Genomic DNA, 69,777 nt, shown 5'->3' on the forward strand with positions numbered 1-69,777 from the left:
ATGGAAACATCTCCAGGATATATTAAATGAAAAAAAGCAAGCTACTGAACCAAATCCTGAGGATGGGAAAGATTGAAGGCAGGAGGATAAGGGGACAGAAGGACAGAAAATGAGATGGTTGGATGGCATCACCGGCTGGATGAACCTGAGTCTGAGCAAACTCCAGGAGTTGGTGATGGACAAGGAAGCCCGACATGCTGCAGTCCATGGGGTCGCTAAGAGTCGGACACGACTGAACGACTGAACTGAACTGGACTGAACCAAGTATGTATTATGCTACCTTTTGTGCACAAAGATTGGGAGATTACAAATACATTTTTATTTTTGCATGAAGAAACACTGGAAAGATACACTGGAAACTAAAATTGGTCAACTGTGAGAGTACGACAGGGCGAGAGAAACAGAATAAGGGGACAGGTGTGGGAGGAGGCTTTAATTGTATAAACACTTTTTGAACCACATGAAATCATCAGTATTTAAAATTTGTATCCATATGTGACACAGGATAACATAAGACTGACCAAAGGCAAAATCGGGACGTATTTCTAAGGGCATCCTTCTATCTTACCCTGATTGAGTCCACACTAGGCATGCATCAGCACCCTAGAAATTCCATCTAGACCCACTCTTCAAAGCTTGATCTAAGTCCCAGCCCCCTCTGCCTGTCACCCTTCTTTCCTCTCAGAGCATCCTTCCTTCCTGACTTCCCTGCCCCCAGACTATGGAAGAAAGGGAACTACTGATTATTATTGGAGTCTCTGAAAATCACAAGGAACAGAATCTAGGTGGATAGTACTTAATCAGATGTTAAAACCCCGAGGTTTGAGAACCACTAGATTACACCACCATGTGTAATAAAAAGTTGGAACAGACCAGGAAAGTCCCACTTCCACCCTTGCCCCCACCAGCTCTGCCCTCCACATGGCTCACTCTTCTTGCGCCCAGGCTCCTGGGTCTCAGCTTGGCCCCATGCATGGGAGAGTGGACCTGATAGACAGAAGGACTCGGCAGAGCCAGAGAAGACCACGGAGGCCTACTTCGTATTTGAAATATTTCAGAAACTTGCATTAATCTCAGGGCTTTTTTTTTTTTTTTTGGCATGGGCTGTTCCTTCCAATAGGAGAAAGTGAAAGTGTTAGTTGCTCAGTTGTTTTTGCGACCCCATGAACTGTAGCCTGCCAGGCTCCTCTGTCCATGGAATTTTCCAGGTAAGAATACTGAGAGAGGGGTACAAAGTCAGGAAGGCAAGGTAAGCTCAGGCCTGAGACCACAATAGGAATGTTTATCTCCCTAGTTAAGTCATGCTGTTTTCCTTTCCTTGGGCCATAGTCCCTGGAAAACTTTATGAGCATTTATAAACCATTTTGTGTAACTGCATGGCTAAAAAAAAAAAGTCAACTGAGATGCATTATTCTGTTTGTAAAAAGACACTAGTGAAAATGAGAACATTGATATCTGCCTAGGCATTTGGTGCTGGAGCCCCAGCGTTCTGCCTGGAGTCCGTCCACTGTCTGCCATCCAGAAACACTACTGTCCCTAGAGCTTCTAGAGTTGTGTTGATGCTGAAGCACAGAGTGCCTAGTATAATACAATAGCACAGGACGACAGGCTCTGGGCCTTGGAATCTGTGTTCCTTACTGCACTTGTAACATGCCCCCTGGGTCAGCAGGTGGTGCTAGGGAGCTGCCCACAGTTTAGGGAGGTGCTGTTGCTCAGACTCTGCAGCCCCCTGGACTGTTAACCCACCAGGCTACTTTGTCCATGGTTGCCATTACTCCAGAGCATCTTCCCGACCAGGGATGGAGGGAAGGAACCCATGTCTCTTGTCTGAACTGGCAGGCGGATTCTTTACCACTAGCACCACCTGGGAAGCCCGGTGGCTTAGGAGGGCTTGCCTGAAAACTTCACGGGCAGTGCCCCGCCCCCCAAACTGGGAAGAGCCGTGAGACTTAGAGAGCACACACTGACTAAGACAGCTAGCTGATAGGGCGGGGGGAAAGGGGCAGACTAGCCCACGTGCCCTTGGCCGAGAGATGTGTGAGGCCAGCCATGCAGAGAGGGGCTGGAGGCTGAGGGGGGCAGTTCTCAACATCCAAGGGTTTTCTCTGGGAACAGTTGTGGCCAGTGGTTGGGAAGCGGCTTCCTCAGTTGCAAGGTCACGCCCTTCCCCAGGTGTGCTCCCCTCAGTCCAGTCTCCCCTCCGCAGGTTTCTCCAGCTACAAACAGTGGAACAGCCAACAGCAGCTGTGCAGGAAGGAGAACCAGAGCACATGGCTGAAAACACACTGTGGGGTCTTGGGTGACTGTGGGTGTGGGCAGGGAGGACTGGGTTCACGCGAGGACAGGAAATCCTATGTTAATAACTCTAACTCCTCAATCTACAGGAGAGGCAAATCCCTGGCAGAACCAGAACCCAGGGACTCTGCCTGATTTGACCGTTGCTTTATTTCTGTACCCATGTTGCTATCTAAAGGCAGTGAACTGATACTCGTTGATTTCTTTCTCTCACCTAACCTTCCACTCAAAAAGAACCTTGTGTAGAGGGACGGAATGGGGTGGGAGGTGGGAGGTTCAAGTGAGAGTGAACATATATATACCTATGGCTGATTCATGCTGATGAATATGATGGAAACCAACACGATATTGTAAAGAAATTATCCTGCAATTTAAAATAAATTTTAAAGAGCCTTTTGCAGGCTTATTCAGATGTTTGAAAATCACCTGCTGGTATCTTTCATATCAATGACCACTGATATTATTCTTGGCTATTGAAAAGTGTATAAAAAAAGTGTATAACCTTTTGGCAAAAAAATCAAGTGAAAAAGAAAACCCAAGCTGTACACATCAGACTGACCCCAGCCCTCACCGTGATGTGACTCATCCCGTGACCCTAAGAGCAGGAAGGCCTCGCCAGGACGCATGAACATACTCCTTCTAACTTGTCTGTAGAAGGAGGCCTTAAATGTGACCACTGAGAACTGAGAGTCCCTTCATTCTGTTTTTTTCTGCTGGGAAATCAGGAAGGTGACCCAGGAAGCTGACAGGTGCAGGCACCACCCTCTGGGCCCCCTTAGTCTCAGCCCCATCATCTGTCTTCTGGGGCCCCCTCAGTCTCAGCTCCCTCGTCTTGCCCTCTGGGGGCCCCTCAGTCTCAGCTCCCTCGTCTTGCCCTCTGGGGCCCCCTCAGTCTCAGCTCCCTCGTCTTGCCCTCTGGGGCCCCCATATCAGTCTTAGCCCCATCATCTGCCCCCTGGGGTCCCTGTCTCAGGCTCAGCTCCATCGCGTGTCCAGGAAACGCCGTGTCATGCATGTGATGAGTCCTCAGACCCCTGCTCTCCTGTGATGGAAACTCACAGTGAGACTCACTTGGCTTCAAAGAACTGACTAGTTCACGGCTGTAGCGATGAAACTATCACGACAGATGTGATGGAAGGAGCCATGCGAGGGATGGGGGGTCTGAAAGAATGGCAACACTCATTTTTATAGAAATCACTTTTTATTTCTGTAGCGTACAAAAAGTATAAATATGTAAAACTGATCACCTGCACACTTGAGCAGGAAGGACAGGAGGCCGGGGTGTATCTGCACCAGAGCTGGGGCAAGAGGCAGGTCAGGTCAGCCGCCCCCCAGGTCCCTCCCAAGACACTTCATATCCCCTGCTGGAGGCAAGCGAGCAGCCTCAGGAGAGGCCAGCGGGAGAAGGGCACCTGAGGACCGAGGCACTTGAGGGACGCAGCCTGAGATGACCGCCAGGTCAGGACAGAGCAGTAGACATGCGGGTGGGGTGAGCCATGGGTCAGCTCACCCCTAGTCTCTTTCCTTCCACTGCTGTTTGATGTGGAGCAGCGACAGGAAGCAGGGACAGAAAGGACGTCCACATAAGGAAATAGAAGGAACAACAGAGGCTGCCGCCCAACACCAGACTAGCAGACAGGCCTGGGGGTGACCGACGGCAACGTGGAGCTCATGGCGCTCCTGAGTCAGGATATGGGTGCCCGAGCAGGCCGTAAACCGGCAGCAGAGCCATGCAATTTGTTGGAAGAGGCTAATAATCTGAACAAAATAGCAAAACGCTTACAATCTGCGAGCACAAGCGATAGGAAGTGACCTGGCTGGGGGAGCCAGGCCTTGGGGCTAACGACACTTGCGTTGAGAAGAGAGGCCTGAGCGTCCTCACCCTGGACGGTGACAATGGCAGGTTTACACACCCACACGGTTCTCTCCCTCCCATGGGGCGGCAGGTGTGTCTGCACTAACGGCTCCACAGTAACTCATCGAGGGAGGTGCTCAGGGCTGAGAAGGTGAAGGCCACGTCAAAGCTTCTCAGCCATGACCTGACCAGGTCAGGTCCCCTCTGAAGTCCACGCTTCCAGCCTAAACCACGATTAAGACAATTTGTAAATTTCTCACATCACTGATCACAAATTGGACCACAGCCACCTTGACTGAGACAGGAGCCAGTCGGCCAGCCTTGAGGGAAGAGGGGATCATGATCAGGTGACTCCTGAGGCTCCAAGTGGAGCGGCTGGCTCTGGGGAATGGGCGCCGCACTCCCCCACCCCACCCTTGCCCCCTGACAAAAGACAGCAGGAAGCGAGCACTTCTCCCGGGGCCCCTCCCCCGTGGGTGAGGCAGGTGTTGGGTGGACTTGGAATGACCACTGACGGTAAATGATACTCTGCTAACCTCTGTGGGCAGGACACAGGAAAGGTTATGTCGCAGCAGACAAGGCCAGCAGACAAGGCCTCAGCTGCAACCTGCACTCCTGGAGGCAGTCGTCCCCCAGGTGCTCTCGTGACCACAGGCCCATTATGGAAGACCGCCAGGCCCAGGGCAGTACAGAGACCCTGGAAACTGGGGACGGTCACATCTCCATGGATGAACCGGCCATTTTCAGAAAAAGTCTGCAGACCTGGAGACTGAAGATCACTGAGGGAACTATCCCTCTCTGAGAAGGTCTGCAAGAAAGGGAAGTCAAGATGATTCTGGCTGCGAATTTCCAAAAACAAGACTCTGACGGCTGGACGATAACATCGGATCACTCCTGTGCTCTGCAAAGCCTCTTACCCGAGTTGAGCCATGATCCCTGACCAGGGCTGTGTGACCAGGGAGTGGGGGTGTACAAACATATATGTGCACGCACACGTATGTGAATCCACACACATCTATACACACACTTCCAGGGACCACTCCACAGGGGCAGCCTCTTGCTCTGGGTGTCCTGGGGCGCTCTCGCCCTGCTCCGGCTGCTCGGCCTCACTCGCAGGCCAGCTTGCTGTCAAAGCTGGAGAGTCCGATGGCAAAGGCCTGGAGCGCGCAGAGCGGGTAGTTGTAGTCCAGCGTGAACACGTCGTCGGCCACGCGTCCAAACTGCATGATTATGTAGTCAGCTGGAAGCAGAGGGCAGGCACATCAGCGGGGGAGGTGCTTCTACCTGGAAGGGCCCACTTTAGATACGGAGACAAACCTTCCACACAGGCCAGCAATCCCAGCTCTCTAAAATGGGAATCCCTCAGAAGGATGGAAAGAGGCGTGACCAAGAGTGCCCGCTCCCTGCCACCACAGGCTCTGCTATGATCCACTCCACTCCGGGGAAGAAGGCTGCCCAGGGCAGGGCCAGAGGAGGGGACGGCGATGAGGAGCCTGCCGGGCGCAGCACAAGCTCCGTGGGCCCGACTGGACTCGCCCAGAGCATTCACTGAGGAAGGGAAGGTCTGTGCCCCTGCTTCGCACGCTGCCTCCCCCGGATGTCTCTGTCTCACTTCTGCCCTCCACACAGCGACTCAGAGGTCCCAACTGTACAATGCAGCTCTGTCTTTCCAAAGGAACCATTTCTTTCTTTCTTAAACCACTCTTTCCTGAGTGTAACTTCCTACCAAACAAGGCTAATGCTCATTTCCGAATCTCGCCAGAATACCCTTCTCCCTGGGGGCTTACGGTCGTTGTCGTGGACGATCTGGAAGTTCTTCACAGATGCCTGGGTGACCCGGCCGTGGAAGTTCAGGACGTAGGACTGGGTGTCATCGTTCCAGACCGGGGACTTGTTGTGCAGCTCAATCAAGTTCTCCATGGCTTTGTTCTGCCATTTTGAAAGCAAGCTCTCGTGGTCCTGCAGGCAAGGGGTCTGTGCTGAGAGCCAGGGGAGACCACCCCTCCTCTACCCTGTACAGGGACGGGCAGAGGAGGGGCCTATTTTCTCCATTTCAGAAAATAGAACAGAAAGTCAAAGATTAAGCCAGGTATCTGGATTCTTAGAGAATCACCAGCAGTTCTCTTTGCAGAGTTAAGCGGCTGCCATCTACTGCATGAGCAAGTGCCGGTGCCCGGGGCTCTGGAGCGACGGCTCTCTGAAGGAGAGGGGCCGGTCGCATACTGGGCTCTGGTGGAAGCAGGAGTCTGTTCTACTGACTTTGTCTGCATCACGGTCTTATTTTTAGGGTCCTCTGATGATTAAATATGTATACCTATGGCTGATTCATGCTGATGTATGGCAGAAACAAATGCAATATTATAAAGCGATCCTTCAATTAAAAATAAAGACATTAAAAACAAATACGCTCTTACTTACATTTCGTGGCTGAAAAGGAATCCGTTCATGATTCATATTCATCCCAGGGATGATCACAGACATTTTCCTCGGGCCTTTAAATCCAAGTACATTTGTCTCCTAGAAGAGAGGGAAATAAGCAGGAACTTGAAACAGAAAAGAAAAAGCGACAGCATTCTTAACACAAGACTCTGCTGGGCACGCGCAACGTCCACAAGGTGGAGAGCACTAAAAACCATTCACTTACTTCACTGTAGTTAAACAAAGAGACGGGGAATCAAGACCAGGAAAATACTGTTTCCTCTTTTTAACCTACTTTGAACATTTGAATTTAAAGCAGATTCTATTATCTAGAAACCTTACTCTTCTTTAGCCTAACGTGAAATTTAAGACAATTTTGAGCAAACTGCCCAGTTTTATCATCATCAATAAATATCTATTTCCCAGCTAAGGACATAGCACTATATGATATACAGGGAGAATTACAGTTTAACTAAGGCCTGTACTTGGAAGTAAAAAATTAAAATGCCTATCAAGCCAAGCAGATTATACATGAATAAGTACATTAAATATGTGGATGTGTATATATTTACATACATATATACATGCATATTAAAGTCATGCATAGTTAAAATATTTAATTGATTCTGAAGCTAAGAGAAAACATACCATAGGTTATAAAGGGTTAAGTCAAATGATTCTCAGTCACACAGATAAAATCTCATGGGAATCAAGTGATGAGATTAATTCCAACTGAAGAAAAGCTGAGACTCTAGGATCAAAGCAACAACTGAGTCGGGTTAATTCCTTCTCGCTTCTCTGACTCTGCATGCCCTCTACACGGTGGGTCCAGGTTTGTGCGGAAATAGCAGTGACCGGGAGTTTACAAAGTGGTCAGAGAAGGATCAGAAGCACGACGAGGGTAGCTCACGGGCTGCGAGAGGAATCGAGGAGAGCCGAGGGGACCGTCAAGCATGTCCTGTGCGGGGAGAGGCCCCTCTGCAGACCCTGGTGGGCAGGCAGGAGGGGACGGGCAGGTTTGGGGTTGGGGGAGGGAGCGGCCAGAGAGGAAGGCTGCTGCAGCTCGAGGGGCAGGGAGCATGCTGCCAGGGGAGCCAGAGGGTGAGGTGGAAGGTCTGGGCTGGACTCTAGACTCGGTGGGGAGCAGCCTGAAAGGCCGTGGAGCAGAAGGACGTCGTCTGCTGGAGCAGGGCCGCTTGGCAGCAGCAATACACAGCAAACCAGCTTGGAGAAGATGGAAGGAGGGACCAGCTTCCAAGTCACTGTCACCTCTAGCCAGTATGTCAGCGGTAATGTAGTGAGTGTTCACACCACCACGGCACAGGGAAGGGACAAGAGCAGAGGAGACAGGGCCTGCTGGAACAGTCAGTACACTGAACTTGGCGGATCACAAGTAAACCTGAGCACACAGGGAAACAAGCATGGCGGGGCGGGAAGGGTGGCAGACTGTGAGCCCAGGGCTGGTCAGGAGGCCGGCAAGATGGCACTCACGTAGCACACGGCGGCCAGCTCCTGACGCATGTAGGCCTTCTCCACCAGGCCCTGGGCCTTGGCCGGGCTCACACCGTGGTCATACACGGTAAACTTAGTCCCCATGAGGTTGGACCTAGAATCAAGAGGAAAGGTCACCACAGAGCTCTGTAACTTTCTCTCATTTTGAGTCACTCTCTCAAAGATTCATCCTTAAAACATGGAGAGGCCTTGGGCTTTCTATTAACTTATTTCTTTAGATGGCATCAAACCAGCTCACTGTAAAACCAGCGTGGACTTGCTTTGAGACTACAGGAATCAAGCTCTCACAAGAAGAGGACATGACATGAGGCTGCCCCCACCTGAGCTTGCCAATATAGCTCTCCCCTTCTCGGGACAGGTCTGTGGGGTCCGTGGAGATGAGGTAGTTGGATGTCTTGCTCTTTTTCCGCTTCCTACCTGCAAGAAGAAATATCTAGAAAAGGAAAAAACATTTCAGTAAAAAATGCACTCAAGAGCTGCCAGGTGTGTATGTGTCCTACCTATTCAGTGAGCAAATATCCAGCAGCTGCCTGTCCTATACCAAGCAGTCCCCCTCTGGGTCTTTTCTATTTTTAAACAGGTTTAATTTGCTTTAACTTTTCTTGTAGAAAAGCCACATGGTGGCTACAGCTGGAGTCCTCTGCACTGAGACTCCAGTGTGGGTCGTGCTCAGCACATTCTCAGACACTCTCCCTTCAGAGCCTGGGGTGAGGCGGCCCAAGTCTTGGCGACGACATCAGAGATGATTTCAGCACACCGCCTGGGGCAGCATACAGCCCAGCCACAGCACAGCGCTGTTCACGCTGGCCAGCTGGCAGCTTCCAGGCATAGGAGCAGAGGCTATGCTAGGGTCCCGGGGCGGGGGTGAGAGGCGCCAGCCAGGAGCCGAGGGGCCGGTCAGCCTGCAGGATGGTGTGGGGCCTGCTGATCCCACTCCCAGCCGCCTCACCACACAAGGACTGGAGAACCTGGCCAGAACCACGACCTCACAGATGGCAGCAGTGACCTCCCTGAAGCCCTGAACACCCAGACCAGCCTCTATGCACTGGAACCCCAGTGGTGATGACGCCTGGCCCCTGGTGTGCAGGCCGGCACGTGTTAAACTCACGCATCATGTTCAAAACCTAGTCCTGGAAGGGTACTCCCAGGCAGAAGTCAATCATCTCGGGTTCCCAGATGCACAGGCACGAGACGGGGCTCCCGCAGAGCCTGGATGAGGCACCCAGCTGAGCGAGGGGCCCCCACTCCCTGTCCCTGACCTTGCTGCCGTGTGCTCTGTGGCCTTGGGCCCTAGGTGCCACGGTGGAAGCCCCTGTGGCCTCCTCTCCCAGGGCCCTGGGGCCTCCAGCCCTTTCACAGCACCAGCACATCTGCCGTTTGGGGTTTTCTCAGAGAAGACCAATCTCTAGGTCTTACCACTTTTTCTAATCCTGATTATGCCTCTTAGAATTCACCACCAGAGTCTCCCAACTGCCTAGTTTTTCTAAATTCACTAGCCTCATTCTCCACATCATTCTTTGTAACTTCATCCCTAAAACCTCCACTGACATTTTATTTATTTGCTTGCACCAGGTCTTAGTTGCGTCATGTAGGATCTAGTTCCCCGACCAGGAACCAAACCCAGGCCCCCAGCATTAGGAGAGCGGAATCTTAGCCACTGGACCTCCAGGGAAGTCCCACTCCACTGATATTTTAAACAGGCTTCGTGCAGTTTCACAAGAAGACGGCCTCTACCCTGGAGAGGCAGGACCTTGGACACTGGGCCCCCCGCTCCCCACCGCACTGCCTTCCTGCTGCACTGTGTGAGTGGCTGTTCTGAGCTCCTGTGGCTTCAGAGACGTGGGTACCATGGTGTGGACATCCTTCCCAAACCCTGCTGAACCTGGAGAGTGACAGGGAGGTGGGCGAGGACAGTACCCGGGGGTGGGGGGGGCACTATGGAGTCAGACAGGTTGAGACTGATGTTGGTGGTGTGGGTGCTCCCTGAGCCCCAGTTACCTTGCCCGCACAGGGGGACAAGGACTCCTGTCTTACAGCGCTGTCCTATGGGTTCCAGGTGATGACACACAGAAAGCCGGAGCACACGCCTGGTGCGCAGCACACACGCAGTGAACAGCGGGCGTCAACAGCACTGACACCTACTACCACCATCTTATTTCTAGAACCTTAAAATCATCCACTTAGACCTGGTATTAACACAAAATAGGCTGGTCACTGGCAAATACTAACTGCCTCAAATTTAGGGTAAATCAGAATTTCTAGGATGGAAAATAAGACATTTCACTGACATGTTTTTGTTTTTCCAATTCCTCCTATTCCCTAAAATGTACTCTCTTTTTCCCACATTGGCATGTTCTACCATGTAATAAGAATAAAAGTCTAAGAGCACGCTGGAAACCCCTGCACCCCAAAAGAGGGATGGAGGTAAAAACAACATTTAAATATTCTCCTCCATTTTATGACTCCTTGATAAAACTCTTTTTTCTGGGGTGGGGGTGGATTTTGACTATTAGACTAGTACCTCTTTGAAGACAGTGAGAACACTGCCCCGGACACTTGTAAGTACACCCTCGTTCCTGCTGACTAGGTCTGAGACTGGTGCCCCCCAACCCGTTGCTAAGACCACCACCGTCCCCGCCCCGACAGCACACTTCCCTCCATCTCAAGAGAAGAGCCACTCGCCTACCTTGCGATCCTCATCCTTTTCCAAGTGCATGTAGTAGGTGGGGAAGAGCCCCCGGTCCATTCCTTTCTTGTCCCGGGTTATCCGGCACTTCACTGTGACACCTCGTGGGGCAGGACTGTATGCAAAGCCTTCCAAGTCCTCCATTTCTCCCAGCTGAATGTCAGAGTGCGGGGATGCGGTCCCGGAGGCCCCTGTGCCCTGAGAGAGCAGCCGCAGCTGGGTCAGGAAACCTCATGTTCTCTTTGAGAAACACTTAAAGGACAAATTAACTTACTGATTTACCCATATGTCTTCCGTCTTCTGACAAAATAAGGAAAAACTCTGAGAAGTTAAGTAAGTATGTGACCACTGGGAGTAATGAAGGAGAGAAGTACGAAAATGGGATACAGCTTTACAAAAGCTGGCTGAAGACACAGGAAATAGAGTCGTGGGCTCTAAATTTAATTCCAGCTTAAATCCTGGAAGCAGCCCTCATCCAGTGATGGCACTTAAACAGGAAGACGTGTCCAGGAAGCAGCGAAATCAGCCCCAGAGGAAGAAGGTTCAGGACTACACACCGGGGCTGGCTTCTGGCTGGATGCAGAACCGGGCCTCTCTGCCTCTGAACATGGCGACTGAGACCTTAGTTGGTTCCCTTCTCCTTCTTCCCCATCAGTCTCCTCCTCGTCAAAGTTCAAACTCCCTGAGATCCCTGGCAGAAAGGGAGAAACTGTTTTTAAAAAAGGCCAGAAAATCTTTGAGCCAAATATAACTTTAACTCCCTTGCTTAAAACATTCCAGCTGTTCTGACTTAACACACGGCTCTTTTATGCACATTCTGACAACTCTTTCTTCATATTCTCACCTACTCCATCCCTCATTTTCCCTGCCCACTTCTGCCACCCTAATTTGAGCCTCTTTAAAACATTCTATGAGAGAAAATATCTGCAAATCATACATCTGATAAGGATTAATATCCAGAATATTTAACTCAACAGCAATAAAACAAACCCAATTCAAAAATGGATCAAGGACTTGAATAGACATTTCTCCAAAGAAGATACATAAGTGGCCAATAAGCATGAGAAGATTCTCAACATCACTAGCCATTAGGGAAATGCAAATTAAAATCACAATGCGATACCACTTGACAAGCACTGGGATGACTACTATTAAAAAAACATACCAGGCTTCCCTGGTGGCTTAGTGGTAAAGAATTCGCCTGCCAATGCAGGAGACACGGGTTCTATCCCTGATCCAGGAAGATCCCCCATGCCACAGGGCAGCTAAACCCGTGTGCCACAACTACTAAGCCTGTAGCCTACAGCCCGGGAGCTGCAACTACTGAAGCCCGCCACCTAGAGCCCGTGGCCCGCAACAAGAGAAGTCGCTGCACTGAGAAGCCCCAAAACCACAACTAGAGAGTAGCCCCAGCTTGCTGCAACTAGAGAAAAGCCTGGGCAGCAACAAAGACCCAACGCAGCCAAAATAAATAAGTAAAATAATAAATTTTAAAAAACAACAACAAAAACCCAAAACCAGAAAATAAGTGCTGGTGAGGATGTGGAGAAACTGGAACCCTCATGCACTGCTGGTGGTGATGTGAAATTATGCGGCCACGGCAGAAAGCAACATTGTGGTTCCTAAACTAGACATACAGAACTGCCCCAGAGTCCACCAATCCCACCTCTGGGTATGTTCCCAAAAGGAGGAAGAGAGACACAGACAGGCACGTGAACAACCGATGTGCAGAGCCGTGTTCTTCCCAATTTTCAGATGGTGGAAACAGCCCAAATATCCAGCAACTGATGAATTAACAAACCGTGGCACATACGCAAATGGAACGCTATTCAGCCTTAAGAAGGAATGAAATCCTGACGCCTGCTGCAACATGAACGCATCTTGAAGACACGATGCTAAGTGAAAGCAAGTCAGACACAAAAGGCGGAAGCCCCTGTGATTCTTCGTGCGCTGTGAGGGGAGAGGAGGAGCTGGGGAGGCAGAGTTCACCGGGGACAGAGGCTCAGTCTGTGAAGGTAACAAAGGCCTGGAGATGACAGTGGGGAGGCCCAGGAGGAGCAGTTCTGCCCAAGACAAAGAAGCAGAGCTCCGCTTGAAACCCAACCCTCTTTCTCTTTGGTCTCTGGGGTGAGGCTGCCCCTCATACAATAGCTGGCACAGCCCCCAAATCGTAACTGGCAAGGAGACCGAGCAACAGGCAGTCCTACCCATCTCGGAGAAGGGACCACCATGAGCTCTTTTCACACAGTTCACAAATAAATGGTATCAAGTTTTTCTCAAGGACACCCAAAGACAAGACTAAGGCCAGGAAAATATACATCCATATGAAAATGTATGCACAACTATTTACAGCAGCGCTATTCCTAACAGCCAGAGTGGAACCACCGCAACTGTCCATCAGCTGATGACAAAAAGAACAAAAGATGGCTTATCTGTACAATGGAGCGTCACTTGACTATAGACAGGAATGAAGTACTGACAGGCCAGAACGTGGATGAACTCTGAAAAACTGACGCTAAGTGACAGCCAGGCACAGAGGGCCACACAGCGTGTGACTGCTGACATGACATCCCAGAATCAGCAGGTCCACAGAGAGAGGGAGACTGGTGGCTGCCTACGGATGGGGCGCTGAGAATGCAGCAAATGAAGGGGGACAGCTAACAGGCACGAAGTCCTGTGGGGTCAGACAACGTTACAAAACGGAGAGCGCTGATGGCTGCAGGCTTCTGAGTGACACACTAAAGGGCCAATCAACTGTTGGCTTTAAGTGGGTGAACTGTGTGTTATGTGAATTATATCTCAATAAAACTACCATTTAAAACATTTGTTGGTTTGTGACGGACATTTCTTTCTTTTTTCTTCCCTAAAATGTTAACTTTTGGGGGTGGGTAGCAAAAAGGCACAGAACTCTTGGGACCTCACTCTCATACGGGTATCTTCATTTCTACTACGCTTTCTTCTTTTTTGTAGAAGTACCGTTGACTTACAACGTTAGTACTATGTTTTCAAATGCCATTTTATACTAAAAACTCAGTTTATGTGAACATGTACCTTAAGACAGAGATCAAGGATTTCTCCCAAACTTGTAAGACAAGCAAACGAACCTCCTCCACTTGAGGAACATTATCTTCCAAACTGACACTCCCTGAATCTTGGTCTAGAGAGCACCTGCCTCCTCCACTTCATTCTTCACAGCATGGAGTAACTCTTGTCCAGCCCACACCTGACGTCGCCCCAGCTCAACCAGCTCACGGCCTCAAAGCCGGGACCCCCTCACCGTGCTTTCGGAGAACCTCCTGCAGGTCCGGCTTGGAGGCGGGGTCCTGTGCACTCTCCCCATCTGCGCTCCCTTCAGTGTCCTCAGTGGCAGAGGAGCCTACCGTGAGAACGTGAAGTCTGGTGTCCACATCCTGAGCATCTGGCTTCAGGAAGGCAGCAGGACCATCAATGCCTAGGAGCCCAACAAAAAGAAACAGAAGCCGGTATTATCCCCTCTGTGGCCAGGTGGTTTTGGTGCGTGTTATCCGAATGAACACCCACCAAACAGGTTCACTTCTCCAGCCTTAACCTCCACGAGGACATCTGTTAACACAGGAAGCCACTCCATTAACTGTGTTCATTTTATCAAGCTGCCCTGACTAGAGGCTAAAGTATGAATAAAACGCACCTGATGCTGTGTTTCAGAAACTTAAAAAAGAGACAGAAAGCAAAGCAGGTCCTCTGGACTCGAGGCCTGGTCCAGGAAGGCAGCCAAGGGCTAGCTTTGGCCATGTTTAACCCTGCTCTTTCTCGTCCCTGTTGCTGTTGCTGCTGTCCCCTGAGTCCGGCTACTGGAGGAATGGTTGCCTCTCTCTGCTCCTGGCTTTACGGTTCACTCTGCTGGGAGACAACAACCAAGCCTGCCAGCTCCTCAAATGGGGTGTTCTGGGGGCTTCCCTGGTGGTCCAGTGGTTAAGACTCATCACTTCAACGGGAAACTAAGATCCCACACTCATTCATTTTGCAGATAAAACAACTGTTCCAGCATGGCTGTGAACTTTCAGGTATCCTCCGCTGATTGGACCACTGTGTTTATCCCAACTCAAAAGCCTAACTGTGATTATAAAGATTATGAAGGGACCTGGTAACGATGCTAATAGCATCCCTCTGGCCCACCTGAAAAGGCTCTGCCTTCCCCCAGGTCTGTGAGAGCCCTGTGGCAGCGGGAGGGGACGCTGCCTGAGCACACACCCTGCAGGACGACGCCGCCGTGCGGGGCCTGGGGTTCCACCAGCAGAGCGTGCTCCTCGCAGCCCCTCGGCCTTGCCCGCCGCGGCCGGGCCTCCAGGTTCGGCTGCACCATGAGCGGCTCCAGGCGCTTCTTCCTCTGCTTCTTCTCTAGCAGCGCTCTCTGGGGAGGATTGAGAGGGGACAGCCAAGGGGTTGACCACCAGGTCTGGCTACTTCAGTATATACAGTCTTTCACAGATCCTTACAGAGCCTCTGGAACTTACATTTTCCCACTTAAGAAGTGGGAAAACCTGAGGCACAGAGAGGGGGGTAAGGATCCATTTACTTCATTTAATAAATACTAAACACCTATAAAAAGCCATCTAAAGTGATACAAATGCATTTCTAGCCAAGCTAAGACCATAATTCAAGTATATTAAAAATATATAGTAATTAACATATTATTATCAAATCACAATCACAAGTTTATATAAATACATATGAGTGGGAAAAAGATGAAGGAACACGGTAACGGTGATTTGTCTAGCAAGTAGAATATGGATGATTATTTTTCCTTTTCCTAGTTTTCTAAATTTTCCTACTTTTTTAACTGGAAGAAAAAAAGAAAACTTATTATCCTTTAGGTGTGAAGAAAAGGGGACCATCCACCACTGTTGGTGGAAATGTAGACTCTTACAGCTGCTATGGAGAACAGTATGGAAGGTCCTTAAAAAACTAAAAACAGAACTACCATATGATCCAGCAATCCCACTCCTAGGCATACGTCCAAAGCGTATATGCCCTTGAAAGGATACATGTACCCCAACGTTCACTGCAGCATTCTTTACAATAGCTAAGACATGGAAGCAACCTAAATGTCCATGGACAGAGGAAGAGAAAAAGATGTGGTACATATATATATAATGGTATATTATTACTCAGCCATTGAAAAGAAAGAAATAATGCCATCTGAAGCAACATGGATGGACCTGGACATTATCATGCTGAACGAAGTCAGTCAGACAGAGAAGACAAGTATCTTGTGATATTGCTTATATGCAGAATCTAAAAAAAAAAAAAATGATACAAATGAACTTATTTACAAAACAAAAAGACACACAGATTTAGAGAAGGAACTTATGGTTGCCAGGGGGAAGGCACAGTCAGGTAGTTTGGCTGGACATGTACACACTGCTACATTTAAAATAGATAACCAACAAGGACCTTCTGTACCACACAGGGATATCTGCTCAATATTCTGTAATAATCTAAATGGGAAAAGAATTTGAAAAAGAACAAATACATGTATATACCACTGAGCTGACTGCTGCCACCTTGAAGCACAGGCTGCCTGAAGACCACTGGCTCGTGCTCCATTCTGGGTGCACATGAGAAGGCTGGATCCCTCCCATGTGGGGGCCTGAGAGGCAGTGGACTTGGTGAGAGGCCCCACAGAGGCACCATGGACACCAAGGGCCTGGTAGAGGCTCTGGAAGCCACACGGCCCCAGGAACGTCTCCCTGGACACAGGTGAACTAAGTTCCACCTCTGAAGTAATTTACTGCCTTCCAAGTCCTCTTACACAGAAGAACTATACAAAAGAGATCTTAATGACCCAGATAACCACGATGGTGTGATCACTCACCTAGAGCCAGACATCCTAGAGTATGAAGTCAAGTGGGCCTTAGGAGCCATCAACATAAAGCTAGTGGAGGTGATGGAATTCCAGCTGAGGTATCCTAAAAGATAATGCTGTGGAAGTGCTGCACGCAATATGTCAGCAAATTTGGAAAACTCAGCAGTGGCCACAGGATTGGGAAAGGTCAGTTTTCATTCCAATCCCAAAGAAAGGCAATGCCAAAGAATGTTCAAACTACTGCACAACTGCACTCATCTTACATGCTAGCAAAGTAATGCTCAAAATTCTCCAAGCTAGGCTTCAACAGTACATGAACCTAGAACTTCTAGATGTTCAAGCTGGATTTAGAAAAGGCAGAAGAACCAGACATGAAATTGCCAACATCCACTGGAATGGCTGAATTTAACTCAGATGACCATTATATCTACTACTGCAGGCATCCCTTAGAAGTAACAGAGTAGCCATCATAGTCAACAAAAGAATCTGAAATGCAGTACTTGGATGCAATCTCAAAAACGACAGAATGATCTCTTCATTTCCAAGGCAAACCATTCAGTATTATGGTAATCCAAGTCTATGCCCTGACCAGTAACGCTGAAGAAGCTGAATGGTTCTATTAAGACTATAAGACCTTTTAAAACTAACACCCAAAAAAGATGCCCTTTTCATTATAGGGGACTGGAATGCAAAAGTAGGAAGTCAAGAAACACCTGGAGTAACAGGCAAATTTGGCCTTGGAGTATAGAATGAAACAGGGCAAAGGAGAACAGAGTTTTCCCAAGAGAACGCACTGGTCATAGCAAACACCCTCTTCCAACAACACAAGAGAAGACTCTACACGTGGACATCACCAGATGGTCAACACCAAAATCAGATTGATTATATTCTTTGTACCCAAAGATGGAGAAGCTCTGCACAGTCAGCAAAAACCAGACCAGGAGCTGACTGTGGCTCAGATCATGAACCCCTTATTGCCAAATTCAGATTTAAACTGAAGAAAGTAGGGAAGACCACTAGACCATTCAGGTATGACCTAAATCAAATCCCTTATGATTATACAGTGGAAGTGAGAAATAGATTTAAGGCACTACATCTGATAGATAGAGTGCCTGATGAACTATGGACAGAGGTTCGTGACATTGTACAGCAGACAGGGAACAAAACCATCCCTAAGAAAAAGAAATGCTAAAAAGCAAAATGGCCGTCTGAGGAGACCTTACAAATAGCTGTGAAAAGAACAGAAGCAAAAAGCAATGGAGAAAAGTAAAGATATACCCATTTGAATGCAGAGTTCCAAAGAATAGCAAGGAGAGATAAGAAAGCCTTCCTCAGTGATCATTGCAAAGAAATAGAGGAAAACAACAGAATGGGAAAGACTAGAGATCTCTTTAAGAAAATCACAGATACCAAGGGAACATTTCATGCAAAGATGAGCTCAATAAAGGACAAAAATGGTAGGGACCTAACAGAAGTAGAAGATATTAAGAAGAGATGGCAAGAATACACAGAAGAACTGTACAAAAAAGATCTTCATGACCCGGATAATCACGATGGTGTGATCACTCATTTAGAGCCAGACATCCTGGAATGTGAAGTCAAGTGGGCCTTAGGAAACATCACTATGAACAAAGCTAGTGGCAGTGATGGAATTCCAGTTGAGCTGTTTCAAATCCTGAAAGATAATGCTGTGAAAGTGCTGCACTCAACATGCCAGCAAATTTGGAAAACTCAGCAGTGGCCACAGGACTGGAAAAGGTCAGTTTTCATTCCAATCCCAAAGAAAGGCAATGCCAAAGAATGCTCAAACTACCGCACAATTGCACTCATCTCACACGCTAGTAAAGTAATGCTCAAAATTCTCCAAGCCAGGCTTCAGCAATACGTGAACCATGAACTTCCACATGTTCAAGCTGGTTTTAGAAAAGGCAGATGAACCAGAGATCAAATTGCCAACATCTGCTGGATCATCAAAAAAGCAACAGAGTTCCAGAAAAACATCTATTTCTGCTTTATTGACTATGCCAAAGCCTTTGACTGTGTGGGTCACAATAAACTGTGGAAAATTCTGAAAGAGATGGGAATACCAGACCATCTGACCTGCCTCTTGAGAAATCTGTATGCAGGTCAGGAAGCAACAGTTAGAATTGGACATGGAACAACAGACTGGTTCCAAATCGGGAAAGGAGTACGTCAAGGCTGTATATTGTCTCCCTGCTTATTTAACTTATATGCAGAGTACATCATGAGAAACGCTGGGCTGGAGGAAACACAAGCTGGAATCAAGATTGCTGGGAGAAATATCAATAACCTTAGATATGTAGTTGATACCACCCTTATGGCAGAAAGTGAAGAAGAACTAAAAAGCCTCTTGATGAAAGTGAAAGAGGAGAGTGAAAAAGTTGGCTTAAAGCTCAACATTCAGAAAACGAAGATCATGGCATCTGGTCCCATCACTTCATGGGAAATAGATGGGAAAATAGTGGCTGACTTTTTTTTTTTTTGCTCTAAAATTGCTCCAGATGGTGACTGCAGCCATGAAATTAAAAGATGCTTACTCCTTGGAAGGAAAGTTATGACCAACCTAGACAGCATATTAAAAAGCAGAGACATTACTCTGGTCAAGGCTATGGTTTTTCCAAGCAGTCAAGTATGGATGTAAGAGTTGGACTATAAAGAAAGCTGAGCGCCAAAGAATCGATGCTTTTGAACTGTGGTGTTTGGAGAAGACTCTTGAGAGTCCCTTGAACTGCAAGGAGGTCCAACCAGTCAATCCTAAAGGAGATCAGTCCTGAGTGTTCACTGTAAGGACTGATACTGAAGCTGAAACTCCAACACGTTGGCCACCTGATGCGAAGAGCTGACTCATTTGAAAAGACCCTGATGCTGGGAAAGATTGAGGGCAGGAGGAGAAGGGGACAACAGAGGATGAGATGGTTGGATGGCATCACCGACTCAATGGACATGAGTCTGGGTAAACTCCAAGAGTTAGCGATGGATAGGGAGGCCTGGCGTGCTGCTGTCCATGGGGTCGCAAAGAGTCGGACATGACTGAGTGACTGAACTGAACTGACTGGATCATAGAAAAAGCAAGAAAATTCCAAAAAAAACATCTACTTCTGCTTCACTGACTTCACTAAAGCCTTTGACTGTGGATCACAACAAACTGGAAAATTCTGAAACAGACAGGAATACCAGACCACTTTACGCCTCCTGAGAAACCTGCATGCATGTCAAGAAGCAACAGTTAGAACTGGACATGGAACAATGGACTGGTTCCAAATTGTGAAAGGATTACATCAGTGCTGTATATTTAACTTATATGCAGAGTACATCATGCGAAATGCTGAGCTGGATGAAGCACCAGCTGGAATCAAGATTGTCAGGAGAAATATCAATAACCTCAGATATGCAGATGATACCACCCTTATGGCAGAAAGCGAATAGGAACTAAAGAGTCTTTTGACGAAAGCGAAAGATAAGAGTGAAAAACCTGGCTTAAAACTCAACGTTCAAAAAAACAAAAACCAAACAAACAAAAAAATGAAGATCATGGCATCCGGTCCCATCATTTCATGGCAAACAGAAGGGGAAACAACAGAAACAGCAACAAACTTTATTTTTTTGGGCTCCAAAATCACTGCTAACAGTGACTGCAACCATGAAATTAAAAGACGCTTGCTTCTTGGAAGAACAGTTATGACAAACCTAGGCAGCATATTGAAAAGCAAAGACATTACTTTGCCAGCAAAGGTCCATATAGTCAAGGCTATGGTTTTTCTAGTAGTCATGCATGGGTGTGACAGTTGAACCATAAAGAAAGCTGAGAGCTGAAGAACTGATGCTTTTGAACTGTGGTGTTGGAGAAGACTCTTGAGAGTCCCTTGGACTGCAAGGAGATCCAACCAGTCCATTCTAAAGGAAATCAGTCTTGGAAATTCATTGGAAGGACTGATGCTGAAGCTGAAACTCCAATACTTTGGCCACCTGATGCAAAGAACTGACTCATTGGAAAAGACCTTGATGCTGGGAGAGAGGAAGGCAAGAGGAGAAGAGGATGACAGAGGATGAGATGGTTGGATGGCATCACTGACTCGATGGACATGAGTTTGAGCAAGCTCCGGGAGATGGTGAAGGACAGGGAAGGCTGGCATGCTGCAGTCCATGGGGTGGCAAAGAGTCGGACATGCCTGAGCGACTGAACAACAAAAAGTCCCATTATGAGGTCCAAAAGCAACATAAAGGAGCAAGACAGCACTTGGAGGTATTTTTAGTCACCTGTCACTCCAGACACTGATGGCTAATGATCCTACGCTGGCAGACTGGATGGACCTAAAGAATTTCCTGAATTAGAAAACACTCCTATGAAAGTAACACATGTTGGATGTAAGATTCTAGGCTGACTAATCAGGACTCTCACAGTATGTGACAACACAGAATTGCATTTATCTCTTCCATCATGCCAATATTTAATGAAGGACTATAATGGGCCCAGCCCTAGGCCAGGACCTTCTGATGGAAAGGTCATCATCAACAGACTTCATGGAGAAAATGAACGTAAGTCAAATCATTGCAAATAATAACGCATAACTGAAAAGTGGGACCAGTACTGTGAGAAAATATTCTGTAGGCAACAGAGGCTTTTAAGTAGCACAGTACCATTTTCAGATTTGCATTTTAAGATTAAAAAAAAAAATCTTGCAGTTACATGAAACTACAGTGCAGAGAGGTATTTGGGCAGCAGTTTCATATTACTACACAGAAATACAGTGTTAACATTTTTCTAATTCTTATGACAGATGCCAAGGAATCTTTAGTGACTTTAAGTCCAAGGCCAGTTTTAACGCTGATATCCTCAAAGCGCTTTGGCCTTGCTGCAGCCACAGTCAGGCCCATCGGCTTCCTGATCAGGATAAGCTGTCCACATCTCTCAGAAGAGGAGCCTCTGCTCACCTGGTTATCCAGTTTCAGCTGCCTGAGCTTCATGGTCTCATCTTCAAAGGCACTGTTAAGAAAACATGAAAGCACTTAAGAGAGAAAATCCTCTTAAAACCCCATCAGTCTTGTCATTTCCGTGTAGCTAACTACTCCTTTGGGCCATCTGGAGCCAGTTAAGTCTACCTCAGGGAAGCGCCGGCCTCCACAGGCTGCCCTCAATGACCGCAGGAGGACCGGCCACCCTCCATGCCATACAGTCCAGGGGACCTGACGAGACTGGATACCCTCAGGGTGAGCAAAGGCAGAACACAGACCCCGTGCACGCCAGGATTTTTTTTCTCTTTAAAATCATGTACTGAGTATTCAATATGTTCCAGACACAGTGTTAAGTACTTTAAATGTATTCTTTTATTTATTCCTCAAAGCAGTCCTATGAATTAAGTACTGTCATTTTTCACACTTTGAAGATAAAGGAAACAGACCTGGAGAGCCACGCCTAGGGTTAAATAACAGAAACAGACACTAATCCTGGTCTCTTTCCAGAGTCTAAGTTACATCTAAAATCAAATATATTCTACTTCTGTGTTTGTTTTTAATTTTTATTGGAACACAATTGATTTAAAATGTTGTGCTAGTTTCAGGCATACAGCAAAGTGATCAGTTAATACATATGCTCTTTTTTTTAAAATTCTTTTCCCATATAGATCTACTTTAATTTTGGAGATAGTTCTAAGAGATAGTTAGGGAGTATATAAAGCATCTTACTAAAATCACTGACTTCAAGATCTAGCAAGTCATGTAACTTCCTTTTCAATAGAAGAATAAAACACTATTTAGTCATTACAAGAGACTACAAATGTGATGGACAAGATTTAATACTATTAGACAAATTTGTTTCACTGAAGGAAGTCAACAAAATGGAATCAAATTACTGTCTCAATTAAAAAATCAAACCCTTCTGTCTTTAAACTCTTTCTGAAAGTCTTTTCTATTTTTGACAATTTCCTAGCTTAAGATTTTGTGACTCAGCATTCTTAGAAACGAAGTATAAAACAAGGCAGAAGTGGTTCTCAATTATTTCTATTGTTAAGTTTTTACTAGGAGCTTCTTGCCAAAAAAAAAGCCAACTATAAATATGACGTCTTTATTTAAGAAGACATGTTCCACAGCTACAAAGGGAAGCAGGGCTTTTCCTGCACTTTGGGTAAATGCCCAAAAGCATCTCTCTATGGTTGAATGGCTAACTAGGACATTCCCACATTGTGGAAGGGTTTGTAAATTTTAATAATGCACAGCAACCTGGAATTTGTGCACCATCTTCAAGACTCCTCCTGCCCACTAACTGTAAGCCAATTTAATAACCCCTGAGATACAGACAAGGAGGTATGCTGATTCTCTGACAGTCCCCTCTATTTAAATTTCTATGTAACCTTTACATTTGGAGAAGGAAATGGCAGCCCACTCCAGTACTCTTGCCTGGAAAATCCCATGGATGGAGGAGCCTGGTAGGCTATGGTCTATGGGGTCACAAAGAGTCGGACATGACCGAGTGACTTCTCTCTTTCTTCTTAACCTTTCCATCTTATGTGAACAGCCAACTCATTGGAAAAGTCCCTGTTGCTGGGAAAGATTTCGGGCAGAAGAGGAGGACATCAGAGGACAAGATGGCTGGATGGCATCATGGATGCAATGAACATGAACTTGGGCAAATTTCAAGAGATGGTGAGGGCAGAAAGGCCTGGTGTGCTGCAGTCCAAGAGGCTGCAATGAATCGGGCACTACAGGGAGACTGAACAACCACCACCACCTTTACATTTAAGAATAACAACAACACTAAGTGTTAAATCATCTCATTTTTTCCCTAGCTTAAAAGAGACACAAACAGACAAAATATGAGATATGATACACTCTTCACCTTGACTTTGTGGATCCCTATCCAGGTATGCTCCTGATTTCCTGTCTTTAATCCTCATTCACATATTTTTAAATCAAGCTTTATATATACAGTGAGAGAATATTATTAGTATTCAGTGAAAATTAGTATACACTTGAAAAAGTCCTATATAAAACAATCAAGACAAAAAATAAACTCACTGTTACAGACTAGTATTTTCAACAACTACTGCTATGAAAATGCTTTTCCTCCACCTCACTGGTCCCTCTTCACTAAACCAGAATTGTGAGCATGGGGAAAAAAATCATTCTATCTCGGAACTTCCCTGGTTGTCCAGTGGTTAAGAATCTGCCTTGCAATGCAGGGGACAAAGGTTTGCTCCCCGATGGGGAACTAAGACCCCACATGCTTCAGAGCTACTGAGCCCAGGCACCACAACTAGAGAGTCCTTGAACTGCAACAAAAGGTCCCGGGTGCCACAGCTAAGACCTGACTCAGCCAAATAAACAAACAGGTATTTTTAAAATGCTCTAAAAATCATTTTATTCCCTATAAAATACTAAAACCTTTCCAATGATGCCAAATTCTGAAACACAACTAAAATCCTCAAACATTTCTCTTATGGGCCTCAAACAGTGACGAAAACAGGTGTGTCTTTAATGCCTTATCTCAACACCACTAATTCCTTTCATCAAGCCTGGGCAAGATGGACAATTTAAATAAACAGTGTGGTATATTCAAAGCATTCTGACCTGAACCGAAGAGGCACTAAAAAGATGTTATATAATTGTAACATTTAGATCCCTTCTGTACTTCAAAAGCTACACTTTCTCTGAGCTCTAGTTTTAAATTATAACAGCAGAAATAATCAAGATTTTTATACACTTATAATAACTCTGAACTAGGATTTCTGGTCAAACTGTATTATGATCTTACTGAACTTGCATTCGTTGCTTTAATATTCTCTTTTCTTCATTTCAAACCAAGTTGTTGAATAGCAAGCCTAAACAAGCCTGGTTAGTAAATCTACACAAAACAAAACGAAGTTCTACAGAACAGAGAGAGAATCATTAACTCAGAGGGAAAGTTACCACTAGAGAAATGTTAACTCAGAGGGAGCTATCTGTTCAAGGTCAGAAAGTGGATGAGTGGACGAGCTAGAGTTCAGCCTCAGCCCCACAGGACCTGCCTCAGCGTTCAGACTGCACCTACCTCACAAATATGCAAATGGTCAGCAGAGAGTCTGGGATTTCATTATTATGGCACTTCAACAAGTCTGCCAAGAATCTTTTCAGTCAGAATGTCAGTTCATGGGTATTTTTAGGCAGCAGAATTTCCAAGCCAGTGAATGGATTTTGAAGATGCCCATGGGAGCAGCTGATCATAGGTTATAAATACTATTGGAAAAGGGTCATCAGATTTCATTGTGTCTGAACTGATCACGGTGTCAAGTACTTGGGTTGACAGCTATTAATAAAGCATTTTTCTCTAAGTCAACTGACAAGTACATTCACCTTGTCCAAATCCCAAATGTCAATACTGGAGGCTGTATTTTCACACACAGCGAGACCCAAGAGTATATCTGGCTGGAACAAAACATTGCTTCTGGGAGAAGGCACAAAGATCAAATTAAACGACCAGAAAAGACTCCACAGAAACCTACCCTGCCTCGTGCGGGAGAACTGTTAATATTCCGGGCTCAGCGGTCTGTTACTTGAGTGACTGCCACAATCTGGGACTAACTTAATTGAAGAGAGGGAACGAAAACCCATTTCCTAAGAGGCCCATTTAGAAGAGACAATCAGAGAGAAGGGAGAACTGCCCGGGGAGAGAGAGGCAGTGAGAAGGGAAACTTGGCAGCTGATGAGATGATTCATTTGGCCCCAGAGAACACAGTGAAGAAAACTGCTCCAGACGAAGAAGCCCTCTCCCTCATTCAGCATGTCCCAAACAACAAAGGCTTTAAAAAGCGTTCTTTTTAGTGAGCCCAACAGAAAGGTTATTTAGAACGAATGACTTGACGCAAAAGTTAAACTATCCATTTATTCCTCACAGATTTCAAAAAGGACACAACTGAGAATCCAAGTTCACGTCACCTCCTGCTGGGCTGTCCTTTTCTCAGGGGTTTCAGTTTCTCTCTGGTAATGTCACTTCCCTTCTCTCTCGTGTGAAGATCAGAGTACATTCTTCTGGACATCCCTGGTGGTCCAGCGGTTAAGAATCCACCTGTCACTGCAGGGGACAAAGATTCGATCCCCGGTCTGGGAAGACTGCACGCGGGGCAACTACTGAGCCTGCACTCTGGAGCCCAGGCTCCACAATGAGAAGCCATGGCAACGGCAAACACGCACCGCAACTGGAGAGGGGACCCCGCTCGCGGCAACTAGAGAAAGCCCCTAAGCAGCCAGGAAGACGCAGCACAGCCAAAACCCAAAGTGGCAAAGAGAAAGTACGTTCTTTTGCCTTAGGACAACAAGTAAATATTTCCACTCCCGTTCCACTGGATGAAATTAGTACTCACTAGTACTTTGCTATGGAGAAGACAATGGCACCCCACTCCAGTACCCTTGCCTGGAAAATCCCATGGACGGAGGAGCCTGGTGGGCTGCAGTCCATGGTGTCGCACAGAGTCGGACACGACTGAGCGACTTCACTTTCACTTTTCACTTTCATGCATTGGAGAAGGAAATGGCAACCCACTCCAGTGTTCTTGCCTGGAGAATCCCAGAGACAGAGGAGCCTGGTGGGCTGCCGTCTATGGGGTCACACAGAGTGGACACGACTGAAGCGACTTAGCAGCAGCAGCAGTACTTTGCTAAGATGTTTGATTTCTTCAACTTTGCTCTAAAAATAATCCAAATGTAATCAGTAGCAGCTGTTACCAGTTATGTGCATAAATGGCATCCAGAAATATCTGGAATGGATATTTTAATAGTAAGGGACAAAAAGAAGAGAAGAGATTAGAAGTCAAAAGCCCAGTTTTACGTCTAGACTTCACTTCTGACCACCTCATTTACCTGTCACACAACTTGGCTGTATCACACCTTTTCTGAGTCTTAATCTCCCCACCTATAACATGAAGACAGTGTCAGAAGCCCTGATTTCTGTAGAGCTCTGAAGCTCAGAAGACATCACATATGTGAAAGCTCTCTGTACTCTGCAAGGATACGCAAATGTAAACCATCATCATGGATTCCTTTATCTTGACAGATCTTCCCTCTCCGAAAGTACAGCTTATCAGCCTTCTTCAGTCAAAACATCTCCCTCTGCTTTGCCTCTGGCTTAAATAAGTATCAAATTGTCGTAACAAAATTACACTGAATTTCAATAGGAAAACAAATCAATCCTCTATAAACTTGCTTCATTCTAAAACTAAAAATCAGATGCAAACCATGAATTTATTGACTTTTTTTTCTAGCAAATCTAAGAACCAATGATTTATTTTTCAAGAAGCCTGTTTGAAAAATAATTTTCTTCCTACAAGCCTTATTTCTATACGTTAATTATCACACAGAAAAAAAGCTTGAAGCAACCATAGCTCATATTCTAAAAATATATCTTGCCCATGATCAATGCAGGTATCATTGTTTAGACTATCATCAGTTCAGTCACTCACTCGTGTCCGACTCTTTGCAACCCCATGAAACGCAGCACTCCAGGCCTCCCTGTCCATCACCAACTCCCGGTGTTCACCCAAACTCCTGTGCATGGAGTCGGTGCTCTGTCGTCCCCTTCTCCTCCTGGCCTCAATCCCTCCCAGCATCAGGGTCTTTTCCAATGAGTCAACTCTTCGCATGAGGTGGCCAAAGTATTGGAGTTTCAGCCTCAGCATCAGTCCTTCCAATGAACACCCAGGACTGGTCTCCTTTAGGATGGACTAGTTAGATCTCCTTGTAATCCAAGGGACTCTCAAGAGTCTTCTCCAACACCACAGTTCAAAAGCATCAATTCTTCAGTGCTCAGCTTTCTTAACAGTCCAACTCTCACATCCATACATGATCACAGGAAAAACCATAGCCTTGACTAGACGGACCTTTCTTGGCAAAGTAGTATCTCTGCTTTTTAATATGCTATCTATTGGTCATAACTTTCCTTCCAAGGAGTAAGCATCTTTTAATTTCATGGCTGCAGTCACCATCTGCAGTGATTTTGGAGCCCCAAAAAATAAAGTCTGACACTGTTTCCACTGTTTCCCCATCTATTTCCCATGAAGTGATGGGACCAGATGCCATGATCTTAGTTTCTGAATGTTGAGCTTTAAGCCAACTTTTTCACTCTCCTCTTTCACTTCCATCAAGAGGCTTTTTAGTTCCTCTTCACTTTCTGCCATAAGGGTAGTGTCATCTGCATATCTGAGGTTATTGATATTTCTCCCAGCAATCCTGATTCCAGCTTGTGCTTCTTCCAGCCTAGCATTTCTCATGATGTACTCTGCATAGAAGTTAAGTAAACAGGGTGACAATATACAGCCTTGACGTACTCCTTTTCCTATTTGGAACCAGTCTGTTCTTCCATGTCCAGTTCCAACTGTTGCTTCCTGAACTGCATATAGGTTTCTCAAGAGGCAGGTCAGATGGTCTGGTATTCCCATCTCTTTCAGAATTTTCCAGTTTATTGTGATCCACACAGTCAAAGGCTTTGGCATAGTCAATAAAGCAGAAATAGATGTTTTTTTGGAACTTTCTAGGTTTTTCGATGATCCAGCAGATGTTGGCAATTTGATCTCTGGTTCATCTGCCTTTTCTAAAACCAGCTTGAACATCCGGAAGTTCACGGTTCACGTATTGCTGAAGCCTGGCTTGGAGAATTTTGAGCATTATTTTACTTGCGTGTGAGATGAGTGCAATTGTGCAGTAATTTGAGCATTCTTTGGCATTGCCTTTCTTTGGGATTGGAATGAAAACTGACCTTTTCCAGTCCTGTGGCCACTGCTGAGTTTTCCAAATTTGCTGACATATTGAGTGCAGCACTTGGACAGCATCACCTTTCAGGATTTGAAACAGCTCAACTGGGATTCCATCACTTCCACTAGCTTTGTTCATAGTGATGCTTTCTAAGGCCCACTTGACTTCACATTCCAGGATGTCTGGCTCTAGGTGAATGATCACACCATCGTGATTATCTGGGTCGTGAAGATCTTTTTTGTACAGTTCTTCTGTGTATTCTTGCCATCTCTTAATATCTTCTGCTTCTGTTAGGTCCATACCATTTCTGTCCTTTATCGAGCCCATCTTTGCATGAAATGTTCCCTTCAATGAAACTAAGCAATGCCGTGTGGGGCCACCCAAGACGGGTGGGTCATGGGGGAGAGGTCTGACAGAATGTGGTCCACTGGAGAAGGGAATGGCAAACCACTTCAGTATTCTTGCCTTGAGAACCCCATGAACAGCATGAAAAGGCAAAATGATAGGATACTGAAAGAGGAACTCCCCAGGTCGGGAGGTGCCCAAAATGCTACAGGAGATCAGTGGAGAAATAACTCCAGAAAGAATGAAGGGAAGGAGCCAAAGCAAAAACAATACCCAGTTGTGGATGTGACTGGTGATAGAAGCAAGGTCCAATGCTATAAAGAGCAATATTGCATAGGAACCTGGAATGTTAGGTCCATGAATCAAAGCAAATTGCAAGTGGTCAAATAGCAGACATTCTAGGAATCAGCAAACTAAAATGGACTGGAATGGGTGAATTTAAATCAGATGACCATTATATCTACTACTGTGGGCAGGAATCCCTTAGAAGAAATGGAGTAGCCGTCATGGTCAACAAAAGAGTCCGAAATGCAGTACTTGGATGCGATCTCAAAAACGACAGAATGATCTCTGTTCATTTCCAAGGCAAACCATTCAATATCACAGTAATCCAAGTCTATGCCCCAACCAGTAACGCTGAAGAAGCTGAAGTTGAATTGTTCTATGAAGACCTACAAGACCTTCTAGAACTAACACCCAAAAAAGATGTCCTTTTCATTATAGGGGACTGGAATGCAAAAGTAAGAAGTCAAGAAACACCTGGAGTAACAGGCAAATCTGGCCTTGGAATACGGAATGAAGCAGGGCAAAGGCTAATAAGAGTTCTGCCAAGAGAACGCACTGGTCATAGCAAACACCCTCTTCCAACAACACAAGAGAAGACTCTACACATGGACATCACCAGATGGTCAACACCTAAATCAGACTGATTATATTCTTTGCAGCCAAAGATGGAGAAGCTCTACACAGTCAGCAAAAACAAGACCGGGAGCTGACTGTGGCTCAGATCATGAACTCCTTATTGCCAAATTTAGACTTAAATTGAAGAAAGTAGGGAAAACCACTAGACCATTCAGGTATGACCTAAATCAAATCCCTTATGACTATACGGTGGAAGTGAGAAATAGATTTAAGGGACTAGATCTGATAGATAGAGTGCCTGATGAACTATGGATGGAGGTTCGTGACACTGTACAGGAGACAGGGATCAAAACCATCCCCATGGAAAAGAAATGCAAAAAAGCAAAATGGCTGTCTGAGGAGGCCTTACAAATAGCTGTGAAAAGAAGAGAAGTGAAAAGCAAAGGAGAAAAGTAAAGATATTCCCATTTGAATGCAGAGTTCCAAAGAATAACAAGGAGAAATAAAAAAGCCTTCCTCAGCAATCAATGCAAAGAAATAGAGGAAAACAACAGGATAGGAAAGACTAGAAATTTTTCAAGAAAATTAGACTATCGTATCCCACCCTAAAACTAAAATCATCACATTTTAAGAATAGTAAATGAGGGACTTCCTTGGTGGTCCAGTGGTTAAGATGGTGCTTCCAACGAAGGGGGCATGGGTTCAATCACTTGTCAGGGAACTAAGATCCCATATTCTGCGTGGTTCAACCAAAAATTAGAAAAAAAGAAAACTTAAGTAGCAGAAAAAAAAAGTCCAAACTTTTAAAAGTAGCACAAACAAATAAAAAAATCCAACATGCCATAAATTCAAGACGGTATTTTTCAATGTATGGGTCACAGAATGATCCCTGGATATTTGTTAAGAGCTCACATTCCTGTGCCTCAGCCAAGTTCTATCAAATCAGAATCACGGAAATCAGCACTGTGACAAGCAACGTAAAAATTCTGACATACTCACTTGTTTACAAAAATAAATACATAAATAAAGAACAGGAAAGGAAAAGATGAGATTATTTAATATACAGAAAATCTTTAGAAGATCCCCCTAAGAAACCTACCAATGACCAAACTGAGTGACATCAGAGACAACAAGAAGACATACTTTTCAGCGAATGTAGTTTTGTACCTTTTGAAATTTGTTACTGAAATGTTATTTTATTAATTTGGTATAAATCATTAAGGGAATCCGAAGAAACCCTGTTATTTCAGAGGAGAAAACTGAAGCCAGACAAGTAACTGAGGGGCTCCAGGTGGCACTGAGAGGCAGTGAGGAAGCTGGGACTGGAGCTCAGGAACCCAGCGGGAGCCTCCAGCACTTGCCCCACCTCAGTGCCTGGTGGTAAAGCAGAAACGACCCCCTGATAAACACTAGGGCACTACTCTCATCACCTTCAGAACAGGGGTCTCCCAGAGGTCCGGTGCCGCCTATGATACAATCCCTTTATTCCAGAGACCCTTCCTGCTAACCACGAGTGCTGTCACAGCAGTCCTAAGGCAAACGGTCAGCAATGACAATCCTCATTATCAGGACTCATGACAAGTACTAAGAGTTAATAAAGACAGCATATCCACCAGCATGTGGACAGGGTGTCTCTTCTCAAGCATCAGTGGAGTCAAGCTTTAACCAGGCCAGGACAATGCTGTAGGCCATACTAACCACAAGAACGTCTGGCGAGGCAGCACAGACTGAAAGCATCTTCCTAAGGAACGGAGCATTTTCCAAAGGAACTGGCTCAGAGGAAATAAAGGAAAGCGGACCACAGAAGTCTCAGTTTGAAAGAAGCCTTAGCAATTTCACTGTTAACTGTACTCAACATACCTAAGGGAATTATCAAGGCCCCTTCCAGGCCTCAGACCCAGGTTCAATCCCTGGGTGAGAGAGATCCCCTGGAGAAGGGAATGGCGACCCACTCCAGTATTCTTGCCTGGGAAATCCCATGGACAGAGGAGCCTGGGGTCGCAAAGAGTTGGACGTGACTGAGAAACACACACACACACACACACACACACACACACACACACACACACACACACATATCCAGTCCTCAAATCCTCTAATACGGAGAAGGAAGGCAGCTTCCACTCTTCCTCTAAGCAACTCAAGCATGCTTTCCCTCTTGGTAAGAAGAGATGTTAACTTTTTCTTTCAGTGGGCACAAAGGCAGGGGAAACAGCACAGTTTCCACAGGAAAGAATAAGAGAAGCTGGACATGAAAATTATTCCAAAGAAAGTCTGAGTCTCTCTGCTTGGGAAGGAAATGTATTACAGGGGTTATTCTTGCTTTCCTAGGTCTCTATGAAGTCTTCATATTCGGAGAAATACATGCATGAGGGATGTCAGTCAGTAGGCTTTTACTATAGCTCTTGATAATGCCCAGATACACTGTAGTCTTGCATTAGTTAATCTAAGCATATTCAAGCACTGGGTAAGTCTGTTTACCAACAATTAGCTCATCCGATGAAACACCTGAAAAAGAGAGAAGGTGAAAGAGGATAACAAGCCTGGCCCAGACATAACCCCCAGCCACCACTACTGGCTGCATTTCTGAAGAAAAACCATGGCATATGGACAAACCAGAGACTAGGACTTCCGTAGTCAGCTCTGGGTCACCAGGGCACATCACACGGAGCAGCCTCTCCCACCGTATCTTCAATCCTGTATCAGGAGCACAAAGCCAGGGAGGCTCAGGTTCCAGCGCTGGCCAAGCACTGCTGTCATCTCCAGGGGAATCTATAGCACAAGCGCCTAGCTCAGCCAACGAGCTGAGAGTGCTGCTTCAAATTCCATCTCCAGTTTCCACTAAACAGTTCAGATACAGGAAAAATGTTCAGCGTATTTGCTCATAATTTTTCTACTTTGTTGAAAATAACTCTGGGGAAACGGTCTCATCACTCAAAAGAAGAAAAAGAAAAAAAAAAAAAGAGTCAGATGAGACTTTAAAAAGTCAGATGTTATCCTTCACACTGAAAAGTGTTCATACCAAAAACTCTATCCATGTATCTCATCAAAAACATACAAAACATACAACGTGAAGCCAAAAAAAGCAAGAGGCTTTCATTCCACTCCCCTCTCGGCAACAAGTCAGATAACCAATGACAGAACATAGGGCAGGAGAAACATTTGGTGACTCACACATTCCTCTTCGAAGTCAATTTTCAGATTAAAGAGCTGATTTCTCTGGGAAGACAGAGAGGGACAAACTTGACAATTATCCCTTGAAACTTCAGGTCCAAAGAATTAAAAACCGTTTTGCCTCTTGGTCTCTCAAAGTCAATTCCATTTCTTTTTCCCCCAAATCATGAGTCACACCAAACATCTGGTAGCCGGGAAATTTACTGCCTTAAATCCATTCACTTAAGATTGACCGGATAGCCACGGCAGAGCGAGCACCACCCGAATTCAACGGATGAGGCTGAATTTTAACTGGATCTCCTCCTTGGGCGTCCATATTTATACTTGTAAATGTCGGTTCTTCTCTCGACTTAAGAAAGCAAAAAGCAGTGAACCAACTTCACAGAGCGCTGCTCTCACGTAAATAAAACCCGATGAAACAGAAAAACGGGTGTTGTCGGCGCCAACGCCTCTCGGGAGATCAGCTTTTGAGTCGTTTCAGCTGCTGACCCAGGGCAGGGTCGGCCCGGCTCCGGACGCACGCCGGGTGGTACCGGGCAGCAGGCGGGCGCGGGCCCAGGCGAAGCCGTGATTCCACCCCGCCTGTCCACTAGTCCGCCGGCGGGCCCCGGCCGAAACGCCTGGCCCGGCCTGCGCTGACTGCCCGGAGAGCCCGCCCTGGGCCGGGATGCCGCCGCCCCCACAACTGCTGGCCCCCGGAGCCACCCGGCACCCCCGGCCCAGGCCGAGCACCCCCTGACTGACGCGTTCTGACGAGGCCGGACCGACCCCGCGGATCCCGGCGCGACTGGACACGAGCTGGCCCTCGGCGTGGGGGCCCCGCGCCCCCCGGCCCAGCCGCGTCCCCCTCCCCTCGGCGTCCAGCCCAGACCTCCACGGCCCTCTTGGGTCTCCGCCCGCCGCCATCGCTCCTGACCTGTCCCCGCGGGGGCCCGGGCGGCGGAGCGACGACTCCATCCTGCCGCACCGCGAGCGCCGACCGCTTGCACACCCGCAGCAGCTCCTGGCCAGCCTGGCGCAGCCGCCCCGCCCCGCAACCGCACCCCGCATTGTCACCACCGCCCATTGGCCCGCGATCACGCCGCTCCGCGCCCATTGGCCAACGCACGCCCGACGCTCCGCGCCCATTGGTCCACGCGCCCGCCGCTCCCACCGCCTCCGCGAGTGGGTTTCTAGGGGCGGCGACGCCGCTGGAGGGTTGCTAAGGGCCGGTTGCTACGCGCCGCTGGGTGGGAGCCGAGGTCCACACCCTAGTTGCGGCCGGGCGCCCCGGCTGCCCGCGCTCCCCTGTAGCCAGCCCCGCGGCTGTCAGTACTCAGAGACCACCCAGGGCGCTTCCTGGGGGCCGCCCTTCCGATCCCGAGACTTTCCCGGAACCACACTTGCCAACCCAGCAGTCCTTCCCAACCATGAGCGGCCGCGCCCCCTACCCGCAGGACCCCTTCTGCCTGCCCTAGTCCTGCCCAGACTTTTAGGACGTCCACGAACTTGCCCTGCACGCTTGCCTGACGGTCTTTTCCATCTCCCGCCCTTGACTGCCTGCCGCCGTCTTCTAACGTCTGTATCTCGTAATGAGATCCGCTGTCGGATCCAGTAAATCTTGTCCCCAACTTATTCGCAGTTTTACGGTCCCTACAGAACATCCTGTCAAAACTCATCGCATGTTGACGTTACGGCGTTCGATTCGGAAGCTAGTGTGGCGTCCACGTTTTGAGTTTTTAAAATGCAGAAAATGTGGCACAAGCTAGGAGAGCCGAGGTCTGTGCTCGCCAGCCAGCCTCCACTCACTGTGTGACCCTAAACCCGGTTCATTATCTGTGCTTCAAATCCCCACATTGAAAATAATCCCTGCTTGTCTTGCTCTGGCTGGACCTGACAGACTATGTTCTGAAGGCTGAGGCGATGGAGTTAAATGAGAAGATACTTGTATGGGTGGGAGGAAAAGTAAGATATTTTCTTGACTGGACAGTCCCTCTGCATTAATTACAGTAAGAAGTAGTATTTGAAAAGATTACAGATTTATTTACATACATTTTAAACAGGACAAGAAATCATTTCCCCACCCTAGTTAATATTTACAGGTTATTTCAACTGGAAACAAAAAAATCAAAACATAGCAACCCTAGGTAACTTGATCATGTCCCCTTTATCTCCCCAGCAACCCCCCTTCACCATATTTATTACATGCTTGCTGCTCTCTCTTCACTCTGCCCTCTCAGATGAGCCAAGACTGCAGGGACAGCAGCTCAACTAGGAAAAGTCACAGTCTGCTCCAAGTTTTTCCATGTACCGGGTCAAAAAGGAAGCAGTCACTGAGCTGGTCCTCAAACATATGGACTGAATTACTTTGAATGAGGTGACTAAAAGAATGAATAGATAATGGCTAAAGGGAACAATTAAGAATGACCATTTATGGGGGGAGGCAGTATTGCTGCATTAGTGTAGGTCAGAAGCAGGGTTCTCTAAAAACTCTGCAGCCATTTATTTACAGACATTCTAAACAGTTATATTTAAAATTTGTTAAACAGTTAATACACTAAAAATATGAAGTCAACTGTTTACGATACTAAAAACTGTTTATGACACAAGATATTTTAAAAAGCAAATCTGGGAATTCAATTCCCTTTTGACTCCAGTGATCAATTTCTTGAGACCACAGATGTCTGGGAAACCAGTCAGTCTTTCACGAGGAACTGGCTTCTGTTCAGCTTTCCCCTCTCCCTGAGGTACGCGAAGAGGTGTCGTCGCCTCCTCCACGTGACCTTTATCCCGTACTTCTCCTCTGGGGTGTCTTTAACCAGAACAGGCCCAGGCTCTGGGCTCTTGGGCGTGCTCGAGTGAAGGGAACAGCTGGGAAGGCTGTTTTCCCTCAGTTCAGAGGGAATGGGCTCTCCCTGCCCTGGGGATCCTGGGGTCTGGATGTCCGGGGGAATGAACGCACATGGGAAGTCTGGAAATGTGTGTGCCGACAGCTCCCTGCAGCTCTGGGGGCTGAGCATGGGCACTAAGGGCCTTCTGGAAATGTCCTTTTCTGGTTGACTGGGGCCATCCCCGATTGCCGGGATCCCGGCTGTGGATGAACTGGCAAAAGACTGTGGAGTCTCAAACGTTAGACATGGAAACCTGGAGCTGGTAGATTTTCGACTTGAACGCCTTGCATGGTCTCGATGATGATGCTTCCGGTTGCCTGGGAACCAGCTTTCTGCCGTTGTATCAAACTGAGGTGATACCTAAGGATTCCAAAAGAAAGACATAATGTGAAGCATGCTAACCTAAGGAAACTGCATCAGATGACCAGAATCCTAGAGGCCCACAACAGCAATGGACTTCAAACAGCTGCCTAGGGACTTTCCTGGTGGCACAGTGAATGAGAACCTGCCTGCCAACGCAGGGGACATGGGTTCGATCCCTGGTCTGAGAAGATCCCACATGCTGCAGGGCAACTAAATCCATGCACAACTACCGAGTCCAGCTCTAGAACCCAAGAGCCACAACTGCTGCAGTTTGAGTGCCTAGAGCCCGTGCTCCACAACAAGAGAAGCCACCACAGTGAGAAGCCTGTGCACTACAATGAAGAGCAGCCCCTGCTGGCTGCAGCTAGAGAAAGCCCGAGTGTAGCGGCAAATACCCAGCACGGCCAAGAAAACAGCTCTCTGTCTCACTGGATAACCATAGGAAGGGATGCGGGCTTTGGGCAAGTTACTCAGCTTCCCTGGCTTCATCACACCCTACGGCTGCAACACATTTAGCCATCTCCCTTTCAGTTCTGAGGGCGGGCCCAGGTGTCTTCTTCACCACTGATGCCCAGCACCTAGCAGAGCGCCTGGCACCTAGAGGACCCCAGTGTAGGAAGAAAGGGCTGAAGGCAGACCAGTGAGTGAGATCAGGCATGGAGAGCAGCGAGCAGGGCCTGGCGCATGGTGAGGACTCCGTACACCTCCACATGCTCATGCCTCCCCCCACCAACAGCGCTCCAACATCTACGCTTCCTCCCCACTCCTGAAGCCAGGGGTCCGGTTCTCCCCAACACTCCTGGACCACATCTGTTAGGCGCTCTGGGGCAGAGCTCAGGCTTTTGTCTGGCTCTTCTGCTACACCACTTTCTGATATCCTGTAGCTGTGTTCTCTTCCCGGGGCTTCTAAACTGTCAAGACAGAACACATGCCATTTCTGAGAGTTTTTCTTCACTGTTTGGTCCATTAAACAGTAAACAGAGGGACTTTCCTGGCAGTCCATCAGTTGGGACTCTCCATTTCCAATGCAGGAGGTGTGCATTCCAGCCCTGGTTGGGGAGTTAAGATCTCACAGGCCTTCTGGCCAAAAAGAACCAAAGCATAAAACAGAAAAAATGTTTTAACAAATTCAATAAAGACTTTAAAAATGGTCCACATTTAAAAAAAAAAAAAATCTTAAAAAAAAAAAACCCAAAACAGTAAATAGACTACTTAGCTAAAAATTCCACCTCTAACATGAAGCTCAGGAAACAATCTCATTTTTCATTCATTCTGCCATTTATCTGGCTTTCTCACCAGGCTTTTCTGGATACTTTTATACTGAACTCTTTCAGGGGCACTGGTGCGGAAAGACTCCAATTCCAGTCCACCCACGCCTCACCCTGAACTTAGGCGAAAAGATACAGCAGAGAAGATGGCTGAGGACGGCGGGAGAGTGAACACTGCCTCCTTGTCGCTGAGCCAGTGAGGCTCCTAATTCTTTGGCAGCCCTGGTCAAGGGGCAGAGTACGCACTCTGAGAAGCCTGGCAGAGCAGAAATCAAGGCAGGAACCCTACCCAGGAAGTGATGGTGTTGTGGTCCACAGGCTTGCTGGGCACCTGTCTAGTGTGGGTGACCACGGGAGGCTGGGGAGATTGACCGCGGTGTTTGGGGCCCTCCAGTGGTTGTTGGTGGAATAGCAGCTGGGGTTTCTGAGGAGCTTGGCGGCGCTTTTTCCTGGGAGGCATCAACGGGTGAGAGAAGAGCAGTTAGCAACTGCATGATGCTGGCTGTCGGCAGGTCCGGGGAGAGGCTCCACTTCCAACCCATGCCTGCAGAGAAGAAACAAATGCCAGGAGAAAACAACCTGGTGATTCCCTAGCTCCTCCTCACACTCTGCCAGCCATTTCTGCTAGCAGCTTGCAGCCCTACCTCAGGGGGTGGGCTGGCATACCTAGCCCAGCTTCCTACAGCTGCAACACACAGCACTTCCCACTCAACAAACACCGCCCAGTGAAAACTTATCCAGCGCAGCCTAAGCACCATGCCGGTGCTGGGAGTTCAAAGATGAATACCACTTATTGCATCATCATATATGGGGTGCCAATCACTTGTACAGACACGGCCCGTGCCTGTCTTCAAAGACCTGAGAGTCTAGCGGAGGGAGACAGGCAGTTACAGCAATGGGAGCCGTGCTTCCCTCCACTCCCCTCGGGGAGGCTCTCTGCGGAGGGTCACACCTGACCTAGGTACAGAAGGGCAGGAAAAGCCAAAGGTCGAGGGGTGAGGGTGGGGGTTGGGGGCCGCTCCAGGCTGAGGAGCAGCGCACACAAAGCAGAGACGTGAAGGAGCTCAGGAACCCAGGGAGCTCATGGAGCTGGACCCAGGGCAGGAGACGACAAAAGCACACAGGCTCGACGTGGCATCAGGGCCAGGTCGGAAGGCCAGCTGGACCACCTGAGTCTGGACTCTGGCCTAAGTAGTCAGGGCAGATTCTCAAGTGGATGGATATCATCACACTTGGATTTCTTTTTTCAACTTTTACCCCAGCTGATTTTGAACACAGGAAATAAAAAAAAAAAACAAAGTTAATAATAGGAGCTGCTATGTGCCCATCACTCAGCTCCAACAGCCATAAACCCACGACCAGTCACAACCCACCCACACCCCAGCCATTTCCCCTACCGATTTATTATTCTCAAAATACGACATTCCCAGTCCTGATGTCATTCCTAGTAACACAACCCATGTAAATATTCGAAAACTATAGGTATTATACGGACTTGCCTTGTGGCTCAGCTGCTAGACAATCTGTCTGCAGTGCGGGAGACCTGAGTTCGAACCCTGGGTTGGGAAGATCCTCTGGAGAAAGGAAAGGCTACCCACTCCAGTATTCTGGCCTGGAGAATTCCATGAACTGTATAGTCCATGGAGTCGCAGAGTCAGACACAACTGAGTGACTTTCAATTCACTTACAGGTATTATACATATTTATATACTAGGTGTATTAAATATATTTATTTATATACTATATGTATCTACATAAACTATAGTATTCATGTATCTATATCCATTCATATGTCTGTCTGTGCAAATTCCTTAGATAGTAAAGATCCAGTGTTCACATGTTCAGTTGTCTCATAGGTACCATAATTTTTTCTGTGTGTTTTTGTCTTAAGACAGATCTTAAAGCCAACAGAGGCAAGAGCAAGTGCCCTGGAAGCAGGGGGACCAGTTAGAAGGTTACTGTGTTGTCTGAGAACCGCTGGGGCCTGCACCCAGGCTGTGTCAGTAGAGATGGGAGGCTGGAGGCACAGGCAGGGTCAACAGGCTCTACCGGGTAAAAGTAGGGTGAAAAGTCTGAGACGGTGTCCAGGAAATCTAATGATGGGAGGGGCCACCAGGCATCCAGGAGAGACAGTCACACAGCAGAGCCGGCGGGTTCCATCAGACAGCCATGATCCTTCATTCAGTGAACAACAAAGCCACACACTCTGTGTCACTAGGCAGTGGAGAATCAGGTGAAGAAAAATAAGGATGAAGTCGCTACCCTCCGGAATCTAACATTTTAGGAAGAGTACAGGTAGGAAATACATCCATTTGCTCATTCATTCATTCAACACATATTTACTGAGTGCCAACTGTGTTCTGGGCACTGTTACAGGTGCTGGAAATATATACCAGGTTACACAATTAAATCCCTGCCCTCGTGGTGCTTATATCTAGTTGGGGGAGTGATTAGAGGTAGCGAGAAAAGTAAAATTGGCATACGGGGCTGAGCTGACCTAGGCCTATTTGAGATAGGGTCGTCCGGCAAGGCCTAGCTCAAAAGCGATATTTGAGCAAAGACCTGAAGGCAGAAACGAGAACAAGCGGACAAGAGAAAGATGTGAGAAAGAATACTGCAGAACCAGTGAGTGCAAAGCCTGCCAGATGGGACTGTGCCTGACACGCTCGGGAAGCAGTAAGGGGCAGCGTGGCTAGACTGGAGAGTGGAAGGAAGTGAAGCCAGTTCACACGACACAAGGCCAAGGCAAGGTCAAGGCCTGGGCTGCATTATTCTCGGTGTGCTAGGAAGTCGCTGCAAGGTTCAGGACAGGGAAGGAGCATAATCTGATTTATACTCTCACAAAATAGCTCTTGGTGCTTTGTAAGGAAAGGTGGGTTGGGAAGAGGAAAGTGAAAGTGAAGTCGCTCAGTCGTGTCCGACTCTTCGCAACCCCACGGACTGTAGCTCCTCCATCCATGGGATTTTCCGGGCAGGAATACTGGAGTGGGTTGCCATTTCCTTCTCCAGGAGATCTTCCCCACCCAGGGATTGAACCAGGGTCTCCTGCACTGCAGGCAGATGCTTTACTGTCTGAACCACTGAGAAGAGGGGGCATGGACAAAGGGAGCAGAGAAGCAAGTCAGAAGGCCCCCATGGGAGCCCAGTGGAGAGATGACAGTGGTGGCAACATTTCCAGTGAGCAGTGCTCCAGTCAACAGCATGCTCAGAGTCCCCAGCCTCATGGGGACACCACACTGTTTAGCAGTCCTACTGGGTCCTGATCAACTCACTTTCCCCACAAAGATCGTCTTAAAACTTTAGAACTCTTCTCCCAACCAACTGCCTTACTTCCTCCTACACAAAGAACCCAGGAGACATCAAAGGAAACACCCTCAGCTTCCAGGAAGCAGACGCATATTTGCACCCACCCTCCTTTCTCTGCTGTAACTAGAGGCCGGTCCCTTTCGCTACAAGGGCCTCGCCCTCTGGCTGGGTTTTGGAGCCTGCCTCACTCTGTACACCTTTCTCAGGCAATCACAGGCTGACATGTCTATAACTACCTAGAAGTAGGTGAGTCCAGTATTTCTACCTTCAGCTTAGAATTCTCCACACTCAGGACCCAAATATTCCACTGCCTACGTGACAGCAACTAGATGTCTCAAATGCAGCTCAAATTTGACACATTTCCAACTGAATCCATGCTCATTTCCCCACAAATGTGCACTCCCTCCACAAAAGTGATCATCTTCCAGGACCTTTGCTCAGGGAACGGTTTCATCACTCATCCAGCTATGTGGCCAAAAACTCTGACATTTACCTTTCCCCTCTACCATCCAACCCAACATCAAGCCCTCTTGATTCTACCTCTTAAGCATGCCTTGAATAATACCCCTCTCTGGGCTTCCCTGGTGGTCCAACAGTTAAGACTCAATGCAGGGGGCCCAGGTTCCATCCTTGGTTGGGGAACTGGATCCCATATGCCACAACTAAGACCTGGGGCAGCCAAATAAACAAATAGTTCTTTTCAAAATACTAACAGAGGCAAATTTCTAAAATAAAAATACTCCTCTCTTGGGGAGGGCAGTTGAGGTGTAGGCAAAATAAATGATGGAGGTCAAGAGGTACAAACTTCCAGTTATAAAATAAATACACTGTAAGATGTAATATCGGAGAAGGCAATGGCACCACTCTCCAGTACTCTTGCCTGGAAAATCCCCTGGATGGAGAAGCCTGATGGGCTGCGGTCCATGGGGTCGCTAAGAGTCGGACACGACTGAGCGACTTCACTTTCTCTTTTCACTTTCATGCATTGGAGGACATGGCAACCCACTCCAGTGTTCTTGCCTGGAGAATCCCAGGAACGGGGGAGCCTGGTGGGCTGCCGTCTATGGGGTCGCACAGGGTCGGACACGACTGAAGCGACTTAGCACCAGCAGGATGTAATATGGGGCTTCCCAGGTGGCACCAGTGGTAAAGAACCCACTTGCCAATGCAGGGAAATGTAAGAGAGAGATGTGGGTTCAATCTCTGGGTCAGGAGGATCCCCTGGAGGAGGGCATGGCAACCGACTCCAGTATTCTTGCCTGGAGAATCCCATGAACAGAGGAGACAAGTGGGCTACAGTCCATGGAGCTACAGTTCACGTACAGTCAATGGGCTATAGTTGTGTAAGAGTCAGACACGACTGAAGCGACTTAGCACACACACACAGAATGTAACATACACTGCGGTCACTATAGTCAGTATTGTATTTCAAATCTGAAAGTTGCCAAGAAAATAAACTTAAAAGTTTTCATCACAGGACTTCCCTGGTGGTCTAGTGACTAAGACTCCACACTCCCAATGCAGGGGCCCAGGTTCGATCCCTGGTCAAGAAACTAGATCCCCCATGATGCGACTAAGACCCAGCATAGCCAAATACATAAAAAAAAATTTTTTTTTTAAGTTCTCGTGACAAGGGAAAAGATTTTTGTCACTACGGTGACGGGTGGTAACTAGACTTACTGTGACCATTTCGCAATGTATAATAAATACCAAATCATTATGTTGTACACCTAAAACTAACATAATGTTCTATGACAATTATACTTGTGGAGGGGTGGAGCTTAGATGTGTGGGATTCAGTGATATAGTTCAGGATTAAATGTGGGATCACAATCAATGGCAATCTATTTTTGAGACTTGTTAGATGCAACTCAAAATTTGATAAAAGCATTCCTCCTGTGTGAAAAATAATACTATTACCCTACCCTTCTCTCCCTCTCTCCACCACCCTTCAGGTTCCAATTATGGCCTGGGGTAATGCAGTAGTCTAACTGGTCTACCCTAACCTCTGGCACCCCCTGCAGGGGGATGTTTTGGAAATGCAAAGCTGATCTCCACTCCCTCCTGTCTGAAACAATTGTTTGGGACAAGAAGGAAACTCCTCCGTGGTGGCTAAGGCCCTGTTGCTCTGGCTCCAGTGTCATCGCCCACAGTCCACCCTTGTCCCTTAGCTCAAACCCCTCAGATGTCTTCTTCAGCCTTTGTGCTGCCCCTGCTTCCTCCTGTCATGTGGTCCTTCAGTTCAGTCGCTCAGTCCTGTCTGAGTCTTTTCAACCCCATGAATCGCAGCACCCCAGGCCTCCCTGTCCATCACCAACTCCGGGAGTTCACTCAGATTCACGTCCATCGAGTCCGTGATGCCATCCAGCCATCTCATCCTCTGCCGTCCCCTTCTCCTCCTGCCCCCAATCCCTCCCAGCATCAGGGTTTTTTCCAATGAGTCAACTCTTCGCATGAGGTGGCCAAAGTATAGGAGTTTCAGCTTTAGCATCATTCCTTCCAAAGAACACCCAGGACTGATCTCCTTTAGAATGGACTGGTTGGATCTCCTTGCAGTCCAAGGGACTCTCAGGAGTCTTCTCCAACACCACAGTTCAAAAGCATCAATTCTTTGGCGCTCAGATTTCTTCACAGTCCAACTCTCCCATCCATACATGACTACTGGAAAAACCACAGCCTTGACTAGACGGACCTTTGTTGGCAAAGTAATGTCTCTGCTTTTCAATATGCTATCTAGGTTGGTCATAACTTTCCTTCCAAGGAGTAAGCGTCTTTGTACCCCCTCAATTCCCTTGTCCTGGAGTGTCTCCTTCCCTTGTTTGCATAACAGCATCCGATCTCAGACCAAGCTTTAGTTCATCAGAAATGCCTTTCTGGGTACCTCCCTGGGGGAGGCGGGGGGGTAAGGTCCAGCGGCTGAGACTCTGCGCTCCCAATGCAGGGGGCCCGGGTGAACTAGATGCCCCAGGCTACAGCTAAGACCTGGTGCAGCCAAATAAATAAATATTTAAAAAAGAAAGAAAGAAAAGAAATGCCTGTCTCACCTAACTTAAGGCAAGATCTCCTTATTTACATACTCAGTTAGCCCTGAGCTGTTATCACTTCACAGTCGTAATTCTTCATTTGCTTAAATATGCAATTCGACGGGAGCTCGTGTGAGCCCCTCTTACCTCCCTACAGACTGTAAGCTCGGGAGAAAAACCACCGCATCTCGCCCCGCCACTGCATCCCAGAACCGCCCCGCACGTGGCCGACGCTCAACTAAAAACGTGCTAAATAAGAAAACAAAGTCCATTACTACAAAGAAAAGACTGCGAGGGACGGGGCGGGAGGAGATCAGAGATCCAAGATTCCAAGCGGAGGCGAAGGTCCGCGGCGTGCGCGGTCATTTTTAAGGAGGGAACCAGAGCGAGGGGGTCGTAACCCCCTTCGGTCTGCTCGGGGAGCCAGGACGCTCGCTGCCCGGGAGGTCGAAGGCGGACAGTACCCCCGCAGCGAGGAACCGGGGACGCGGAGCACGGGGCGGACGGTGGGAGAGCACGGGGCGGCCGGGGGTCCCTACTGTCCCCCGAGGTCCCTCGCGTCCCGCCACCGCGGAGCCCTCCTGCGCCCTCCCCCCACGAGCCTTCGGCCCCACCCGCCGCCACTCGGCCCGGCCGCCCGGTCCGCACGCCGCTCTGCCCGTCTCACCGGCCTCACCCGCCGCCGATCGGTCCGCCTTGCCTGCCCGCGGAAGCAGACGATCCGCCCGCCCACCTCGCCGGCCCCGCGGCGCCGCCTCACCTGCCCGTCCCGCCGCCGCCGCCGCCGCCGATACGCCCGCCTCTCCCGCCCTCCCGGCCCGGAGCCCCGCCCGCCGCCGGCGTCCCGGCCGAACGCGGATACAAAGCCGGCGCTGATTGGTCACGCTCGTCACGTGACCGCAACGCTCCGCCGGCGCCAATTTCAAACAGCGGAACAAACTGAAAGCCCCAGAGCGGGACCCCACCCCCGGCCCGGGCCTGGGACACCCTCCCCCCCTCCCCTCCCCCGCCGGGATCCCGGGATTCCCCGCCCCGCAGCCGGGGTCGCGGCCCGGCCCGCAGGTCGGAGCAGCGCCGAGCCGCCCGGAGCCGGCGGTGCAGCGAGGTGAGTGGGCGGCGGGCTGGAGGCCCGGGGCCGGCGGGCGCGGAGAGCTGGCTCCAGCCGGGGGGTTGGGGGGACTGGCAACAGTGCGCCGCGCTGTTGCATCCAGCCTCCCGGTCCCCCACCCCCCCACCTCTCCCACCTCTCCCCCCACCTCTCCCACTGAGCCCCCCTAGCCTTTCATCTGGGTCTGGGGTCCTTCTAAGCTTACTGCGCTGGTTGCCGCGGCTCGCATACTCCCCTGAGCCCAGGTGCTCTTCCTTCTAGGTAACCCAGTCTCCACTCCGCCCTGTCCCAGGACCCTCCTCCGGGTTCCGGAGACCCCCGCAGCCTTGCTCTGGTCTGGATAGGGGTGAGTCCCCGGGAGCCGCTCCGGAAATCTCCGGGCTAGAAAGTGTTGGCAGTGGTAGCAAGTAAGCTGGTCAGAGTAGAAGGAAAAATTAAGACGCTTTAGACCAGGAAAATATCTTTCTGGGGGGGAGGAAGAAATACTAGCATCTACTGATTTGATGGGTGGAGGGAGGAAGGGAGGGCGGAAGAGATAGGAGGTGGAAGTAAAACTGAGATTTGAAGGGAGAGGAAACCTAGATATAAAGGAAAGAGAGGCGGCAGAGTGGAGAGGGTCTGTGACCTCTAAGCAGATGGCAAATGTCAGACGAGCGTGACAGTCATTTCTAGGGAAATTGCAGATATTCTAAAGAAGAGGCAGACAGTTACTCTGTCTCTCAAAGTACCTCTCAGCAGAATTTCACTACTTCGCACAATAGTAGAGTATGCCATGGATCTGTCAAAATCAACAACACACAATTTTTAAAAGATAAAACTCGTCCTTAATGCACAGCACTAGTCAGGAGACAAGGATTATAGTCTTGGTTCTGGAAGAGAAGTTAAGTAAGACGGTAACATGCTTAGAAAGTTGAAATATGAACAAGCATATGCAGGTACTAAAATGTCGCTATATAAATAGTTTGCAAATTGTGAAAGGAAAAATGTATATACTTTTTTTTTAAGATCAGTGCTAGCATAATAGCCCATGAAACGATGTCACCCCTCAGTGTTACTCTGGGTGTTGAATAGAGCAGTTTCCCTTCTGTCTGAAGCCTTGTGCACTGGGAGATGATTTCTTCAGTGGTGTGACAGTAGTGTAATGGTACAATCTGCCTTTTTCCTCTGATTCTATGGGCTCAGACCAAGTGGTCAAAGCTAGAATGGATCCTGGGATCAGAGTTCTGTCAGGATGGCCTGTTCCGGGGTCCTCATCCTGACAGTTACCGCAAGTGGTCTGTGTTAGACTAGGCAAGAAGAGACATTTCCACATTTTTGTAGCTTCTCCGCTTGTTTCTGTAGCTGAACATTCCTTTTGGCCACGCCGCAGGGCTTGCAGATCTCAGTTCCCCAGCCAGTGATTGAACCCACACCCTTGGCAGTGAAAGCACAGAGTCCTAACGGGCTGAACCGCCAGGGAATTCCCAAAACATTCTTAAGCTTCCAGAGCCTTGACTATGTGGACCTACAGCCAACCTTATCCCACTCTCCCCCTTTGAATTTCTTCTGTTTGCTTCAGTTTTGTCTATAGAACTCATCTCCTTATGGTGCGCGGTCTTTGCAGAGGCCCAGGGAGCATTCACCTGGGCCTGTGGGTTCACACTCCTGGTCACATGATGAGGAAGACCCTCCCTAACAGAACCTCCTTCTCAGCCTAACAAACCTTTGACCTCTCGCTAACCTTTGCTCTTTGCAGGGTCCAGGCTTATGATGCTCAATGGAGAGTGAAAGCACAGATTCATGATGAAAACCAGCCCCCGTCGGCCATTGATTCTCAAAAGACGGAGGCTGCCCCTTCCTGTTCAAAATGCCCCAGGTGACACAGCAGAGGAGGAGGCGAAGGGGCCCCCTGCCCAACAAGAGCCTGCTCAAGTGCAAGCCCCCAAGGAGGTGGCAGAGCCCAACCCCTGCAAGTTTCCAGCCGGAATCAAGATCCTGAACCACCCAACCATGCCCAACACCCAAGTGGTGGTTGTCCCCAACAACGCCAACATCCAGAGCATCATCACAGCACTGACCGCCAAAGGGAAGGAGAGCGGCAGCAGCGGGCCCAACAAATTCATCCTCATCAGCTGCGGGGGAGCCCCCACTCCCCCTCCAGGACCCCAGCATCAAGCCCAAACCAGCAAGGACCCCAAGAGGACAGAAGTGATCACCGAGACCCTGGGACCAAAGTCTGCAACTGGGGATGAGAATCTTCCAAGACCAGCGGGGGTCCTTCCTGGGCAGAGATGGAAGAACTGTGGTATGTGGTCTGTAAGGCAAAGCGGGGAGGAGCCAGCCTTCGCTCTCTGATGCAAAGACCGTAGTCAGCCATGCTGATACCTAGGGCACACAGGCGTCTGTCTGAAGCAGGGGAAAGTCTTGCCTTCCTTCATCCTGAAACCTTGACCCAGATCCTTGGGCCCTGTCGACAGGGTTGCAATGTAATTCAGCATTCTGTTGCCTTCTTTATATTGGAAAAGGATTTGTTTATTGTTTCTATTTCCTTTGCAGTGACCACATAAGGAAGTAGGAATCTTTCTCCATCTTAATAAAGGAGAAACACGGGATGGAAAAATGACTTACTTTGTTGAGATGTTCAATCATGCTTTTTGTAAGGTTGCCTTGACCAATCTCTGAGGCTCAGGGTGGCTCAGGTTGAAATGCAACTTAAGCCATGCTCCTGAATTTCTCCCGAAATCCTAAAAGGGCACCATAGATTCAGCATGCGCACTCTTTGTGCTTAAGGGGAGAGGTCCTGGAGGGGTGATCCCTAATCACAGTCATCACCTGGAGAGGTGATGCCTAACTGCCAGTCTCAGTGGACCTGCCAGGCAGGGAATCGGGCAGCTAAGTGTTGTCTTGGGTTGTCTCCCCTGTAGCTGGCGGTGAGGCAGCCAGCTGCCCCCTGGACAACAGCTTGACCAACATCCAGTGGCTTGGAAAGATGACTTCCGATGGGCTGGGCTCCTGCAGCATCAAGCAAGAGGTGGAAGAAAAGGAGAATCGTCACCTGGACCAGAGTCAGGCCAAGGTGAATGAACAGTCCTGTCCCCCACCAGGGCAGTCAGAGCCAGTACAGGGAATTTCTAAGAAGGGAAGTAGGTCAGGTAGGCTGTGGAGCAGAATTGCCAAGTTTTCGTGTTAGCACTTTATTTAGTGTTTATTCTGAATAATTTGGAGCTTCCTTTCTGCCTGGGATCTTTCCCCCTACCCCCATCTGGGAAATTTCCTTGAGGGCAGATTCCTCTGGCTCACCCTGTACCCTGTCAGCACTGGGTTTAATACTCTATCCTTAGCAGGTACTTAGTATTCAGGGACTAATGAAGAGGCCTTAGTTCAGAAAGCTGCTTGAACGTTAAAGAGGTATTCCGACAGTGGAAAAGGAGTATGGCATTTTTAACAAGATTGCTTTATTAGAAGACAAATTAACAGCAAATAAAATGAGTTGTGAATTTTAAATACCTCTCCAATCAAAATTGATTTGACCCATTTGTGTGGTCTGGGTTTATTTTTCGTGGTTGCTCTTTATATATACCCCTAATTCCTCATTCAACAGGTTGTGGTTTTTTTTTTTGGCCTTGTCAGCAGCATGTGGAGATTTTAGCTCTCCCGCCAGAGATCAAACTCTTGCCTCCTGCCTTGGAAACGTGGGGTCTTAACCAGTAGACTGCCAGGGAAGTCCCATCAGTAATTTTTAAAGGGGAAAATTTACGTGGATGTGTGCATAAGTGAAAATTGAGCTGTTCACTTAAAACTTGTGTACTTTATAAAGTTATGGCTCAGTTTTTTTTGAGGGGAAAGGGGGGCTGTGCCTCGTGGCTTGTGGGATCTTATAACAGTTCCCTGACCAGGGATCGAACCCAGGCCACCACAATGAAATTGCCAAGCCCTAACCACTGGACCTCTAGGGAATTCCCAAAGCAGGGGGTTGGTTTTTCGGGTTTTGCTGTGGCTGCACCTTGCAGCTTATAGGATCTTGGTCCCCTGACCAGGGATTGAACCCATACCTCTGGTAGTAAAAGCAGAGTCCTAACCACTGGACCTCCAGGGAATTCCCTGAAGTTATAGCTCAATCTTTTTAAATATGGATGAGCAGATCTTTGCCTCAGACTTATCCAGATGTGTGCATTGCTGACCTTTGTCTGCCCACACTTTGGGGAATATTTCTGTTCTACAAACACTGAAAGGAGATGGGCTTGTTCACATCACTTCAGGAGCAGGAATCGGACTAAGACCTAGCTCCCTCAACCCTGAGGTCTGAAAAACGGGTATAGTTTTAACATACAATCGGTCCTTTAAGGTCATAATATATGCCCAGACTTTCCTGAAAGCTTTCAACCAGCAAAGATTAGATGGACTTCTGTTTATTACCGGGCAATATTCTCAACAAAATGACCGAAGACAGAGAAGTGGTCCTGTGTTCAGAGACTGGATGGGATCGTCTCCAAAATCCTTCCTGATCCTAAAGTTCTCTCCTATAGAATAGTGGTTCAGATGAGTTTGTTTCTGTTCCGGTCTGTGGGAGAAAAGCTTTCTCTAGAGAGTGTTCTTAAGGTGGGGGTGGGGCAGGGGAGGCCTTGTGACCCCTCCTTTCATGGCCTACTTTTCTTTCCCTTTGGCTTCTCAGAGCCCTCAGGTGGAGAGGCCCCCTGGAGCGTCGGCACCCTGGCCAGACTCCGTGTCTGAACGACCCCCATACTCCTACATGGCCCTGATACAATTTGCCATCAACAGCACAGAGAGGAAGCGCATGACCCTGAAAGATATCTACACTTGGATCGAGGACCACTTCCCCTATTTCAAGCACATCGCCAAGCCGGGCTGGAAGGTACCATGTCCCGCAACAACCACAGTCTAGGTCGCTCAGGCCTGTCGTTTGGTCTGCACAGCAGAGTGGTAGTCTGTGTCTGGTGTGGGGGGAGGAGTTAAGTGCCGACGATGCTAGAACCATAAGCAATAGTCTTAACTTTTGGACTGAGACTTGACCCTACTGGATCCAGGCAAAACCATCAGTAAGCGCCCTGCAGCCACTTCATCTGTCGCTCCCCGGGTAATGCACACTCTTCAGTGACGCTCAGAGCCCACTTCTGAGCTACACTGAACAGTGGCTAGAGTGGCTAGGTAGCTTTGTGAAGAGACATTGATGAAAAAAAAAAAAAATCTGGGAGCCTCAAGATCCAAGGTTCACCTCCTGTAAAGTCACATCTCTTCTCCAGTAGGTGGGGATGTTCTCTGCCTCATGTTCATAGGAAAACAGATGCCCTGGAGCCATAGCTCATGCAGGCCTCACAGCCGCAGCTCAGGTGCCCTACGAATGCTCTGTCCCAAGCCGAGGGGCTTTTGGATTGTTTTCCCCACAGCAGGAATCTTTTTTATAGTCTTTATTTATTTGCTTATTTTTAATTGGCGCATAACTGCTTTACAATATTGTGTGGGTGTCTCTTGTTCAACAACATGAATCAGCTATACACATATATCCCCTCCCTCTTGAGCCTCCCCCCCACCCCAGCCCAGCCCTCTCTGCCATCGCAGAGCAGCGAGCTGAGCCCCCTGTGCTATTCAGCAGCTTCCCTCTAGCCGTCTGTCTTGCGCGTGAAGGCACATGTATTTCAGTGCTGCTCCCCCAGTTCACCCCACCCTCCCCTTCCCCACCATTTCCACCAGTCTGCTCTCTGCGTCTGTCTCTATTCCTGCCCTCCAGCTAGGTTCATCTGTACCATTTTTCTAGAGTCCATATATATATGTTAATAGACAATATTTATTTTTATTTTTCTGACTCACTTCACTCTATAACAGGCTCTAGGTTCATCCATGTGTCTGCAAATGACTCAAATGTGTTCCTTTTCGTGGCCGAGTAATATTCCGCGGTATATATATGTACTGTAACTTCTTTATCCATTCATCTCTCAGTGGACATCTAGGTCACAGCAGAACTCTCAGCCTCACACTCTTACCTCAACTAAATTCCCCAGCTTCCTGATTACTTTTTTATTTTTTTGCTGCACCTTGTGACTTGCAGGATCTCAGTCCTCCGACCAGGGTTTGAACCCAGGCCCCAGCAGTGAGAGCACTGCGTCCTAACTGCTGGTACAACAGGGAACTCCCCAGCATTGTAATTTCTCCCCTCACCTCTCTGGCTACCGGTTATTGCCGCAGCCTCACTCATCTTTCCCAGCCCCCAACAGCTGTTTCGGTCTCTGCTTTATTACCACCTCAGCAACAGCCCCGGTCTCTGTCCCCACGGGACAGCTGGGTTGGTAGCCCAGGTCACCTGGCCTGCCAAGCGGACAGTCCCAAGAGCGGCCAGCAGCCAAGGTTATGAGACACGAAGCCAGGGGCTGACCTCCTCGGGGCCATCGGAGGTGGCGCTCCCAGAGCCAGAGTAGCTGATGAGCTGTGTCCTCCACTTTCAGAACTCCATCCGCCACAACCTCTCTCTACATGACATGTTCGTCCGCGAGACGTCTGCCAACGGCAAGGTCTCCTTCTGGACCATTCACCCCAGTGCCAATCGCTACCTGACACTGGACCAGGTGTTTAAGGTAAGCATACTGGTTTTGTCCAAATAGAGCCAGTGCTGGAGGTCATGATGTCCATCTCAAAAGAAAACAAGTCCTTGGTGGGGAGGGGGAGGCAGGCAGCCAACCTTCGGATAGGAATCCATCCTTCCAACCCCTCCGCCCTACCCCACCCCCAGCTGCCGGCATCCTAAATAAAGCAAACTTTCCTCTCCACCAAAAATAAGAAAGAAGCAAGTCCTCCTTGGGATGAGCTTGTCTGCTAAGGGCAGAGTTAAGGGCCAACCAGCCCATAAGGAGCAGCACTTTCTCTGCTATACCAGGCCCCAGAGAGGACTTCTGTTCTAGAAAGGGGACCTCCTGGGGCAGGATGGCCCCTACTGCCCTGTGATAACTACCTAGGATACTTCTTAAAGTACAGCCTCCCAAGCCCCTCTTGGGGCTTCTGATTCAGCAGGCCTGGGATGGGCCCAGGAGTATATTTTTAGCAAGAATCTCAGGTGATTCTTGGGTTTTTAAAAAGCCGATTTTTACAGTGGAGAGTAGAAACGGACCCTACAGAATCTCTCGTCAGAAGCAATCACTTTGGGTCTTCAGAGTGCCCACAAGGCTGCCACTAGCTGCCTCCACTCTCCCGGGAGAGCCCATAGTTGAGGGTGGCCCTGGGCGTCCATCCGGAGTAGGTGTATCCATCTGGTCAGCTTGACTGCACTGGTGGTAACTTGGTCTCATTTCTCTCCCACGATGCCCATCCACCACCAGCCACTGGACCCAGGGTCTGCACACTCGCCCGAGCACTCGGAATCAGTAAGGTTCTTTCCCTCCCGCTCGGGGCTCAGCCTTGTTTCCCCTCCACGCTCAGCATGGCTTCGGTGACGGGGACAAGGTGTTAGCCGGAGACGGGAGCCTGTGGCCGTGTGCTTGCCAGCCCTGGATGCAGAGCCTTGCTTCTGGGCGTCAGGACACTGGTGACTGCCACCGCCTCCCACTCCCGTGGACTCATCAAGGTGGCCTGAGCAGAGCACATGTGGCAGGGGGATCTGCCACAGGCTCACTGCAGGATGCTGATGAGGTGCACGGCACAGGCCCAGCGGGCGGCCGTTGCTCTCTCTTCTCTACCTGGCTTTTCTTTGCCTTCCTAGAGCTCCATGCTTTGCACCCTGGGGGTGAGGACACCTGGATGAGGTGGGAGGATCGCCCGCCGCCCTGTGCCTCTGTTGCCACCTTCCGGGACCAGGCGGTTGGTCCACTCCATGCCCAGTCCCAGAGCAGCTGGTGGGGTCCCCTACCCCGTCCCCCTACCCTCCTGACCCAGGTCTGTCTCTCTCCCTCTCTGTCCCAAACAGCAGCAGAAACGGCCCAACCCTGATCTCCGCCGGAATGTGGCCATCAAAACCGAACTCCCCCTGGGTGCACGTTAGTATAGGGGGAGGCATGGTCCCTGGACACACCCATAGGGGGGCAGATGCGGGAGTCAGAGCCCAGGGAAGGAGAGCAAAGAACCCAGGGCTGGGAGGGGACCCGGCCCTGGACCTGCTCCTGACCGATCCTGTTCCCTCAGGGCGGAAGATGAAGCCACTACTGCCGCGGGTCAGCTCGTACCTGGTGCCCATCCAGTTCCCTGCAAACCCGTCGCTGGTGCTGCAGCCCTCGGTCAAGGTGCCCTTGCCCGTGGCAGCCTCGCTCATGAGCTCAGAGCTTGCTCGCCACAGCAAGCGAGTCCGCATCGCCCCCAAGGTCAGTGCCTCAGGTCTTCTCCGAGGAGAGACTCCAGTCCGTGACGATACACAGGAAAATGCAAGTGTTATAAGAGCCAAAAAGGAACTTGTTAGGGACCTTGGTGGTCCAGTGGTTAAGACCCCACACTCCCAGTGCAGAGGGCATGGGTTTGATCCCTGATCAAAAAACTAAGATCTTGCATGACACTCAGCATAGCCTTAAAAAAAACAAAACAAACAAACAAAAAAACCCTAGTAAACTATCCTTAAAAAAAAAATTCCCAATAAAAAGCAACTTTACAATGTAAGTGGTATTGGAAGGCCCACATATGCCTGATGAGTTTGTGAGAACTGAGATGGGGGTGATTGTTATAGCAGATGGGCTGGGAGGTTCAGGAAGAGTTCACTAGGGAAGCAGGCTTAAGAAGTAGTCGGGGCAGCAAACAGTGTGGAGAGGGCCTTGTAAAGGGCATGGCCTGGGGCACGCCCAGTCACAACCATAGAGTGGCTGGACAGTCTAGCCCTGGGTTTCTCGACCTCCAAACAGCTGACATTCACGGCTTCCCAGGTGGTGCTAGTGGTAAAGTACCGGCCTGCCAACGCAGGAGATGTAAGACACTCGAGTTCGATCCCTGGGTGGGAAGATCCCCTGGAGAAGGAAATGGCAACCCACTTCAGTGTTCCTGCCTGGAAAATCCCATGGATAGAGGAGCCTGGCGGGCTACAGTCCATGGGGTGGTAAAGAGTCAGAGGCGACTGAGCATGCACAGTGCTTTGTGGGGGCGGGGTGCCACCCTGTGCCCTGAGGGATGCTTAGCAACCGCATCCATGGTCTCTTTGCCGGATGCCAGGAGCACCGCCTGGTGTGACAGTTAGGACATCTTCTGGTGTTGCTGAGAGTCCCCTGGGGAGAGTTGCTCCTGGCTGAGCCTCAGCGGTCGAGCTGGAAGGCTGGAGAGGGCAAATTACAACCCCACCATGACACAGAGAAGAGTCTGTGAGCAGGACCGGGCCTGTAACAGATTAAGGAAGGGCCCCTCTGCCCCTTTCTCAGAGATAGAAGTAGCTGCAACTTCAGATAGAGAGACTTGGGTTTGCTTTTGTTTTTTAATTTAAAAATATCACTTTAATATACATAAAAGTATACATACCGGCATAGATGGTTTTCCTTAAATGCATTCATGTGATTGTAGCGTGGGTAGTGTTTCTGTTTCAGTGCAGTCTTGCAGTTTTTTCCTCCTTTTTGCCTCTCCTCACCTTCCCCATGTCCCCCCTGCTCCCCGTGATAAGCCATGTTGACAGTTTAGTGTGCCTTCTCCCATGATTCCTTCATGCTCTTAGTATGCTCTGTGCACATGGATCACCGTAACCGTGTTACACATGCGCACACACCACCCAGAGCCTTGTCGTATACTCTTTCTGCCCCATGGAAATTCTTCCAATCACTTGGCATCACTCCAATTCACTATTTTTTTTTAAGATTTTTTTTTTTTTATGTGGACCTTTTTTTTAGTCTTTATTGTATTTGTTACAATATTGCTTCTATTTTATGTTTTGGTTTTTTGGCCTCCAGGGATGTGGGATCTTAGCTTGCCAACCAGGGGTCGAACCCAGGTCCCCTGCATTGGAAGGCGGATTCTTAACCACTGGATCACCAGGGAAGCTCCTTATTCGCTATTTTTCAGTGGCACATAATAGTCCATGATGTGACTTTGCCATAAATTTTCTAACCATTCTGCTTTCATGGGCACATTTTTTTCAGGCTTTTTTTGCCCTATGACCAACATTGTAATAAATACCTTTGCAAGTATCTTTCCTTGCTGGTGCTTTCATTTCTGTGGGTAGAGAACAAGACATGAGATTGCTGAGGGGGCAAGTGTTTTAAAGTTTATTGAATACTTGCAAGATTGATTTTAAGAAAAATCTAAGATAACTCACATACATACCAACAAGCCCTGCTTGCCAGCAATTGGTATTATCGCCCTTTTACAATGCTTGCCCGTGTCCAGTGTGTGAAGGATACTTGCTTGTTTCATTTCATCTTCTCCTTATGCGTAACTCAGCAGCTGCTCACCATGTTCGGTCACTTGGAATCGTTCACTGTGAGATGCTTATTTACACTCATGGCCTGTCTTCTTACAGGGTTTTGTTAAAAAGTTTATGACTTGTCTTTTCAGATATTTTTTACTCCTCTTGCTTGCTTCTTAACTTTATGATCTCTCTTGCTGCAGTAAGATTTCTATTTTTATATAGTCAAATATGTCTCTCTTCTCTTTTACAGCTTCTGGGGTTCCAGTCTTGGTTTAGAAGGTTTACCCCGCTGCTGACCCTCAGATTATAGACGTACTCTCCTAGGTTTCCTTTCAGGATTTGAATGGTTTTAGTTTTTCTGATTAAGTCCTTGTATGAAACAGACATCCACTTTTATTTTCTCTTGGATGGGTGCTAATTACACCAGCGCCATAGAAAATGCTCTTTTTATCCCCAGAATTAAACTACCCCCTTCATCACACGGTCTTATATTTAATAGTCTTCAAGACTTTGAAGACAAGAGGATCGGCACCAAACCATCACATCATTCGTCTCAGCGATAAGCTTGTGTTCCCCCCGCCCTCCGGAGCCTGATGGCCTCTGCGGGGCTCCCTTTCAGCGTGTCCTGCTTCTCTTCCAGGTGCTGCTAGCGGACGAGGGGGTGGCCTCTCTGCCCACGGCAGGACCAGTGACAGAGGAGAAGCTACTCCTCGCGGAAGGACTGTCTCCTCTGCTTCCTGTCCCGTCCATCAAGGAGGAAGATGTCCAGCCTGGGGAGGAGACACCACTTCTAGGGAGGCCCATCAAAGTCGAGAGCCCACCCCTGGAAGAGTGGCCTTCACCCTGCCCATCGGTCAAGGAGGAGTCATCCCACTCCTGGGAGGACTCGTCCTGCTCCCCAACCCCTAGGCCCAAGAAGTCCTCCAACACTGGGTCCAGGTCCCCCGCCCGCCGTGTCTCCGACCTGCTGGTGATCAAACGCAGGGAGGGGCGGGAGATGAGCCGGTCTCGGAGGAAACAGCACCTCGTGCCACCCCGCCTGGACGAGCCCGAGCTGCTCCTCTCTGAGGGCCCGGGGGCTCCCCAGCCAGCCCTGGCAGGGCCCCCGCAGCCCACCTGCCAGCTCGGCTGCCCCCCAGAGGACGGAGGCCCCTTTAAGACACCCATTAAGGAGATGCTGCCCACCTCCTCCACCCCCAGCAAATCTGCCCTCCCCACGACCCCTGAGTCCTGGAGGCTCACACCCCCAGCCAAAGTCGGGGGGCTCGACTTCAGCCCTGTACGAACCCCCCAGGGTGCCTTTGGCCCCCTGCCAGACTCTCTGGAGCTCGTGGATCTCAGTGCCACCCCACTGAAAAGCGTCCCGCTCTTTGACTCCCCGCAAGAGCTCCTCAGTTCCGAACCCTTTGACCTCGCCACTGACCCCTTCAGCAGCTGCCCACCCTCTGATATGGAGGTCCCCAAGCCGGGTTCCCCCGAGCCGCAGGTGGCCGGCCTCTCGGCCAACCGCTCTCTGACCGAGGGCCTGATCCTGGACACAATGAACGACAGCCTCAGCAAAATCCTGCTGGACATCAGCTTCCCTGGCCTGGAGGAGGACCTGCTGGGCCCCGGCAGCGTTGGCTGGACTCAGTGCATTCCTGACCTGCGGTAGAGGCAGGGCTCCTGCCCCTCAAGCCCTCCGCTCGCTCTCCAGACGCTCGGGCCGGCCTTCCGAGTCCTCTGCGAGGACAGTCAACGGGGGCCGTCCGCTTGCCCAGCGCCCCTCTCCCCTGACTGGTGATGCTACAGCAGGCGCCCTGTCTGAGCCACCCCTGGGCCTTCTGCAAGCAGCAAGGAACTGGGGACTGGTCTCTGTGCCCCCAACTCCCAACCAGGCGCTGAGGGTGGGAACAGCAGAAACAAGGGTGAGAGGGGAGGAGGGGCCCCCAGACCGCTGGCATCTCTGCCCAACAACACCCCTCCACCTTCCCTGCTGCATGCAAGGTGGCCCTTGTAAATAGTGTATACGCTCCAAATTATCCTCTAATTATAAACGTAAGCCTATCTTAGATCATTATCCAGAGACTGCCAGAAGAGGGGTAGGATGACGGGGTGGGGGTTCCAGTTTGCTTCTGTTTCTTGCTTTTGGCTCCTGGAGGCGGGAGGGCTACAATGCACGGTTCCTTTGGGGCCCCTCCCTCGAGAGTTCCTTGCGGTGGGTGCCCAGAGGAGCGGGTCTGCCTACCAGGGTGCCTCTCACTGCCCTTCCTTCTCACCAGCCCCCATTTCCAAGTCAGCTTTCCTGCACAAAGAAATCCTGGTAAAGGGGGCTGTTATTATGGGTCAAGAGTTAAGGTGGGAGTGGAGGTACCTGGACCAGAGTGACTGCCCCCACGTACCCAAGAGACGTTTCTCTGATAAGGAGCCTAATCATGCCAGAGAGACACGACAGGAGGTGGAGGCCAGCCAGCCTGCCTGCCTTACCTGGCCTGCCTGCCCACCTTAGCTGGCACCACCGCTTCGTGGAGAGCCGCCCTGGGTCCCTGCTGACCGCGTGCACAGGCCCCGGCTCCAGAACACTACTGTAACTACCTACCCAATAAAGCCCAAGGGCACATGCTGGTCTGTGCATGCTGGTGTCTGGTCCCTGTGGTGTTAGGAGGGGCTGGGAAGGAAACCAGGTGACAGTGAACCTGGTGATGGGGAAGATGCAAGGCCTGGAGCCTACCTGGAGCCCCGGAAGGAGAGTGCAGAGGGCTTCAGCCCGGTCACGCACTCCCCCACCCCACCCTGGTACCTCTTCTAACTCAGCAGTCAGCTGCAGGTCTCCCATGCTGGTCCCTCATAACTGGCCTCTTTTCGGGATCTCTGAACCTGCTGGAGGAATTTGGGCCTTTCAGAGAGAGCTCCCTAAGAAAAAGGCCTACCCAGCAACCCCCCTCCCCCAATGTTAGGGAAGGATGGGCCGTTAAGGGTCCTGGGAGTCAGTGACCCTGCCTTTCTACCCCTGCCTTTCTACCCCTGCCTTCCTAGCAAGAAGTCTGCCCCAAAGCAGCTCCTGTTACAAGTTCTATCCCCCACCCACCTCACCTGAAAGGCAGCCAGGTGGCAAGGGACAGATGAGCCCTCCCAGGGAGGGGTAAGGCTTCCTCCCTGCGTTGCCAGCCAGGAAGCATCGCCATAGCAACCACAGCGGCAAACAATGCTCCCAAGAAAATCTTCCCTACCAAGCTGCCCCTGCTGCCAGAGAGCCCAGAAAAATGCCCAGCCATCTCCAAAGACCATCCAGAGGGCTAGATGACCCATCCCGAGTGAGAGAGACTTTCTTGAAGGTAGGAGGCAAGGACACCTCTGCAGCGGCCTTCTGCGTCCCGCTGGGCAAGAGGCTGTCCCCACCCTGGGATGGGCCTTGCTGTCTCCTGGGCAGCTGAGCTCCTGGCATGTGAACCCACATCCTGTGACCCTGTGAACACAGGGCTCAGAGGAGAGGAGAGATGTCTGATGACGACCTCTCAGACCCTCCCCCCAGGGTGCTGGTGTGGACTTGACTCAATGGACTGGGCCCAAGAAATGGATAAGTTTTTGGAAATAGAAAAGTCCTTGGGGCCAGTGGGAAGGAGAGGCATTTTGGGGAAGCATGGGGGTCCCAAGCAGCACAGCCTGGGGCCCGACTCTACCATCCTTGGAGCTCTTCACCCTCCTGTGCCTTGCTTTTAGCATCTTTGAGATGGAACAATAGCACTTGCTCGAAGGCTGTGAGAGTTACATGAAAGTAAAAGTTGCTCAGTCGTGTCCGACTCTCTTCAGCCCCATGGACTGTAGCTCGCCAGGCTCCTCTGTCCATGGAATTCACCAGGCAAGAATACTGGAGTGGGTTGCCATTTTCCTTCTCCAGGGGATCTTCCCAACACAATTGAACCTGGGTCTCCTATATTGCAGACAGATTCCTTACCATCTGAGCCACGTGGGAAGCCTGTGAGGGTTACATAAGATGTGGATAAGTGTTCAGCAACATGTCAAGTACATCTTTCCTAGTTGATTTCATGGAGAAAGGGGAGGAACCCCATCTGATGCTTCCTGCACTTGCTTGTATCTCAGTGGGGAATGAGGGGAATGCAGCAATCATAGAGAAGCTGGGGAGGGGAGGAGCTGGGACAGAAAAGCCCTGGCCCATCCCCTGGAGAACCATTTCCCTTCCACACTCTGCTTGGAAGCAGCATTTTCTGGAGAGGAGCTCTAGACCCCAGGCAGGAATGGGGACCTAGCATGGGAGGAGGGGTGAAGTCCAAGTGAGGAGTGGGAACATGTCAGTTGAGGAAAGAGGCTGGAATCAAAGCCAAAACCCAATAGATGGAAAGAGAAAGACTGATGAGGTTGCATGCGAATCACACAGAGTGCCACACACTTCGAGGGCAGGGCAGAAACAGTCCCTGGCCAGGCCACTAGGTCCTAATGAGAACCTGAGTCCAGAGGCCGCTGGCAGCTGGTCTTCTCTGGGGAGGAGAGGCAGAGCACCCCAGACTCCCTTGTCTCTCCCCAGATGGTCCACGCCCATGAGACCCTCCCGACCCCCGGCACGTGGGCCCAACGTGAGTTCCTCCTCCCCAGGGAGCCCAAGGAGCTGCCCGGCTTCACACAGCAAGCCTACTACCAGCTGGCCCTGAAGCCACCACCCTACACGGAGATGAAGGCCAAAGTGCGCCAGCGACTGGCCTGCCCCTGGAAGGACACCGCCCAGCACACCTGGGGATTCCACACCTGGCTGGACGTCGGGCGTCTGCCGGCCACCTTCCCCTCCAGGCCCGACAAGCCCTACGACAGCAACGTCTGGCGCTGGCTGACGGACTCCAGGGCCCACAACCGGCCCCCGGCAGAGCCCCCCGTGCCCCCTCCCTCCTGGCTGGGTCAAAACAGCTTCCTGACCTTTATCTCCTGTACTCCGATCTTCCTGGACAGGAACAGAAGGAAACAGGTGATCTTCAGGACGGTGAAGGAACTCCAAGAGGCGGAGAAGCTCAAGCTGAGGAGTGAAGTGAGGGCGCCCCCACTCGACACCCATGGCAACATCCTTCCCCCCAAGGCCTCCAAGAAGTAAGAGGAGCTCCCTTGTCAGGGAGCCCACCTGTGTCCAGGTGACCCCTCCCTCTTCCATTCCTCTTTTTGATGCTTTACCTTCCCTCCTCCCTTGTCCTGAAAACCACACTCTGTCTGAACATAGCTGGAGGGGAGGGGTGGAGGCCAGGGAACCACAGCACGGGAGGGGCTTGATGACTTAAGGGAAGTTTAAGGGATCCAGCTGTGTGCTGTACACCTGCCAGGCCCTGGGGATACAGAGACATGTCACTCAGTCCCTGCCCTCCAGGAGCTTCCAAAAAGCAGGTACCACTGCACATGTGTGGAAACACGGCTCTCAATGCCAGCCCACACCCTCCAAGTATCCAGAGCGTGAGACAGACAGTGGATGTCGCGAGGTCGTCAGTTATCAATAGGAAGAGCCAGAGGCAGAGTGAAAGTATCAGTCGCTCAGTCGTGCCCGACTCTTCGCGACCCCATGAACTGTAGTCCGCCAGGCTCCTCTGTCTGTGGGACTCTCCAGGCAAGAATACTGGAGTGGGTTGCCATGCCCTTCTCCAAGGAATCTTCCTGACCCAGGGATCAAACCTGCAACTCTTAACGCCTCCTGCATTAGCAAGTGGGTTCTTTACCACTGAGCCACCAGGGAAGCCCTGTATTCAACTCTGTTGTGTGAAAAGTGGACTTCCCAAGGCAGAAATGAACACTGCACCTCTGCAGACCAGGGCCAGAGGGCGGTGGGTCAGAGCGGGAAGGTCTTCTGTAATTGTGTTCACCCTGAGGACAAGGAGCACGGCATTGGTGGAGGAGGTGGGAGGGCTTAAAAAATAGCTAGAATCTAAATGATTTCCTTACAGACCACAGGGTGGAAGACTGACCAACCACGTAGCATGATGTCACCAGCCTCACATCAAAACGTACAGGCAGGGTGCAGGTCACTGGGCTTAGGTCCGTGTCCAGGTGGGCAGAGAGCTGGAAGGGGTCCCCATGGGCTGATGGCTGAAAACATCACCTCCCCAACCCTGTCCCCTGAGTCTCCCTTTTGACCTCTGTCCTCTCCACACCTTTCCCCCAACAGGTACTGGCACTTCTCAGCTGGTGGAAGGTATCAGCCTGGGGGCCTCCAGCTCATGCCCAACCCTCTTCCCAATGATCTGGCCAGGAGCTGGCCCTGCCCAAACCCGCTGCCTCACTACCGGGAGCAGGCGGCTAGGCTGGCCTTGCTGCCCAGCGCACCTCTGGGCCAGGACCTGGTGAAGAACTACCAAACCCTGCTGGAGAGCCGGGTGGCCTTGCCCCTCCATTGTCTCTACAGGGCCCGTTCCGGCAGGACCTCAGTGAGGAGACCTGGGCACCTGTAGGAGTGGCACGATGGTGGGCACACAGAAGCCCCCAGCTGTGGCTCTCCACCCGAGGACCTTCAGCAGGAAGTCTCAGGGGCCAAAGGACTCAGGCTTGTGCAGACAGCCTCTCCACCACCCTCCCCAGCCTCACCTGTACCCCGGCTTCTGGAGACTCTACTGAGATTCTAATCTGTTCTGTCTTCCTTGGAGCGACCGCTCAAGGCAGGTGGGAGGACTGGGGAGAGCAGAGGAGGATCCAGTTCCTGGCGAGAAGCGGTGTGTGCCTGTGTGTGTGTGCGTCTGTGCCTGTGTGTGTGTGTGTGTGTGTGTCCATATGTCTGTCCATGTGTCTGTGTGCATATGTCCATGTGTCTGTGTTTCTGTTTGTGACTGTGTCTGTGTGTCCATGTGTCTATGTCTGTGTGTGTGTGTCTGTGTCTGTATGTGTATGTCTGTGTCTGTGTACGTGTCTGTGTGTCTGTGTGTGTCTGTGTGTCTGTGTGTCTGTGTGTCTGTCTGTGGTTCTGTGTGTGACTGTGTCTGTATGTCTGTCTGTGTCTGTGTGTGTGTCTGTGTGTGTCTGTGTCTGTGTGTATCTATGTGTGTGTCTAAGTGTGTGTCTGTGTGTGTATGTCTGTGTTTCTGTTTGTGTGTATATGTCTATGTGTGTGTCTGTGTCTGTATGTCTGTGTCCGTGTGTGTGTGTCTGTGTGTCTGTCTGTGGTTCTGTGTATGACTGTGTCTGTATGTCTGTCTGTATCTGTATGTGTGTCTGTGTCTGTGTGTGTCTGTGTGTGTCTATGTGTGTGTCTAAGTGTGTGTGTCTGTGTGTGTCTGTATCTGTGTGTCTGTGTCTGTATGTCTGTGTGTGTGTCTATGTCTGTGTGTCTGTGTCTGTGTGTATGTCTATGTGTCTGTGTATGTCTATGTGTCTGTGTGTGTGTGTGTCTGTGTCTGTGTGTGTGTGTCTCTGTGTGTGTTTGCATGTGTGTCTGTGTATGTGTGTGTCTATGTGTCTGTGTGTGTATGTCTTTGTATATATCTCTGTGTGTTTGTGTGTGTATCTGTGTGTGTCTGTGTCTCTGTATGTATATCTCTGTGTGTTTGTGTGTTGTGTATGTCTGTGTGTATCCATGTGTGCTTGTGTGTCCTGTATGTGTGTGTACATGTGTGTGGTGTGGGGAGAGCATGTGGATTATGAGTTACCTCCACTCTCACAGCCCATTTGGAGCAAGACTGGGATTGGTCAGGACACAGGAAGCTTCTTAGGCAAAAACAACCTCTATCTCAGCCTTCCCTGGACCATCTGAAGTCTGGACAGAACCCAGAAGGCACCCTGCTGGCTTGTGGGTCCCGCACAGAGTTTGGGGGAGCAGAGGTCAGGCCAAGGCTGTTCTGGAGGAAGGAGAATTGGGTCTGAAGAAGGCTGACCAGGCCTCGGCAGAAGGACAGGAACAAAGTGGAGATTTAAGGTAAAAGTGGGAGCAGTTCCTCTAGAGCCACACCTTAGGGCCCATGCTCACCCCAGGGCCTCAGGTTTCCCACTGGAGGTGGAGGGAGGAAGGCAGAGACAAGGGACCTCAAGCGGAGGCAGGCAAAGTGCATGGGTCAGAAAGGTGCTGACCGGCTGGGTGGAGAGTGGGCAGGAGGGGCTAGAGGGGGAGAAGCTGCACCAGGGGCCCACCTCCCCTCCCCTCACCCACGTTACACCCCCACGTCAGTGACCTTCCCCAGCTGGTTTCTCTTGGCTTCTCTGCCCCCTGCCCTCTTTGCCCACTTGTCTCGAGCCTGTGGGAATCAGGAGGCACCTGGGAATCAAATATCACCAGGGTTCCAGCCCTGGTCTAGCCGCTCACCAGACGAGCGCCCTCTGAGAGGGTCCTTGTTCCCCCCAGGCTCTCAGCTTCCTTCTCTGCACAGTGGGAACCACTAGGGCAAAAATAAGTGGAATGGGGCTTCCCTGGTGACTCAGTGGTTAAGAATCTGCCTGTCAAGGCAGGAGACACAGGTTTGATCCCTGGTCCGGGGAGATCCCACATGTCTCAGAGCAACTAAGCTTGTGTGCCACAATCACTGAGCTGTGCTCTAGAGCCCGGGAACTGCAACTACTGAGGCCCACGTGCCACATACTGACGCCTATGGGCCCTGGAGCCTGTGTTCTGCAATAAGAGAAGCCACTGTAATGAGAAGTCAGCACACTGCAACTAGGGAGCGACCCCCACTCACCACAGCCAGAGAGAACCATGCAGCAACGAAAACCCAGCACAGCCAAAAATAAATATAAATAAATAACTTTTAAAATAGATTAAAGAAATAAGTGGAATAAATAAAAGAAACAAGTGACAGACCTGCAAAGTGACCTCCATACCTGCAACTGTCCATCATTACCTATAGAATCAAAGAAATAAAAGAATGGAAGATGATTCAGCCCAAGGCGTCAAGTACTGACACAGGCAACAGTGTGGATGAACTTTGAACCCTGAGTGGGAGACACCAGGCACAGAAGGGAGCATACCACTCAATTCAATTTCTAGAAAGTGTCCAGAATAGGCAGTTCCTTAGAGACAAAGATGAATCAGTGGGGCCAGGTGCTGGGGAGGGTGCTGAGTGCTTCACGGGTGTGGGGTTTTCTCTCGGGGGATGAGGATGTTTTGGGACTACACAGATGCGCTGGCTGCACGAGGCAAATGAATGAGATGCCTCTGGATGATAAACTTTAAGGTGGTCCATGTCATGTGAAAGTCATCTCCGTTAGAAAGAACTATAATAAAGAGGATGTGTATAGAACATTTCCAAAGTTCCTTCCAGTTCCAAATCGACAATTCTATACCACGGTCCTTCTCCTGGCAGCCTTTCCCCCATGGTGTGGGGTCGGTGGGGAGGCCCGGAGCCAGGGGGTGAAGGAGAGTGCCCCAGGGCAGTGTGGGGCTCAGGGATGGGCCTGTTCTCCTCGCTCTGTATTAAGAATGGGAGCCAGAAGAGGAGGCCCCTTCCTTGCCTTTGATCCCGACATGTCAGAGGAGGTCGGGCTCTGGGAAACAAGGGTTTGGATGGAAAGCTGAGGCCCAGGGAGAGGTGACTGGCTCCAAGCCACACAGTCAGGCGGTCCCTGCCCTCCTGGTGCACCCTGGGCTCCAGGGCCCTGTGGTCATCCTGCTTCTCGGGCCACTTGCCCATCAGGCCTGAGTTTTGTCACCCCAGCAAGAGAAGCCCAGGGGACACTTAGAGGGTTAATGTGAAGTTTTAGGGGGATGGGAGAGAGGAGAAAACCTCATTCTCTCTGGCCAGAAGCTGAAGCCCGGGGAGCAGAGGCGTAAGGAGCGTTTCACAGATGCCTGCCTTACAGACCCAGCCCCCTTCTCCCAAGGCAGGCTGCCGGCCTCCCTCAGGACCACCACTCCAGCCTCCACCCTCCTGCTCTGCTCTCTGAATAGCGGCCTCTTTCCTGCCGGCGGCGCTGTTGGGCCCTCTGGTCCTCACAAGTGAGAGATGCAGAGGCCAGGCTTCTGGAATTCCTGAGTCCCACTGGGCCATGGGGCTCCACAGGTCCTCCTGGTTCTAAGGATTCTTCAAAGCCATCCTCAGCCCAACCAGCCCACAATCACAGGCATCACCCCTGCCCTGGCCCTCCCACATCCACTCGCAGATGTGGAGTCCTCCAAAGCCTCTGGGGGTGATGACCCTGGTGCCTGGGCCCACCTTAAGGACCTCCTCTCCAGAGGCAGGGTTGGAGCCTGCCTGCCCGCATCCTGCACCCCTCCCCAGGACACCCTGTGCTCTGCTGGGTGCCACCAGCTTCAGGACACGAATGGATCCCAGCACAGAGGCTCAGAGCCACTCCTGGGTCCTCCCTCCCCTCCGCAGCCTCCCTCTCCTTTGGCCAGGTTCTGGCTCATAAGTGGGCGGCTGGGGCATGAAGCAGGGCTGGGGCCTGTGAGGCTGGAAGCTGGGGAGCTGAGGGCCCCTTGGGGAGTCTTGGGGCATCCAACAGTGACCTTCAGTCTTCATCTCAACCGCCTGGCTGCAGAGCTGACCTCTGTCATTGCCATGCCTCAAAATGCCCCAACACTGCTCTGGGATGCCAAGTCAGAGCCACCATCCTCTGCCCAGGCCATCCAGACCCATTCCTGGCCTCCTGAGATGCACTGGCCTCTCGTCTCCATCCTCCGATGACCTGCTTGCTCAAGCCCTTCACCGTCCTGCGTCTCGTCCTCCTCCAAGCTTCTCCTGGTTCAGGCTGTCCCCTGAACCACACCACTTTCTCTTCTCATTACCTGGGATAACTCATTGCTATAGCCTGCTTGTCGTTATATCTAGTGGTTTCCGTGGCTCTTCATAGACTTGCCCATCTCAGGTGAATCTCCAGCGACACACACTCTGCACGTTCCCAAAGGCCCCCCTGGAAGAAAGCTGCTGCCTCTCAATATAGTACAGATTCCAAGGCAGAGTTAGGACACGTGGTTTCCCCCTGCCCAGCATCGCTTCCCCTGGTCGGTCACTGAGCACTGGCATAAGACACCGCGACAGGCTCCCTGGGCAGTAATCAGTGGCTTCTTTAGCAGGAGTATCACTATAGCAACATCTGCCACCCCGGGCAGGTCCAAAGCTTAGGCAAGGAGAAAGAGGAGATGGAGGGAAACGGAAGCAGGAAAGGAAGTCATTAAACACAAGACGGGCACGCGGGGCTTGGGGGCAGACGGGCTGAGCCCAGAGGGAAGGCAAAGCGGGATTCCAAGCCCCCTCTTCACCCTTGCCAGGCACGGGATGTCCAAGATGTTCAAGGGGAGGTGGACATCTTTGCCAGATTCCCTGAGGGCACTTGCAGGATCCATATTGGAGTGCAGAGCCCAGGGAGAGGGGCAGTTAGAGTCCCATGGTGCCAGGGAAAGGGGGTCTGGAGTGACCGCCGATGGCCATGAGCAGATTCTGCAACTGGAAAGAGCGGGTGGGATGCCCAGCAAGCTGGTGTCCCAGCACCTGAGTCCTCGGTAAGAGTGGCACGGTTCCTCCTGGGTCCTGGAGTCCTGCCAGACAATTCAGTTAGCAGACTGTGTGTAAAAATGTTATTGGAAGGTGTGTGGGGTCCAGCTACTTGCCGCTCAAAAGCCACTTAACGGGCCAGGCTGGTGGGAAGGATGCCTGCAACTAGGGGGTGGAGTTGGGAGAACGGAAGTCTTTCCAAAGGCCTATTCCCCCAACCACTGGCCATCAGTGGGGCAAGAGCTTTTATAGACAGAGGGAGGGGGCTCCGTGCAGAAACATCACAGTCACCTTTGACCATCATCTTGAAATTGGTCGTCGGTGGTCTGACTGGCGTCATCTTCATTGTTTTTGGTACAGTTAAGCTTCAGTTCCCGAGTCGGTTTGTTTCCATTTCTTTGAGGCCAGTTCTCAGAACTGTGGCAACTCAAATCATGGGTGCAGTCTGGTTATCATGTACTTAAATTTTTCCACCTGGGGTTTCAGTATCCATAAAGCAGCTCGTACGATATGGCTCAGAATATTATCCATAGCCCTTGAGAAGGAACTAGAGGTCCTTGACTATGCTTAATGACTACATTATTTCTCCTTTGACTGTTTTCCTTTGTTTCCACATTTCTCATTTCTCTGGTTAAACTTATTCTTTGACTAAAGTTTGCCATAGATAAAAGGCAAGCAAAGGACTTGGGGTTGGGTGGGGGTGGGGTGGGGCAGCAAGGACAATAGGGAGAGAGAAGGGACCAAAAAAAAGAAAAAGACTCTGCCCTTATAAAGGCTAGTATCTGGTGGGAAGATGGACAGGCAACAATTTTAAATAGTGTGAGAAATAAGGTAAGAGATGCTTGATCCAGCTGTGCTGTGAGAGCAGAGGGGAGAAACCTCTAGGTCAGAGCCTGTATGCGTGTGTGTGTGTGTGTGTGTGTGTGTGTGTGTGTGTATGTACAGGAGCGCTCACATGAAGATGAATGTCACCTCCCAAACAGCAGAAGGACTCTGTGTGTTGGACAGGAGTTGCAAGCTTTCCGTGAACCAGCCCACATCACCCTCCCAACACGATGAGGAAGGACCCACAGGGTCCCCATTTTAGAGATGAGTAAACCCAGGCCCTCAAATCCTAGCCAGTTTGCCGTTGTGCCTCTTGCTCAAACTTCACAGCCGTTCTCCAGATGACACGTTAGCTCAGTTTTACAGATGAGGACGTGACTCTGAAAGACGAAGCGCTTCACCCAAAGTCAATCACCCAACTGGTGAATGAGCTGGGAAACATGACCAAGTTTGTCTGAGTGCCACGTCCCAGGCTCAATCTGCTTTCATCAGTAGAGACAAGCGTTCTGCCTTTCTGTGCCTTGCTTTTGTTGTCATTCTTGTTATGTTTTGGGTTTCTGTTTGCACTGCGAGGCTAACAAGATCTCCATTCCCTGACCAGGGACTGAGCCCAGGCTTCGGCAGTGAAAGCCCAGAATTCTAACCAGTGGGCCACCAGGGAACTCCTTATACCTTGTTTTTTGTCATCTAGGAAACACGAGGAAAGTATCTTAGCCTGGAGTGTAAACAGGGGTCCTAGACTGGTGGCCTTTGGAATATCTCCCTTTTGGGGGTGAAAATTGTTGTTGTTTAGTTACTCAGTCATGTCCAACTCTTTGCCAGCCCATGGACAGGCTTTGTCCTTCACTATCTCCAGGAATTTGTTCAAACTTAGGTCCACTGAGTCGGTGATGCTGTCTAACCATCTCACCCTCTGCCGCCCCCTTCTCTTCTTGCCCTCAGTCTTTCCCAGCATCAGGATCTTTTCCAATGAGTCGGCTTTTCACATTAGGTGGCCAAAGTATTAGAGCTTCAGCCTCAGCATCAATCCTTCCAATGAATGTTCAGGGTTGATTTCCTTTAGGACTGACTGGTTTGATCTCCAGGAGGTAGGAAGAAAAATTTCAAAACTGGCCCAGCCTCCTGGGACCCTTGCTGGACAGGAGAATTCTGGAAAAAGCGTCATGCCTGTCTTGAGCAGATCTGATAGGGCCGGAGGAGAAAGCCTGAAATAGACCTGGCTGCCCTCACCCTCCACAGACCCGAGGGAGCTGTTTGTCCAGCTCTGAATAACCATTCTAAGGAGGATGTCCTGGGAATTTCCTTATGTGGCAGGGCGTTTGACTAGATGACTTCACAATGCCAGATGGACTCTCCCCCACCTCCATCTCTAACCTCGGCGATAAGAAACAGCACTACTCAGATTCTTCTTAAACAGAAAGTTAAAGACATCAAAGGCTATCACAAGGGAGGTGGGAACCGGTTCATCTCCATGTCTACTGAGGCCTGGACAAGAGAGCGGGGATTTTCAAAACAGCTACAGAGATTTCCAGGTGGCTCAGACGATAAAGAGTCTGCCCACGATGTGGGAGGCCTGGGTTCAATCCCTGAGTCGGGAAAACCCCCTGGAAAAGGAAGTGACAATGGCATCCAGGATTCTTGCCTGGAGAATCCCACGAATGGAGGACTCTGGCGGGCTACAGTCCATGAGGTCTCAAAGAGACGGACATGACTGAGTGACTAAGCACAGCACAGAGGACGCTAGTAGTAAAGAACCTGCCTACCAATGCCAATGCCGGGGCAATAGAGACTCGAGGTCAATCCCTGGGTCAAGCAGATCTCATGGAGAAGGAAATGGCAACCCACCCCAGAATTCTTGCCTGGAAAACCCCATGAACAGAGGAGCCTGGCGGGCTACAGTCCATGGGATCATAAAGAATCATTCACTTTCTTCACAGGGATTTAGACACAAGAGCTTTCTGATAAGGTGAAGAAAGGCTGGAGTGGATTATGCCAGGTTCCAGGAAACAAGCTGTGAATCTCTTTAGACCTGTGACGTCTTGCAGAAACGTAAAGGAGCCACATGTGAAAGGGAAGCCACTCAGTCGCGTCCCACTCTCTGCGACCCCGTGCACTGTCGCCCACCAGGCTCCTCAGTCCATGGGATTTTCCAGGCAAGAGTACTGGAGTGGGTTGCCATTTCCTCCTCCAGGGGATCTTCCCAACCCAGGGATTGAACCCTGGTCTCCCACATTGGAGGCAGACGCTTTAACCTCTGAGCCGCCACATATACAACTTAAAATTTCTTAGCTGCCATATTTAAAAAGAAAAAAGAAACAAGTGACGATAATTTTTATAACATATTTTATTGAACCCAACAGATCCAAAATACCATCAATAGAAAGTAATGTAGGGACTTCCCCGGTGGTCCCGTGGTTAAGACTTCACCTTCCAATGCAGAGGGAGTGGGTTTAATCCCTGGTTGAGGAACTAAAATCCCACCTGCCCTGCGGACAAAAACTCAAGATGTGTAACAGAAGCAATGCTATAACAAATTCAATGGAGACTTTTAAAATGGTCCGTATCAAAAATATATTTGTTTAAAAAGTAATGTAATTTGCATTTTTAAAATAATGAGA

General features: G+C 49.6%; 4 protein-coding genes across 11 annotated transcripts; 2 read left to right on the top strand and 2 right to left on the bottom strand.

Moving 5' to 3' along the window:
• Positions 1-4,552: 4,552 nt before the first annotated feature.
• Positions 4,553-33,699, bottom strand: TULP3 (TUB like protein 3). Its single transcript, XM_068970771.1, has 11 exons — positions 33,644-33,699; positions 21,565-21,616; positions 14,997-15,156; positions 14,044-14,217; positions 11,324-11,457; positions 10,767-10,964; positions 8,401-8,513; positions 8,060-8,174; positions 6,569-6,667; positions 5,938-6,109; positions 4,553-5,390 (listed from the first exon to the last, which is right to left on the bottom strand). Exons 1-11 carry the CDS (start codon positions 33,682-33,684, stop codon positions 5,257-5,259), a joined length of 1,392 nt encoding a protein of 463 aa, XP_068826872.1. The 5' UTR covers positions 33,685-33,699; the 3' UTR covers positions 4,553-5,256.
• Positions 33,700-34,824: 1,125 nt separating this feature from the next.
• Positions 34,825-44,242, bottom strand: RHNO1 (RAD9-HUS1-RAD1 interacting nuclear orphan 1). The gene is made up of 3 exons (XM_068971665.1): positions 44,225-44,242; positions 37,518-37,772; positions 34,825-35,957 (listed from the first exon to the last, which is right to left on the bottom strand). The coding sequence occupies exons 2-3, from the start codon at positions 37,686-37,688 to the stop codon at positions 35,403-35,405; spliced, it is 726 nt and encodes a 241-aa protein (XP_068827766.1). The 5' UTR covers positions 37,689-37,772; positions 44,225-44,242; the 3' UTR covers positions 34,825-35,402.
• A 2,205-nt stretch (positions 44,243-46,447) lies between these two features.
• FOXM1 (forkhead box M1) lies at positions 46,448-57,003 on the top strand. 8 transcript variants are annotated; one of them, XM_068970170.1, is made up of 8 exons: positions 46,448-46,949; positions 47,569-47,720; positions 49,326-49,517; positions 51,103-51,231; positions 51,442-51,444; positions 52,554-52,623; positions 52,769-52,944; positions 55,597-57,003. In XM_068970170.1, the coding sequence occupies exons 1-8, from the start codon at positions 46,448-46,450 to the stop codon at positions 56,608-56,610; spliced, it is 2,238 nt and encodes a 745-aa protein (XP_068826271.1). In that variant the 3' UTR covers positions 56,611-57,003. The 8 variants fall into 8 exon arrangements, with proteins under 8 accessions (XP_068826271.1, XP_068826268.1, XP_068826274.1 ...); XM_068970167.1 differs by lacking the exon at positions 51,442-51,444 and adding an exon at positions 51,970-52,014; XM_068970173.1 differs by having other exon boundaries at positions 46,448-46,946.
• Positions 57,004-59,478: 2,475 nt separating this feature from the next.
• Positions 59,479-65,527, top strand: TEX52 (testis expressed 52). The gene is made up of 3 exons (XM_068971529.1): positions 59,479-60,029; positions 61,090-61,348; positions 65,219-65,527. The coding sequence occupies exons 1-3, from the start codon at positions 59,479-59,481 to the stop codon at positions 65,525-65,527; spliced, it is 1,119 nt and encodes a 372-aa protein (XP_068827630.1).
• The last annotated feature ends 4,250 nt before the right edge of the window (positions 65,528-69,777 follow it).

The sequence above is a fragment of the Capricornis sumatraensis genome, chromosome 4, assembly GCF_032405125.1.
Source record: "Capricornis sumatraensis isolate serow.1 chromosome 4, serow.2, whole genome shotgun sequence".
Taxonomy (NCBI): Eukaryota; Metazoa; Chordata; class Mammalia; order Artiodactyla; family Bovidae; genus Capricornis; species Capricornis sumatraensis.

Coding starts and splice junctions, on each gene's coding strand:
- TULP3 (XM_068970771.1), bottom strand. CDS start 33,684: ATGGAGTCGTCGCTCCGCCGCCCGGGCCCCCGCGGGGACAG. Junction 8,175..8,400: donor AGCTATATTGGCAAGCTCAG/GTGGGGGCAGCC, acceptor TCTTGATTCTAG/GTCCAACCTCATGGGGACTA. Junction 6,110..6,568: donor TTCCTTTTCAGCCACGAAAT/GTAAGTAAGAGC, acceptor CCTTGCCTGCAG/GACCACGAGAGCTTGCTTTC.
- RHNO1 (XM_068971665.1), bottom strand. CDS start 37,688: ATGCCTCCCAGGAAAAAGCGCCGCCAAGCTCCTCAGAAACCCCAGCTG. Junction 35,958..37,517: donor ACAACACCATCACTTCCTGG/GTAGGGTTCCTG, acceptor TGGAATCCTTAG/GTATCACCTCAGTTTGATAC.
- FOXM1 (XM_068970167.1), top strand. CDS start 46,448: ATGAAAACCAGCCCCCGTCGGCCATTGATTCTCAAAAGACGGAGGCTG. Junction 46,950..47,568: donor GCAGAGATGGAAGAACTGTG/GTATGTGGTCTG, acceptor TCTCCCCTGTAG/CTGGCGGTGAGGCAGCCAGC. Junction 49,518..51,102: donor TCGCCAAGCCGGGCTGGAAG/GTACCATGTCCC, acceptor CTCCACTTTCAG/AACTCCATCCGCCACAACCT.
- TEX52 (XM_068971529.1), top strand. CDS start 59,479: ATGGTCCACGCCCATGAGACCCTCCCGACCCCCGGCACGTGGGCCCAA. Junction 60,030..61,089: donor CCCCCCAAGGCCTCCAAGAA/GTAAGAGGAGCT, acceptor TTCCCCCAACAG/GTACTGGCACTTCTCAGCTG. Junction 61,349..65,218: donor CCCGTTCCGGCAGGACCTCA/GTGAGGAGACCT, acceptor TCCCCTCCGCAG/CCTCCCTCTCCTTTGGCCAG.